The sequence below is a fragment of the Salmo trutta genome, chromosome 11, assembly GCF_901001165.1.
Source record: "Salmo trutta chromosome 11, fSalTru1.1, whole genome shotgun sequence".
NCBI classification, from domain to species: domain Eukaryota; kingdom Metazoa; phylum Chordata; class Actinopteri; order Salmoniformes; family Salmonidae; genus Salmo; species Salmo trutta.
In genome coordinates this window covers 1170979-1223111 of record NC_042967.1, presented here as the reverse complement: position 1 = coordinate 1223111, position 52133 = coordinate 1170979, and the positions used below count along the sequence as shown (strand labels likewise).

Here is a 52133-nt window from a genome sequence, read left to right as displayed (position 1 = left end):
GTGTCAAGTTGTCCTTTTGGTGGTGGACCATTCTTGATACACACAGGAAACTGTTGAGCATGAAAAACCTAGCAGCATTGCAGTTTTTGACACACTCAAGCTGGCGCACCTGGCACCTACTACTATACCCCTTTCAAAGGCACTTACATTTTGGTCTTTCCCATTCACCCCTCTGAATGGCACACATACACAATCCATGTTTCAATTGTTATCCAATACACACAATTGAATGACTGGTGAGGTTATTTCCCACAGTCAAAGTCCTGCAATAAGAGCGATGACGAGTATATTTGTGTAAATTCTTTGGAAATGTAATCGGTGGGTGTCACTCTGTAGGCTGATACCCAATACAGTGCATTCGGAAAGTATTTAGACCCCATACATTTTTCCAATTTAAAAAAATTACAGCCTTATTCTAAAAACAAAATCCTAATCTATCTACACACAACACCCCATAATGACAAAGTGAAAACAGGATTTTAGAAATGTTGCAAATCTATTAAAAGTTTTTTTTAAAAACAGAAACACCTTATTTACAGTACATAAGTATTCAGACCCTTTGCTATGAGACTCCAAATTGAGCTCAGGTTTTTTTTTTTTTTTTTTTCTTCACCTTTATTTAACCAGGTAGGCAAGTTGAGAACAAGTTCTCATTTACAATTGCGACCTGGCCAAGATAAAGCAAAGCAGTTCGACAACATACAAAAACACAGAGTTACACATGGAGTAAAACAACATACAATCAATGATGCAGTAGAATAAAAATAAGACTATATGCAATGTGAGCAAATGATGTGAGATAAGGGAGGTAAAGGCAAAAAAGGCCATGGTGGCAAAGTAAATAAAGTATAGCAAGAAAAACACTGGAATGGTAGATTTGTAGTTTGAAGAAAGTTCAAAGTTAAAATATAAATAATATGGTGCAAAGGAGCAAAATAAATAAAATAAATAAATACAGTAGGGGAAGAGGTAGTAGTTTGGGCTAAATTATAGATGGGCTATGTACAGGTGCAGTGATCTGTGAGCTGCTCTGACAGCTGGTGCTTAAAGCTAATGAGGGAGATAAGTGTTTCCAGTTTCAGAGATTTTTGTAGTTCGTTCCAGTCATTGGCAGCAGAGAACTGGAAGGAGAGACGACCAAAGGTGGAGTTGGCTTTAGGGGTGACCAGAGAGATATACATGATGTTCACTCTGACAGAGGCAGGTGAATACTGTTTCCATTGATCATCCTTGAGACGTTTCAACAACTTGATTAGAGTCCACTTGTGGTAAATTCAATTGATTGGACATGATTTGGAAAGGCACACAAATCAAATCAAAATAAAATGTTATTGGTTACATACACGTGTCTAGCAGATGTTATTGCTGGTGTAGCGAAATGCTTGTGTTTCTAGCAACGACAGTGCAGTAATATCTAACAAGTAATATCTAACAATTTCCTAACACATACCCAATACACACAAATCTAAGTAAGGAATGGAATGAATAATATATACATATATGAACGAGCAATGTCAGAGCGGCATAGAGTAAGATACAGTAGAATAGTATAGAATACACTATATACATATGAGATGAGTAATGCAAGATATGTAAACATTAAACATTAAAGTGACTAGTGTTCCATTTATTAAAGTGGCCAGTCTATGTATATAGGCAGCAGCCTCTATGTGCTAGTGATTGCTATTTAACAGCTGTCTATATAAGGTCCCACAGTTGACTATGCATGTCAGAGCAAAAACCAAGCCATTGTGGTGACCGAGAACCTGATGTTCACTCTGACAGAGCTCCAGAGTTCCTCTGCGGAGATGGGAGAACCTTCCAGAAGGACAACCATCTCTGCGGCACTCCACCAATCAGGCCTTTTTGGTAGAGTGGCCAAACAGAAGCCTCTCCTCAATAAAAGGCACATGACAGCTCGCTTGGAGTTTGCCAAAACTAGACCATGAGAAACAAGATTCCCTGGTCTGATGAAATTAGAGATTGAGCTCTTTGGCCTGAATGCCATGGGTCATGTGTGGATGAAACCAGGCACTGCTCATCACCTGGTCAATACCATCCCTACGGTGAAGCATGGTGGTGGCAGCCTCATGCTGTGGGGATGGTTTTCAGCGGCAGGGACTGGGAGACTAATCAGGATCGATATGTGATAGTTCAGTTTTTTTTTATACTTTAGCAAAAATGTCTAAAAACCTGTTTTTGGAAAAAGTCAAGGGGTCTGAATACTTTACGAATGCACTGGATCTTTATGTTCCCAATGCAATTATGCAGTCTAATACATCCACAGTGGGATTAGAACAATTTACATAACGATATTCCAACCTTGCTTGGCATTATCTAGTCCAAATATGGCATTTTTCCACTATTTGTATCCGTTTGGATGAGTTTCATTTGGCAACTTTTATTTTGAAGTTGAACAGCAAATTCCACTATTGTGGATAATCCTTGTTGTGGCTAGTTTCACACAGGTGTTTCTTCAGTAGCTTTTATGTTGCCACAAAGTCACATTCCACAGTCACAATGTCAAAATTGGCAACAAAAATGTGCTTTTTGGACTTAATTTAAGGTTATGGCATAAAGTTAGCAGTGTGGTTAAGGTTATGGTTACGGTTAGGATTAGGGTTAAAATCACATTTTTTAATTAGATAAATTGTAGAAATGGGCAGGTTTTATGACTTTGTGGCAATAGAAGCTAGTGTCAACCCTGTTTGAGCTCAGACCAGACCCAGAAAAGGACACTGTGGCCCCTTCCAAAGTTACCCCCGGATAGGGCCAACCAGGAAGGATATAACCCCACCCATTTCGCCAAAGCACAGCCCCCACACCACCAAAGGGATATCAACAGACTACTAACTTACCACTAACTTACTACCGTCAGTACCATCTGGAGCAATGTCTCATAGTGATTCTTTTGAAGGTCTAAGACCCTAGAAATGGAAAATGTGTCCTAGTATTTCAGCAGTGGTAGCTCTCTGTGTGTTATCACTCTTTCTTTCATCCCTCCATCCCATTCATTTTTCACATAGGATTTTACCCTAGGACAAATGATGGCAGTAGAGAACAAGTTATTACACATTCATTCATCATATATCATTTGGAAAGCGTATGTTCGTGGCAACTAACCTTTTGACCTTTGACCTTTAGGCTACATATCAGAAATTACCTATATAAATTGCTTTAAAAAATAAAGAGCTAATCATTTTATAAAATCTTTGTTTTTCAACCATTAAGAACAAAAAAGGTAGCCCTATTACATCCGCTGAGCTAAATTACAAAACTTTAATAAAGCCATTGCCCTGCACATTTTAAATGGCTTTTCAAAATGTGATTGAATTGAAAAATGTGAATTGGGCAATTTCAAGAAATGACTAGTTGCATTTGTGAGTGGGAAGTCTGTAATAAATGTGTTTTTCCAGCGAGCAGCACAGGAAGCCTCTACACAGGGCAAAGAGATGGAGTCCAAACAGCCACCTGCAAGTCTGACTAAGTGAAGGCATGACTATTATGGTCAAAGTAATAATAAGGCAATAACTTTGAAATATGCATTTGGTGGTGGACTATATTGATATTATATATGACTTAATAAAAGTTAACAACATTATTTGGGTAAGAGTCAATTCAACAGAATAAATAAATACAAATACTAGATTTTAATTGGACAGTTACTTTAAGACATACATTATATTAGGACCATTTAGACTGAAGAACTGAACTTGATTTCTATTCTTTTTGCAGAGCTCTGGGCAGGCCAGGCTGGCGGACCCCAACCCCTCTGTAAGTCATTGTCATGTCAGTGAGGAAACTGAAATACAAAAATACACACCTAAAATGTCTGCATGTCGGTCTGTTTCACAATATGTAGACATAGAGTATATGTGCACCCAAGGAAAGAAAGCTAAGACCAATTGAATTGTCTCTCTCTCTCTCTTTCTACAGGTCTGTAAGATGCAAAGACGCACCCCTTTCAAGCTAAGGCAGCGGTGAAAAGCAGGCTGCTGCTGAAGCTGCACCAACTGCTGGAAAATAGTCAAGTCAAGGTTTTGAATGGATGAAGGACATATAGTGCCATCGGAAAGTATTCAGCCCCCTTGACTTTTTCCAAATGTTGTTAGGTTACAGACTTATTCTACAATGTATTAAATTGTTGTCTCCCCCCATCAATCTACACACAAGATCCCATAATGACAAAGCAAAAACAGATTTTAGAATTTTTTGATAATTCATAAAAATGTATGTATGTATGTATGTATGTATGTATGTATGTATGTATGTATGTATATATATATATATATATATATATCACATTTACATAAGTATTCAGACCCCGTTACTCAGTACTTTGTTGAAGCGCCTTTGGCGTGATTACAGCCTTAAGTCTTCTTGGGTATGATTCTACAAGCTTGGCACACCTGTATTTGGGTAGTTTCTCCCATTCTTCTCTGCAGATCCTCTCAAGCTCTGTCAGGGTGGATTGGGAGCGTAGCTGCACAGCTATTCTCAGGTCTCTCCAGAGATGTTCGATAGGGTTCAAGTCCGGGCTCTGGCTGGGCCACTCAAGTACATTCAGAGACTTGTCCCGAAGCCACTCTTGCGTTGTCTTGGCTGTTTGCTTAGGGTCATTGTCCTGTAGGAAGACAAACCTTCGCCCCCAGTCTGAGGTCCTGAGTGCTCTGGAGCAGGTTTTCATCAAGGATCTCTCTGTACTTTGCTCCGCTCATCATTGCCTCGATCCTGACTAGTCTCCCAGTCCCTGCCACTGAAAAACATCACCACAGCATGATGCTGCCACTGCCATAATTCACCGTAGGGATGGTGCCAGGTTTCCTCCAGACGTGATGCTTGGCATTCAGGCCAAAGAGTTTAATCTTGGTTTCATCATACCTGAGAATCTTGTTTCCTCATGATCTGAAAGTCTTTAGGTGTCTTTTGGCACAGTCCAAGTGGGCTGTCATGTGCTTTTCACCGAGGAGTGGCTTCCATCTGACCATTCTAAAACAAAGGCCTGATTGGTGAAGTGCTGCAGAGATGGTTGTCCTTCTGGAAGGTTCTCCCATATCCACAGAGGAACTCTAGACGAAGGCCCTTCTCCCCCGATTGCTCAGTTTGGCCGTGTGGCCAGCTCTAAGGAAGAGTCTTGGTGGTTCTAAACTTCTTCCATTTAAGATTAATGGAGGCCACTGTGTTCTTGGGGACCTTCAATGCTGCAGACATTTTTTGGCACCCTTCCCCAGATCTGTGTCTCGACACAATTTTGTCTCGGTGCTCTACGGACAATTCCTTCGACCTCATGGCTTGGTTTTTGCTCTGACATGCACTGTCAACTGTGGGACATTATATAGACAGATGTGTGCTTTTCCAAATCATGTCCAATCAATTTAATTTACCACAGGTGGACTCCAATCAGGTTGTAGGAACATCTTAAAGATGATCAATGGAAACAGGATGTACCTGAGCTCAATTTCGAGTCTTATAGCAAAGGGTCTGAGTACTTATGTAAATAAGGTATTTCTGGTTTTTATTTTGTATAAAACCTGTTTTCGCTTTGTCATTATGGGGTATTGTGTGTAGATTGCTGAGGATTTTTTAAAATCCATTTTAGAATAAGGCTGTAATGTAACTAAATTTGGAAAAGGTCAAGAGGTCTAAATATTTTCCGAAGGCAGGGTAATGGATGAGGAGAGGAGAAAGGAACATGAAGACCTAAGCACAAGGACCTAATAACCAATATTCTGGCATTTGAGCAAAAAGTGAAATGGGAGCAGAACTAATCTTTAGAGCTGGACTGGACTCGGTACATGGCCAGGTTCTCAGACCAGTGGGCCCAGCAGGAGAGGGTCTGAAAGAGGGAGCGGGGAGAGATGACGAGGAAGATCTACTGCTCAGTGCTCACCACCAGAGATATCCAGGATACTCGTGAGAAAGTGTAGAAAGAGAAAGCTGAGATGTGGGTAAGAGCTGTAAGGATGCAGAAGAAGCACGCCTCCTTAAGCGCGCCTCCAAGCAGACCAAGGCTGAGAACGTAAGGGCAGAGACGGAGAAAACTTAAAATTATCAATACTTGCCCACTCCCCCTTGAGGACACATAATTGCATATACCTGTAGCATACAAATTGCCACTTGCATTGATGAACAGGAGTGGTTATGGTTATGAATGGGATCATGAATGGTCACTTCTGGTGTTTTTCCCAATTTTGGGGATACAGCCAGAAAACCAGTTTGTCATTATCCATCTCACCAGCACTAACGGAAAAAAACATCATTTCCCATGAATCCTCAAAGACAGATGGGGGGACGTACTGTTGAAACGCAAGCTCGAGCAGCCAATTCCTGTCCAGTGGCCATATTGAAATCTCAAGTCTATTAGGACTCTAAAGGTACTGGGTGGCTGTCTAACTGGAAGTCTTTAAAATATCGTATTTTTATAACAGAGGGATTTGAGCCAGACATTCCACCTGAGACTCTGCCTGTACTGGACGGCAAGTTGTCTCTGACTTTTGTGGGAAAATGAGTCCAACCGATGCTAAAAGAGGAGCTAAACGCAGGAAGAACAAGCGGGGCGGTGGCAGCAGTAGCACTGTCTGCAGTACCAGTGGCAAGGCCGGGGTTTCAGCCACGGCCCTGAGTCCTCAAGCCACGGCAACACCCGTGTCTGCCATGGGCTTTTTGACACCAGGGAGCTCTGGAAATGGGAACATGGTCTCTATAACAGGCCTGAACGGAGAGGTGAGAATATACAGTCGACGTGTTTAACACTAACGTTAGAGATCGCGTTTACACATAATCGACAGACATTTGAGGCCTGACATTCTTCAGTAACGTTAGCTAAGCCACTGAGCTAGCTAGCTAGTTAGTTAACGTTAGCAAACGTTAGTTAACTCGGGAAATGGCAACCTGACGTTGACAACAGCCAACAAGTTCGTTTAGCTGGCTAACTACGTTAGTAAACTTTCTAGATAAGGTAACGCGTTAGTTATAACGTTAGCTACTTGCTCAACTTGAACATAAACTAGCCTGGCTGACGTTTCTAGCCATCTTGTTCTAGCTACTCGACAACCACAATGTTGACAGCCCGAAAATAGCATAATTTGCTTACTCGACAGTCGTTATCTTATTAGCTTATTAGCTAACTGTTTGCGACGTTGTGTGAGTGGATGTTTGTTACTTGCTAGATGGATAACTTAGTTTACACGCTAGATAGTTAGCTAACGTTAGCTATGACCAAGCTGACCATCGACACTGCACTGTGCCCTTAAACTGAATAGCCTCTTGTAACTGACTAGCAACTAGTTACAGAATGCAGCTAGCTAACAATTTCGCATCAATTTGTACAGCCAGCTGGCCGTTCATTTCTTGTCTGATGTTTTCATATTCACAATTTTAGCAGGAGTAGTGGCTCCCCAGACTAACGTTACAGGAAGTCTCAGTCGTGTCTGTCAGAGTCATCGGATTTGCCTGCTAAGGAACAGTAGGCCTATAGTTTGTTTACTCAAACCAATTATTTAATAGGTAGGTCATTACTAGTTAGGTCGTCCGCTGCGTTTACAGACACAAGAATAATGTGTAAGATAACTGCAAGTCTACTGTCACACAGCCAAGCGAGCCAAATAACTTTCACAACCACAATATACCAATGGCATAGCTAACATTACATACTTTGCTGTGAAATAGCATATTGAGTGTCTTGCTTTATTCTAGATTTCTTACCTCCTCTCCATATATTGTAGCTATGCCTTTGTCAGTCTCTCTATATCACAACAGTAGCCAGGGAAACGACATCCACTAATCACCAGACTAGGCCTATCATGTGTACGTCACATTGGCTACTACTAGGTTTACCATCTTTAGGGCTGAAGGACTTTCTCATATGATGAGCCAATATTCCCAAACAAGTCCATAATGCAGACTTGTTAATAACTTGCATACCTAGTCACTGTCTTAGCAAATCCAAGGAAAGTCTGATTTGAGCAAAATGCAACGTATTGCACTCACTCATTCAAAGATTGAGTTTCATTAGAATAACTAGCCTATATGCCAGATATTTTCTCCATTATATACATTCAGTAGGCCCCATCTCTTGCAGGACCAGTTATGGGTCAAATGATTCATCTTGTTGGTTGTGTACTCAAGGAAAGAGAAAGACAGCTGCCAAGAGATGCTGGGTAGTGTACTTACTTTACATGGCATTTGCTGCCTGTCTTTGGGAAGGTTTGGGGTCAGTCCCACTCAAGACAAACAAAGCAGCTAGGCCAGGCTACTTATTGTGGAAGGAATTTGCATAGATCTGCTCAGCATTTACACTAGTCAGGACTATTATTTTCATCTAAGAAGTAATATAATTTTCTCATAACCTTTTGTTTACCTCATCAATGTCTTTTGATTCATTCTTCAGATGTTTACAAAGTCTTTGCATAGTGCATACATACACTGCATTTGATCTATCAACTCCAAATCGAGATTACACTCTGCATATGTAAAGATCAGCTGTTGAAGACAGAAACAGCAGGTGAACTTGCTGGCTGCGTCAATATACTGCTGCGCTGAGCATTAATATGAAACGTAATATCTGCATATGCTCCTTGCAATATCGCCAGGACACATCATCAACTGCTTTGTGTTTTATTTGTCGTTCAAATAACATAATTCGGAGACAAACCTTAATTGTGTGTGGCCAAGTAGCCCCCAGCCAGGTCAAGTGCTAACATGCTTCAGATGGCCTTGTAATTGACGCTTGGCATCGGTGCTAATGAGAGGGGTGACTCCGGAGGTGTTGGTTCATGTCGGGCCCTTTGTGTCCTCCAGGTCCCTATGAACGGTAACGTTACACCACAATTTTCGGAGGGGCCGGTGAATTCCGACTTCTCTGGAGTCCTTCAGGTAATACATCACTCACTGTCTCTGCAGCTACTCATGTTAGGCCTACGGTAACATAGATCAGCATCAGTTTATCTGCTATGAGTATCACTGTCTGTGTGAACTGAAAAGCCCCGGGGTGGCGTTCAGTATGCGCAAAATGTATGAAAAAAATGGAGATGGCCCGTCCTAAACTTTAGGACCAATAATAACTCTACCAATCAGTTTCCAATAAAAAAAAATGTTCTACCTGTTTGTGCTTACTGCTCGTGACATTGTCTTAATTAACTTTAGAACCTGCCTGTGTAGGCTTCATATTGGAGGACTAGTTAGTAGCTACTGGTTACTGCCACTACAGTAGTGCTACACACTCGTCTAACTGACATCCACTCCGTCTCCAACCACCAGACCCCGTTCACATTTGGCCTGAGCCAGAGGGCCCCATACTCCACTACCGGTGACCGCTGCCTCCTGTGCCGGAGTGAGCGCAAGCCAGACAGCACCCTCTATCCTGACACGGGGCTCCCCGGGGCGGGGCAGAATGGTATGGCGCAGTCCCCCAAGTCCCCCAGCGCACTGCATCTGCCCCTGTGGGTGTGCTCCGACTGCCGGCGCACGGTAGAGAAGGAGGACCGCCACTCCTCCCTGGAGCAGTCGCTGGTGGTGAGTCACCACGGGCTGGTGGAGGGGTGTGGGTGGATGGAGGGAGAAGTAGGGTGGTGAAAAGGCTGATGCTGGACCAATGAACTGAATGACAAAGGCTGTTTAAATGGATATTTGTGTGCACACGTTATGTTTTCATGTTGTGAGTGTGATAGGGGGGTATAGACATTTTTATAAAGAAAAACTTTTATAAACAATAGCAGACAGTTCCATGTTGATTTGAGCTTTGCTGTTAGAAAACCACCACAGTGTCCGACTTTCGGCTCTCGCAGATACCTTCCCCGACTTCACTCGCTGACTTTCGTCTACTGTCAGCTTTGTTAGCGTTACTGCTCGAACGCATCCATAGAGCCGGCGCAAATACGTGATGGCATACTAAAGGTAGAGCACAACAAGGAATAAAGAGGTAAGGAGACAGGGGGCTTGCAGGCGACTGCCGACTGACTGATCTACAAATTTCCTTGCCATAAATAACTACTCATTATTATTTGTAGATTAGTCAGTCACCATTTACCCAAATGCATGACAGATTTGATGATGTCGGAAACGGCCAAAGAGAGCGAGACCGACCCGCACCACACAGACACGTAACACACACACACACACACACAGAGAAAGCGGGGGAAACAGGCAAGCTACAGGTGGAGTGTAACAAGGAGCAGAAACACCTGAGTCCTGAACAAACACACATTGTATAACATTACAGCTTCCCTCTGTCTGATGACTCAGCATTATAGAGGCTTTAGCTCCTCCTTTCCTATCAGCGGGAGATAATGACCTAAGACAGAAAGCCACACCAGTGTTTAGACGTCTCTTGCTAATGACTTCATGTTAATGGCTGTTCCGCGTACACTGTCTTGCCTCACTCGTAAGAGCCACTCTGTTGGCGACATCTAGCGGCTAATTGAATTTTGAAGTTGGGGAGAGCCCGACAATTCCTGGAGTGCCCCTCTGGCCTGGAATGTGCTTGTTTTTCTTTCCATCTCTTTTTCTGCTATTTGCTTGATTACGTTCTCTAATTTCCCTCCTGTTCTGGAATTTTGTCTCTAGTCAAGTATAACAAGCATCGATTTCTATGTGCACTATGCTGCAATGAAATACTTCAAAATACAAACCTAAGGTGACAGCTGGTAAAGTTATGTCACTTTTATGGTCACGCTTGGTTGCATTATCACTGCTGTTTTGCACTTTCTGATGCCATGTAATTTCTCATTCCCCCAGAGCCAAGACTTCCTGTTGCAAATGCCTGTGGGTAATGGAGGCTTGGGCCAAGAGCTGCCTGCCACAGGGGGCAGACTGACCAATGGTGGCACACCCCCAACCCTCCCCACTCTCCCCGTCCCAGACCTCACCACCCCTATGACCGCTGACACCGTGTGCAGTTGTGAGGCCTGCAACGAGAGACGGTGAGCTGGATGGACGCATTTTGTGGTGGTCACGAGACAGACACTTTCGCCCTTTCTAGTGTGGTTATCGTTTGACATATTGAGCTAGCTTAGTATATCAGCTATGTGTTCAGGAAGTTTCAAGAAGCCGCCACCTGTGCTACCATCATTTCTAGCATTGTCAGATAATGACTTATCTAGTCCACCAGCCGGCTCTCTCTGTCGAACAGTCTGGACTGGACGACCAATCCGCTGGTTTTATTGGTTGATTTGTCCATCAGCATCTTGTTTTCCTTTTCTTTCAAATACTTTAACTTCACTTGATTACCTGTTTGCTAAAACTCATAGTTCACCTAATTTCAGTTTGTGACAAAATAAGCTAAACTCAGCAAAAAAATGATGTCCTTTTTCAGGACTCTTGTCTTTCAAAGATAATTCGTAAAAATCCAAATAACTTCACAGATCGTAATTGTAAACGGGTAAACACTGTTTCCCATGCTTGTTCGATGAACCATAAAGAATTAATGAACATGCACCTGTGGAACGGTCGTTAAGACGCTTACAGACGGTAGGCAATTAAGGTCACAGTTATGGAAACTTAGGACACTAAAGAGGCCTTTTTACTGACTCTGAAAAACACCAAAAGAAAGATGCCCAGGGTCCCTGCTCATCTGCGTGAACTTGCCTTAGGCATCCTGCAAGGAGGCATGAGGACTGCGGATGTGGCCAGGGCAATAAATTGCAATGTCCGTACTGTGAGACGCCTAAGATAGCGCTACAGGACGGCCAGCTGATTGTCCTCGCAGTGGCAGACCACGTGTAGCGAGGCCTGTACTCTGGAGCGGTGTCGATTTGGAGGTGGAGGGTCCGTCATGGTCTGGGGCAGAGTGTCACAGCATCATCGGACTGAGCTTGTTGTCATTGCAGGCAATCTCAACGCTGTGCGTTACAGGGAAGACACCCTCCTCCCTCATGTGTTACCCTTCCTGCAGGCTCATCCTGACATGACCCTTCAGCATGACAATGCCACCAGCCGTTCTGCTCGTTCTGTGTGTGATTTCCTGTTGGACCTGTTGGATTGGAGGGTGAGGGCTTGGGGCTATTTCCCCCAGAAATGTCCGGGAACCTGCAGGTGCCTTGGTGGAAGAGTGGGGTAACATCTCACAGCAAGAACTGGCAAATCTGGTGGAGTCCATGAGGAGGAGATGCACTGCAGTACTTAATGCTGCTGGTGGCCACACCAGATAATGACTGTTATTTTGATTTTGACCCCCCCCCGCCTCCCTTTGTTCAGGGACACGTTATTCAATTTCTGTTAGTCACATGTCTGTGGAACTTGTTCAGTTTCTCAGTTGTTGAATTGTTGTTGTTGGTCATGTTCGTTTCATATAAAGCAGTAAAAAAGTAATATGTGCTCAGTACTAGTACGGTTTTAAGCCGAATACTTCTCTATGCTGCCTGCAGCATAATGTGTTTTCTATTGCGCACATATGATAGACGGTTGTTGGTCTGAACATGTCTCTGGAGCCACTGAGACAGAGGAGCATGTATCAATCCTTCACTGCAATTTATTGCGGCCAGCAGTTCAAACCAAATAATAATGATTCTCAAATCAGTCGAGTCATTTAAAAAAAGAACGACTCGTTCGCAAACTGCACATCCCTACCACATATTTCCCTGTTACCTCTTCGGTCACGGTGATCTGGCTCTGCTGCGGTGGCTGTTCGGACCAGAGTATGTGAGCAAAGCTGGAGCGGATCGAAGAGTGGAGCGTGCCCAGTTTGACTGGCGCAAGATTCCCAAAGGCTGGAGCGTCGGCCTTCTTTCCAGCTCCAATTTCGCTGCAGTAGCGCTCACTTCACGAACTCAGGGCATGCCCAGCCCAGGATGCATTTGTAGTCTCCTTGTGTGCTGCTGCTATAGCCCCTTGCTTTAGCTACTGTGATGGAGTTCACTAAATATTTTCATAAAGAAACTGATAAATCAAGTTGACTTACAAAGACGAGGACCAAGAGAGGGAGTCGATGATGTAGTGTCCACAACTAAAGAATCTTTGTTGAATCTGAGAAGACACATCCCAAAAGCATGATAGTGTACTTACTACGTGTACACAGTGGTGGAAAAAGAGCCCAATTGTCATACTTAAGTAAAAGTAATGATGCCTTAATAGAAAATGACTTTAGTTAAAGTCACCCAGTAAAATACGACTTGAGTAAAGTCTAAAACTATTTGTTTTTAAATATACTTAAGTATTAAAAGTATTAATCATTTCAAATTCCTTATATAAAGCAAACCAGACTGCACCATTTTTCTTCTTTCTTTTTAACCAGGGGTATACTCCAACACTCAGACATAATTTACAAATGAAGCATGTGTGTTTAGTGAGTCCGCCAGATCAGAGGCAGTAGGGATGACCAGGGATGTTCTCTTGATGGTTCAATTCACGCACTAACATTCAGAATGTAATGAGTACTTTTGTGTGTCAGGGAAATTTATGGAGTAAAAAGTACATTTTATTTTCTTCAGGAATGTAGTGAAGTAAAAGTTGTCAAAAATATAAATAGTGAAGTACAGATACCCCCAAAAAACTACTTAAGTAGTACTTTAAAGTGTTTATACTTAAATACTTTACACCTCTGCCTGTACATGCTAAAAGAAAGGAACGAGTTGGGTAGATAACTAAGTGCGTCATTGTAGCAAAGTATTTATAAACCAAAAATCTGATCTCAAACTTTTTGTTCTATTATCTATACAGTAGACCATCCTTTTTTTGGTTTTAATTTGTATTTCATTCTTAGTATGTCACATCCTACAGTTGAAGTCAGAAGTTTACATACACCTTATCCAAATACATTTAACCTCCCTGGGCAACAGCCAGTGGAATCGCGTGGCGCGAAATACAAATACCTCATCAATGCTATAACTTCAATTTCTCAAACATGTGACTATTTTACACCATTTTAAAGACAAGACTCTCGTTAATCTAACCACACTGTCCGATTTCAAAAAGGCTTTACAGCAAAAAGGCTTTAAAGCAAAACATTAGATTATGTCAGGAGAGTACCCAGCCAAAAATAATCACACAGCCATTTTCAAAGCAAGCATATATGTCACAAAAACCAAAACCACAGCTAAATGCAGCACTAACCTTTGATGATCTTCATCAGATGACACTCCTAGGACATTATGTTATACAATACATGCATGTTTTGTTCAATCAAGTTCATATTTATATCAAAAAACAGCTTTTTACATTAGCATGTGATGTTCAGAACTAGCATACCCACCGCAAACTTCCGGTGAATTTACTAAATTACTCATGATAATCGTTCACAAAAAACATAACAATTATTTTAAGAATTATAGATACAGAACTCCTTTATGCAAACGCTATGTCACATTTTAAAATAGCTTTTCGGCAAAAGCACATTTTGCAATATTCTGAGTAGATAGCCCGGCCATCACGGCTAACTAATTTGACACCCACCAAGTTTGGCCCTCACCAAACTCAGATTTACTATAAGAAAAATTGGATTACCTTTGCTGTTCTTCGTCAGAATGCACTCCCAGGACTTCTACTTCAACAACAAATGTTGTTTTGGTTCGAAATAATCCATAGTTATATTGAAATAGCTCCGTTTTGTTCGTGCGTTCAGGTCACTATCCAAAGGGTGACGCGCGGGCGCATTTTGTGACAAAACATTTCAAAATATTCTATTACCGTACTTCGAAGCATGTCAAACGCTGTTTAAAATCAATTTTTATGCGATTTTTCTCGTAAAATAGCGATAATATTCCAACCGGGCGACGTTATATTCATTCATAGACTGAAAGAAAACATGGAGTCCTCTCGTGGACGCACACTGCAGTGTCAGTGTTCTCAGCCTGACCACTCACAAAAACTCGCCCAGAGACTGCAGAGACGTCATTCCACTTTCTGGCGCCTTCTGAGAGCCAATGGAAGCCTTAGAAAATGTCACGTTACAGCAGAGATGCTCTATTTTTGATAGAGATGCCCTAGAAGTAGAAGAAATTGTCAGACAGGGCACTTCCTGTATGGAGTCTCCTCAGGTTTTGGCCTGCCATATGAGTTCTGTTATACTCACAGACACCATTCAAACAGTTTTAGAAACTTTAGGGTGTTTTCTATCCAAATCTACTAATTATATGCATATTCTAATTTCTGGGCAAGAGTAGTAACCAGATCAAATCGGGTACGTTTTTTTATCCGGCCGTGCAAATACTGCCCCCTAGCCCCAACAGGTTAAACTCAGTTTTTTTCACAATTCCTGACATTTAATCCTAGTAAAAATTCCCTGTTTTAGGTCAGTTAGGATCACCACTTTATTTTAAGAACATGAAATGTCAGAATAATAGTAGAGTGACTTATTTCAGCTTTTATTTCTTTCATCACATTCCCAGTGTGTCAGAAGATAAAAACACACAAGTAGTATTTGGTAGCATTGATTTAAAATTGTTTAACTTGGGTCAAACGTTTCAGGTAGCCTTCCACAAGCTTCCCACAATAAGTTGGGTGAATTTTGGCCCATTCCTCCTGACAGAGCTGGTGTAACTGAGTCAGGTTTGTAGGCCTCCTTGCTTGCAGAAGCTTTTTCAGTTCTGCCCACAAATATTCTATAGGATTGAGGTCAGGGCTTTGTGATGGCCACTCCAATACTTTGACTTGGTTGTCCTTAAGCCGTTTTGCCACAACTTCGGAAGTATGCTTGGGGTCGTTGTCCATTTGTGAGACCCATTTGTGACCAAGTTCTCATTTACAACTGCGACCTGGCCGAGATAAAGCAAAGCAGTGTGACAAAAACAGCACACGACCCATTTTCAATGCCCTGGCTGAGGGAAGGAGGTTCTCACCCAAGATTTGAATGTACATGGTCCCGTCCATCGTTCCTTTGATGTGAAGTTTTCCTGTCCCCTTAGCAGAAAAACACACCCAAAGCATAATGTTTCCACCTCCATGTTTGACTGTGGGAATGGTGTTCTTGGGATCATAGGCAGCATTCCTCCTCCTCCAAACATGGCGAGTTGAGTTGATGCCAAAGAGCTCCATTTTGGTCTCATCTGACCACAACACTTTCACCCAGTTGTCCTCTGAATCATTCAGATGTTCATTGGCAAACTTCAGACAGGCATTTATATGTGCTTTCTTGAGCAGGGGGACCTTGCGGGCGTTGCAGGATTTCAGTCCTTCACGGCGTAGTGTGTTACCAATTGTTTTCTTGGTGACTATGGTCCCAGCTGCCTTGAGATCATTGACAAGATCCTCCCGTGTAGTTCTGGGCTGATTCCTCACCGTTCTCATGATCATTGCAACTCCACGAGGTGAGATCTTGCATGGAGCCCCAGGCCGAGGGAGATTGACAGTTCTGTGTTTCTTCCATTTGCGAATAATCGCACCAACTGTTGTCACCTTCTCACCAAGCTGCTTGGCGATGGTCTTGTAGCCCATTCCAGCCTTGTGTCGGTCTACAATCTTGTCCCTGACAAACTCCCAAAAGTTTAATAGAAAGTGTCCAACCCTTTGCAACCCTACTTACATGTACATATTCTCATTCACCCCTTTATATCTGTATGTATTAGGTCGTTTTTGGGGAATTGTTAGATTACTTAGATATCTGTTACCTAACATCCTTGTAGAGCTCTTTGGTCTTGGCCATGGTGGAGAGTTTGGAATCTGATTGATTGCTTCTGTGGACAGGTGTCTTTTATACAGGTAACAAACTGAGATTAGGAGCACTCCCTTTAAGAGTGTGCTCCTAATCTCAGCTCATTACCTGTATAAAAGACACCTGGGAGCCAGAAATCTTTCTGATTGAGAGGGGGTCAAATACTTATTTCCCTCATTAAAATGCAAATCAATTTATAACATTTTTGACATGCGTTTTTCTGGATTTTTTTGTTGTTATTCTGTCTCTCACTGTTGAAATAAACCTACCATTAAAATGATAGACTGATCATTTCTTTGTCAGTGGGCAAACATACAAAATCAGCAGGGGATCAAATACTTTTTTCCTTCACTGTACCTGGTAGGTTCCTTGATGATTTGTGTGAGATTGAGGGTATCTAGCTTAGATTGTATGACAGCCGGGGTGTGTAACATGTCCTAGTTTAGGTCACCTAACAGTACGAACTCTGAAGCTAGATGGGGGGATCAATTCACATATGGTGTCCAGGGCACAGCTGGGGGCTGAACGTGTTGTATATCAAGCGGCAACTGTGATAGACTTGTTTCTGGGAAGGTGGATTTTTAAAAGTAGAAGCTTGAATTGTTTAGGCACAGACCTGGATAGTGGGACAGAACTCTGCAGGCTATCTCTGCAGTAGATTGCAACTCCGCCCCCTTTGGCAGTTCTATCTTGTCTGAAAAAGTTATAGTTAGGGATGGAAATTTCAGGATTGTGTGCTAAAGCAGTGAATAAAACAAACTTAGGGAGGATGCTTCTAATGTTAACATGCATGAAACCAATGCTTTTACGGTTACAGAAGTCAACAAATAAGAGTGCCTGGGGAATGGGAGTGATGCTGGGGGCTGCAGGGCTTGGGTTAACCTCCACATCACCAGAGGATCAGAAGAGGAGTAGGGTAAGAGTACGGCTAAAGGCTAAAAGAACTGGTCGTCTAGTGCGTTCAGAACAGAGAGTAAAAGGAGCAGGTTTCTGGGCACGGAAGAATAGATTCAAGGCATAATTTTACAGACAAGGGTATGGTAGGATGTGAATACAGTGGAGGTAAACCTAGGCATTGAGTGACGATGAGAGAGTTTTGTCTCTAGAGGCACCATTTAAGCCAGGTGCGGTCACTGCATGTGTGGGGGGGGGGGGGGGGGGGGACGTAAGTGCTAGCTAAGGCATATTGAGCAGTGCTGGAGGCTCTACAGTGAAATAAGACAAAAATGACTAACCAAAACAGCAATAGACAAGGCATATTGACATTAGGGAGAGGCATGTGTAGCCGAGTGATCATAGGGTCCAGTGAGTAGCTAGGCGAGCTGGAGGCACGGCGATTCAAACGCCAGTCCCTCCTGCTGACTCATTTTACTGTGGATTTGGATACTTTTGTACCTGTTTCCTCCAGCATCTTCACAAGGTCCTTTGCTGCTGTTCCGGGATTGATTTGCACTTTTTGCACCAAAGTACGTTCATCTCAAGGAGACGGGAAACGTCTCCTTCCTGAGCGGTATGATGGCTGCGTGGTCTCATGGTGTTTATATTTGCGCACCATTGTTTGTACAGATGAACGTGGTACCTTCAGGCGTTTTGGAAATTGCTCCCAAGGATGGACCAGACTTGTGGAGGTCTACAATTTTTTTCTCCTGAGGTTTTGGCTGATTTCTTTTGATTTTCCCATGTCATGCAAAGAGGCACTGGGTTTGAAGGTAGAACTTGAAATAAATCCACAGGTACACACCTCCAATTGACTCAAATGATGTCAATTAGCCTATCGTTGTGCTGGTGTTCCAGCACAACGTTGCACAGAGTGCAAAACAATTTGCCTCCACTTTCATGTAAAACATTTGGAAATAGTTTTGCACGGCCTTTAACTATGATTTTTGTTGGCAAATGAGATGGTTTCCTGTTCATTGTTCTGCCTGTCAGTCGTTATCTGTCAGTAATCAACCATAGGCTTTACACGCTTACCTGGGGTGGGGGGGGGGTAAAGTTTGTTTGCTTGGGCTGTTTTCCATGGTAACAGTGAACATAATTGCGAACCATCTTTTGATTGGACACTTATGCGGTAAATGTGCAGAGATTGGTCAAAATAGCAAGCTCACGCATAAATGCGTGGATTCGTTGAATTTTGTGTTGAATTATGCAATCACAGAATAGTGGAATCCTGGAGGGACTGGATATTAGCCCTTTAAAAGAGGAACATGGATGCACAGAATCACTAATACTTCTACTATATTGGTTGTATTCATATAGTAAATTAAGTAGGAAACGCTAATTTTTGTTTTCTGTTGCATAATGTTTAACTGTTGCTTGCCCTAATGAACATGACCCTGGGTCCCTTGTCTAAGAGCACCCAGTGACCTCTCACTGATGCATCACAATTACCTCTTTGACCTTCACCCCCTCCAGGGAGATTTCGGCCGAGTCAGAGCGCGAGTCCCAGCTGCTGCAGAACCATTGGTCGGAGGTACGCTACCTAGTGCGGTGCATCTACCGACAGACGGGCACGCCGCTGGCCGACGACAACGACCATCCCCTGGACCGCGACAAGGAGGGCATGAAGGAGCTGGTGGACAGGTAAGAAGACCCAGCTAGAAAAAAGGCAGCATGTCTTCCACCCTCTTTCCCTCAGTCTGTCTCCGCCTTCTTCCTTTCTCCCCTCTTTCTATTCCTTCCATCTTTCCTTGCCTCCTACTTTCCTTTACACACTCTCCTTCCTACCCTCCATCTCTCGCTTCCTGCCTCATTCCTTTCTTTCCTTTTGCCCTCCATGCTCTCTCCCATCCCTACCATCCTCTTTTCACTTCCATCTTCAAGGTGATCAGTTATCTGACAAGAGTACCGCAGTAATCATTGAGGAGTGGTTACCTCACTTTCCCTTATTCAATTTTGCCAGATAAGAGATTACCTTCAGAAAATGGTAAGTCATTTCAGAGGCTAAATCTTCCTCTGCTACTACTTGGGTCTAGACCATTTGTTACGTCGTTCCAGGAAAACTAAATCAAATTCAAGTCATTTGAAAGTGTTTGAGATGCATTTGACCCAGGACTGACCACCATAGATAATCACTACAAGTATTAGCATATTGTACGCTGAGTCTTATGATATCCATCTTGCCCACCTCCTGTTCAGGCTGTGCGAGAAGGACCCGTATCAGCTCTACCAGAGGCTGGAGCAGCAGGCCCGCGAGTACGTCCTAGAAATGAAGGTGTGTCTGCTCAAGCACCTGTCGACCGGCTCCAAGGCTGCGGCGGCCGCTGCCCAGGGCCCCCCACAGGCCCACCAGTTCGTCTCGCTGCTCCTGGAGGAGTACAGCGCCCTCTGCCAGGCTGCGCGCACCATCAGCAGCTTCCTCCTCACCCTGGTGAGTCTTCCGCTGTTAGCGATAGCATTAAAGATAGCATCACGTTAGCATTAGCAATAGCATAGTCTTAGACCAATGGGCTTTTAAACAGTCTTGCTCAATAATTTTCAGGGTTGGCATTTCCGCTAGCCTTAGTGTTAGCCTTAGTGTTAGCTTGTGCGTTAGCCTTTATCAAATCAAAGTTTATTTGTCACGTGTGCCGAATACAACAGGTGTAGACGTTACAGTGAAATGCTTACTTACAGGCTCTAACCAATAGTGCAAAAAAGGTATTAGGTGAACAATAGGTAAGTAAAGAAATAAAAACAACAGTAAAAAGACAGTGAAAAACAGTAGCGAGGCTATAAAAAGTAGCGAAGCTACATACAGACACCGGTTAGTCAGGCTGATTGAGGAAGTATGTAGATATAGTTAAAAGTGAATATGCATATATGATAAACAGAGAGGAGTAGTAGTAGTAGTAGTAGTAGTAGTAGTAGTAGTAGTAGTAGTAGTAGTAGTAGTAGTAGTAGTAGTAGTAGTAGTAGTAGTGTAAAAGAGGGGTTGGGGGGCGCACACATTGCAGATAGTCCAGGTAGCCATTTGATTACCTGTTCAGGAGTCTTATGACTTGGGGGTAAAAGCTGTTGAGAAGTCCTTTTGTCCTTTGTCCTTTTGTCCTCTCTACTACCGGTTGCCATGCGGTAGTAGAGAAAACAGTCTATGGCTGGGGTCTTTGACAATTTTTAGGGCCTTCCTCTGACACCGCCTGTTGTAGAGGTCCTGGATGGCAGGCAGCTTAGCCCCAGTGATGTATTGGGCCGTGCGCACTACCCTCTGTAGTGCCTTGCGGTCGGAGGCTGAGCAATTGCCGTACCAGGCAGTGAAGCAACCAGTCAGAATGCTCTCGATGTTGCAGCTGTAGAACCTTTTGAGGATCTCAGGACCCCAGGCTTTGTCGTGCCCTCTTCACGACTGTCTTGGTGTGTTTGGACCATTCTAGTTTGTTGGAACTTAAAGCTCTCAACCTGCTCCACTACAGCCACATCAATGAGAATGGGGGCGTGGTCGGTCCTCCTTTTCCTGTAGTCCACAATCATGTCCTTAGTCTTGGTTACGTTGAGGGAGAGGTTGTTATTCTGGCACCACCTGGCCAGGTCTCTGAACTCCTCCTTATAGGCTGTCTTGTCGTTGTCGGTGATCAGGCCTACCACTGTTGTCGTCTGCAAACTTAATGATGGTGTTGGAGTCGTGCCTGGCTATGCAGTCGTGGTTGAACAGGGAGTACAGGAGGGGACTGAGCACGCATCCCTGGGGGGCTCCAGTGTTGAGGATCAGCGTGGCAAATATGTTGCTACCTACCCTCGCCACCTGGGGGTGGCCCGTCAGGAAGTCCAGGATCCAGTTGCAGAGGGTGGTGTTTAGTCCCAGGATCCTTAGCTTAGTGATGAGCTTAGTGATGAGCTTTGAGGGCACTATGGTGTTGAACGCTGAGCTGCAGTCAATGAATAGCATTCTCACATAAGAGTTCCTTTTGTCCAGGTGGGAAAGGGCAGTGTGGAGTGCAATAGAGATTGCATTATCTGTGGATCTGTTTGAGTGGTATGCGAATTGGAGTGGGTCTAGGGTTTCTGTGATAATGGTGTTGATGTGAGCCATTACCAGCCTTTCAAAGCACTTCATGACTACGGACGTAAGTGCTATGGGTCTGTAGTCATTTAGGCAGATTTCTTTTGTGTTCTTGGGCACAGGGACTATGGTGGTCTGCTTGAAACATGTTGGTATTACAGACTCAATCAGGGACATGTTGAAAATGTCAGTGAAGACACCTGCCAGTTTGTCAGCACATGCCCGGAGCACACGTCCTGGTTACCTTCACTGTTGCCTTTGTGTTAGCCATTTTGTTAGCATCAGACTAGCACAGAGGGACAATGCTTGGTGCTGCTCAGTGTCTCTTTAGCGATTTAGCCTGAATTTTGGCGACAACATGAGCTATACTAGACTTGCCCCCAGTACGTGAAGGCTAATAAGTAACGTTGCCTCAGTAACTCGCACAGGATTAACATGGGCTTTAGAATCTCCACAGAACTCCTGGACAAGCCAAAGACGGTGTCACAGAATGACTCATACTTTTCGGAAGCAGCACAGATGTTTGTCTGAAAGTTGTCACCTTCGATTAGGGACAATAGTCATCAGCCTAGACAGCTGCCACTGCTGTGGTTCTGGAATACGGGGTAGCAGCCATTTAGCCACCTGACAATGGTGTCGCTACAGTTAAATTATACACACACACACACAGTGAGGTCCAGATTATTGACAGCCTTGATAAAGATGATTTAAATACTGAGCTATATTTTATGCTCAAAGAAATTTGGTAAATTATTTTATACTAATACAATTGCTCAGAGAAAGCGATTTTTGTTTATCAAGTAATAAAAAGAATTCTCTCAAAGGTAGAGGTCAAAATTATTAATGTTTCAATGCTTCACCTTTTGAGGATAACGGCCCTGAGCTGAGATGACCATTGCAAAATGTAGATTTTGTGACCAATTTAAGCATTTCTTTGTGGATTTTGATGTGTGCTTGAGCATACAATATAGCACAGTATTGTGATTTTTTTTTTTTATAGTCATTTTTGCTTATCTTTATCAAGGGTGTCAATAATTTTGCACCGCACTGTATATTTAAGAATTTTCCGAATTATTATTTTATTTTTAAAAAAGTGTTAACTTAATCGGGGTAAGGGGCAGTATTTTGACGTCCGGATGAAAAGCGTGCCCGTAGTAAACTGCCTGCTACTCAGGCCCAGAAGGTAGGATATGCATATTATTAGTAGATTTGGATAGAAAACACTCTGAAGTTTCTAAAACTGTTTGAATGATGTCTGTGAGTATAACAGAACTCATATGGCAGGCAAAACCTCAGAAGAAAATCCAACCAGGAAGTGTGGAAATCTGAGGTTTGTAGTTTTTCAAGTGATTCTCTATCCAGTATACAGTGTCTGTGGGGTCATTTTGCACTTCCTAAGGCTTCCACTAGATGTCAACAGTCTAGAACGTTGTTTCATGCGTCTACTGTGAATGGGGAGTGAATAAGAGCCATTGGAATCAGATGACTGAGAAAATGACATGAGCTCAATCATGAGTTAGCTGTGTTCCTTTTCATTTCTGAAGACAAAGGAATCGTCTGGTTGGAATATTATGGAAGATTTATGATAAAAACATCCTAAAGATTCGTTTGACATGTTTCTACGAACTGTAATATAACTTTTTTGCGCGAGCACAGTGGATTTGGATTACTCGACTGAACGCGCAAACAAAATGGAGGTATTTGCATTTACATTACATTTGAGTCATTTAGCAGACGCTCTTATCCAGAGCGATTTACAGTAGTGAATGCATACATTTCATACATTTTTTTTCCCCCCCGTACTGGTCCCCCGTGGGAATCGAACCCACAACCCTGGCGTTGCTAACACCATGCTCTACCAACTGAGCCACACAGGACCCGTTGAACTTTATCGAACAAAACAAACATTTATTCTGGAACTGGGATGCCTGGGAGTGCATTCCGATGAAGATCATCAAAGGTAAGTGAATATTTATGTAATTTGTCATTTCTGTTGACTCCAAAATGGCGGGTATCTGTATGGCTTGTTTTGATATCTGAGCGCTGTACTCAGATTGTTGCAAAATTTTCTTTTGCCAAAAAGCTTTTTTGAAATCTGACACAGCGGTTGCATTAAGGAGAAGTGTATCTATAATTCTTTGAATAACTGTTGAATATTTTATCAACGTGCTCAATCACCGGAAGTTTTGGAAGGCAAAACAATTCTGAACATTACACGTCAATGTAAAATGGGGTTTGGATATAAATATGAACTTTATCGAGCAAAACATACATGTATTATGTAACATGAAGTCCTATGAGTGCCATCTGATGAAGATCATCAAAGGTTAGTGATTAATTTTAGCTGTATTTCTGCTTTTTGTGACGCCTCTCCTTGCTTGGAAAATGGCTGTGTGGTTTTTGTTGTCTAGGCGCTGTCCTAACATAATCTAATGTTATGCTTTCACCGTAAAGCCTTTTTGAAATCGGACAATGTGGTTCGATTAACGAGAAGTGTATCTTTAAAATGGGATTTAAAATTTGATTTTTGTTGTTTTGAATTTGACGCCCTGCTATTTCACTGGCTGTTGAATAGTGTGTCCCACAGGTGGGACGCTGGCGTCCCACACACCCCAGAGAGGTTAACAGATAGTGAAAAAGGATGATAATGGTGAAAGACATCGAGGTTGTGTCAAACGGCCCTATGCGAACACAGTAGGCGTGGCCTGAGGCTGCGGCATTACCGCTAGACCGGCCAGGACGCATGAACTTGGTTTCTAACTCTTTTCTTGTCTGGGTTCCACAGGAGAACGAACACTTACAAAAGTTCCAGGTGACGTGGGAGCTGCACAACAAGCACCTTTTTGAGAACCTGGTGTTCTCTGAGCCCATCCTGCACAGCAGTTTACCTGCACTGGTTGCACAGCTGAGGTAAGACTGAGTCGAATGACAAAACAGCCATTAAGAAGAGGCGTTATTAAAGTGTATGCTTCATATAATCCCTTTGTTTTGTTTGTTTTAGTATAGCAACATCATTAAACCTGGTCTATCCTCAAACCTAAATAGGCCATTGGTATGATAAACTGGTCTAGCTGTGTGTTTCCAATGTTTTCTTTAAAAAATGATGCGATTTCTGATTAGGCACGGCACGGCCTCCCACGACTCGTACAACGAGGACATGTACAGGACCCTGCTGGAGCGCTACCAGCAGCTGGAGCAGGAGATGGCCACCGTGGCGGCCGAGTGGCAGGAGTGTGAGAAGAGGATTGACGACTACGTCGACGAACAGGTACACACACACACACACACAGACCAAGAGAAACACATCAAGTACACACACAATATCCCTGTCTCTGCTACACTCCACGGGCTGTTCCTTGTGTGTTACAATGGAACTTAAATAAGTGTCATTTACATATTGTGATGTCCTGAAGGTTTTTAACAAATGCATCTCCTTTGAATGGTTTCTTTTGAATGGTTTTCTTTTTGTTTTTCTGATGCTTAACAACTAGTTTTCTCTTTCTGGCAGCTGCTTTTTAAGGTGGAGGGCCAGAATCTCACAAATCAACGGACAGAACCACATAAGTCTTTAATTAGCAAAAATGTAAGTGGTTTATCACACAACTCAATTTCAAGTAATTTAAGACAATGACTCTAGGTATCAGCATTGGCTATCTTTTCATTCCCTAACCCTTACCCCTTTTATTTATGTCATATTATTTATATAGTCCAACAGAGAAAAGGTGGGTAAGTGCTCTAATTTATTAAAAAGCCGACACATTTCGACCTCAATCTGTCAAAGCTCATAATTAATGTCTACCTGTTTCCAGACTTTGAAAACAAAACAACGGATGCTGAAGGAAGACTGGGAGTTCTTTAAGCAGAGGAGGTTTATAGAAGAACAGGTATCATGAACAAACAGTCTATAGAAATAGTCAAAAAAAAAAATTTTTGGGTGAAACTGGCCGGACAGATTTTGATCGTGTACGTTTTTACATCTGTACGTGAATTTTATTATTTTTCTCTTTGCAGTTAACCAACAGTAAGAAGTCTTTAGCTGGTGACAGTAACTTTACAGACACGATGAGAATGCTCTCCTCTCGTCTCAGCATTCCAGACTGTCCAAATTGCAATTATCGAAGAAGGTGAGTTTGGAGGATTCATTTTGCTTGCGATTTACAGATGGTGCGTTTGTTTCTTTGTAGCGTGTAAGGTAAAATACTATTTTTTTTATTTTATTCTTTTTTTTTTTGTACCTATGTGTGTACTGTATGACACAAGTTCAATAAGACGTTCAAACTTGTGTGCAAGTATGTTTTTAATCATCATTTATTAACCCAAAGTAAAACAAACCGATGTTTCTAACCAGTACCCAGTGTTATTCAGTGACCTGAAAGGAAATGGGGTATAAAAGTGTTTAGCATCTCATGAAACACATCAATATATCAACCACAAAAACGACGACCTGGAACACCACCACTGGCCACCTGCGACCCAACCTTTGTGAAACCACCTTTTAATTAACAACCATCGCTCCTCTCCCAGATGCACCTGCGACGACTGCAGCCTCTCCCACATCCTGACGTGCGGTATCATGGACCCGCCCATTGCCGAGGACCTCCACATCAAGCTGCCGCTTCAGGCCACGGAGCCCCCACAGCACCGTGACTACCTGGCCGAGGTGCACCCCCCCAGCCTCTCCTCCGGGGGCAGCTCAGCCTCCGCTTCGGCCTCCAGCTCGCCCATCACCATACAGCAGCACTCGCGCCTCATCCTGCCAGAAGGGGTCGCCACCACCTTGTAAGTCCACCAGGGGTGGCGTGTTCTTTGTTGTAAAAATATGTATTTATTTATTCAGCAGATTATAGCAAATTTATTTTCAAAACAAGACCTTAGTATATCATGTAAAGCAATAAAATATCACAGGAAAAAAACATACAAAAAAAGCAATACATTACAATAATGTAAAAATATATATATATTTATATATCTATCAAAGATACACATTACTAAAATGAACAAAGAACAGGCTTATGAGTTCATGCTAGTGCTGGGACGATCAACTGAAAATGATCAACACATTATGCTGATATCGTTAAGTACGATAAATAACCTATATGGCCCTACTAGGCTCGGCAGGTAGCCTAGAGGTTAGCGCGTTGGTCAACCGGAAGGTTGCTGGATCGAATCCCCAAGCTGACAAGGTAAAAATCTGTCGTTTTGCCCCGGGTGCCGAAGACGTGGATTTAAGGTTTAAATGTGGAAGGCACATTTCAGTTGAATACATTCAGTTGGACAACTGACTAGGTATCCCCCTTTCTCTAGAGAATTATTTTACCTTTATTTAACTAGGCGAGTCATTTCAGAACAAATTCTTATTTACAATGATGGCCTAACCTGGCCAAACCCGGATGACGCTGGGCCAATTGTGTGCCGCCCTATGGGACTCCCAATCACAGCCGGATGTGATGCAGCCTGGATTCGAACCAGGGACTGCAGTGACGCCTCTTGCACTGAGATGCAGTGCCTTAGACCACTGCGCCACTCGGGTAGTTGTTAATGGGACAATTGATAGCTACAATATTCAAAGTAGGAGTTTTAAGGGTAATATTACAAAAAATAACTGTTGCACATTGTTATAAAGTTATTGTTCAATTGCTTTTGTCCAGATTGCCCAGCTCTAGTTCATGCTACCAGCAGGATTTATCCCAATATCTAGTTGTTATAGATGTATTTATTGTGGTTATGGTTACTCTTGTGGTATATGTAGTTATAACTCCTTGTTATCAGGTATGTGCTCTCCAATCATGTAATGTCATTTCCTATAATCATTTTATCATGTTAACAGGGCCACTCCTGTTTTGGTATTCACCTTCATTATTTTCTCTTTCCCTATCTCTCCCTCCTCGCATGGTAGTGACGACGATGAAGTGCCTCCACTGTTGGGCAAGTTTGCGGACATCTACCCCATGGGCGGCTATGAGGACCCAGGGGTGGTGGCCGGCATGAACGGCCTGCACAGCGAGCTCAACGGTGGCGGGGAGAACATGGCGCTCAAAGATGAGGTGTGTGGGTGGTTGACGGCTCCGGGGTGTAGTTTGCCCTAGGTACAGATCTAGGATCAGCTTCCCCTCCCCCAATCCTGACCATAACCATTAGTGGGGGAAATGCAAAACTGGCCCAAGATCAGAATCTGGGGCAACTTCACCATACACTGTGAGTGATGGTGCCCTTGATGCAAGTTTAACACATTTCACTGCTGAATTGCTCTGTCCAAGTTCCTGGACTGGGAAAGATTTGATTGAGGAAATGTTCTTTGACTCTTAGTTATTCCTGCTTCCTTTCTCTCTCCCATCTCTATCCTCCTCACTCTCCTCTCTCCCTCTGTTTTCTCTCATCCTCTGCCCACTTCCTCCCATCTCTCTTTCCATTCCCCTCACTCTCCCCCCTTCCTCTAATTTCTCTCTCCCCCCAGTCTCCTGGAGGGAGCAGCAGTAGTTCGTCGGAGGGCGACGAGGAGGAGGCTGACGAGGAGAGCTGCGGGGAGCCTCCGGGCCAGCGGAGGGAGCATTCCCCAGGGAAGAGCAACAGCCCTCCGCCCTACTACCAACAGCAACAGGTACAACCACACTACACAACTAGGGCTTGAGGTAGAATTGGAATCAGGTTAATCTACTGAGATATAGAATACCTAGAGAAAGATTCTATTCAATTTGAATAGATTCCAATGCATGGGGAACACAGCCTCCACACAGCCGATTGTGTATGTCGCCATCTAGTGTAAAATGCTCACATTGGTGCAAATGAAGTAAAACTCATGGTAGCCATCTTGTTTCTCTCTCATTCCAGGTGGAACAGCACGCCTGTGAGTGCCACGTGTGCAACCAGGACCTGTCCTCCTCCCTCCCCCCCCTGGGCCCAGCTCCCCCCCTCTCCCCCCGCCGGATCCACACGCCCCCCTCCGGCCACCACCATCAGTTCTTCACTGAGGGCAACAACCAGACCCCCAGCCACTCAGCCCTCCACCTCTACCCCCACATCCACGGCCACCTGCCCCTGCATAACCTCTCCCACCTGCCCCGGCCCCTGCTGCACCCCACACTCTACCCCAGCCCCCCCCTTTCACACAGCAAGGTGAGTGAACACACACATACCACCAACAAGGGTTAAGGGTAGATGTTACCCTTAACCACAAATCTAAGGTCAGATTATTACCCTACTCCCAATACTGACCTGGGGTGTCCGAGGGGGCGGGGTGAATGAAATCTGACCCTGTGTCAGTGGTTAGGGGCAGCTTATATTAACTCCTGAATGCTCAACTGATACAGGCTGTGCACCAATAGTCTTGAAAGGCTTCCTTTACTTGTGTCCCTTACTGATCTTACCACTGCTCTGTAAGGGTGTTGATAGGTGAAAACCATTTCAACGGTCTTGAGGTAGACGAGACAACGAATGGAAGTCATTTATGGGTATTGGGATACAGCCATAGTCATTTACAGATATGGCTAGCACAGTTATTGTATAATCAGTTATGGACCATGACCATGAACAAAAAAAAATGAATCGTCATAATCGTATTAGTACATTCATTTTAGGAGAATGGGGGATTGAACTATGTATAGTTTACCCAATAGCAGTTTTTCATTTTTACATGAATTGGGTAAAGTTGGTAATCATTTTACGAGAGGTCGGGCGGAGAAGCTGAATTTCCAAAAGTTCCAAGCAGTCAAAACTATTTGTTTTTGAGACAGTGGTGTCACCAAAGCTGTGTTATATTCATTAGGTATGTTGTAGCAAATTTTCAAAGATTTATTATAAGCTCAAAACATTATTCAACAAAACGACAACTGAGTAACCGTGGTCATTTGCATGACAATTGTTACCAAAAATTCCATTATTGTCACAGCCCTAGTTAGACACTTTATTGGATATACTTTGTCTAGAAAACTGATGGGGATTTACATTATTTAAGTTTAAGGATATGATTTGAGTGGTAACACCTCTCATCCTCTTAACTGGTAATTTTGGGTGTTTTCACCTTTGGAACTTTTCATTGGTGGAGTTTGTTTTGCATGGCCCGGTGCCCCGGGTGGGTGGAGTTTTTGCATTTTAGAACATTCCATTGGTCCTTAAGTGAAATCTCCACCCAACCGGAGCACCGGGCCATGCAAAACAAATTCGCCCATTGATACATTTCCTTCAGTGGATTTACATCATCACAAGGAAGTGATTCAACTCTGTTATACCTTTTTTTTTTTGGTTGGATGTTTCACTGTAATTGCATGGATATGCCACAAGGTCACACTGTATCAAATGAGCTCTTAACTACTATGAGGGATTGCAGCTTGGTTATGCCAAGTGTTGTAAAAAGCTGTCATTATTGAAAATGTCCTGTGAGACTAAGGGTCCAAGCAAATACAGTTGGTTCTGTGTTCTTTATTGCATTTATTGGCATTACTTTGGCTGTTTTTTTCACAGACACAGAATTAATATGGGCTGAGTGTCCAAGCACCAAGGGCCAGTTTCCCGGACCCAGATTAAGCCTACTCCTGGACTAAAAAGCAAGATCAATGGAAAATGCTTTTTAGTCTAGGACTATCAATCAATCACATTTATTTGGTTAAAAACTCTCGAAAGGCAGAACCCTAGAGAGGAGCTAGGCTGGAGTCATCAGGCACACAGGACAACAGATAAGACAGGATAATTACTCCAGATAGGATAGACTGAACCTAGCCCCCTGGCACAGACTATCGCAGCATAGATACTGCACCCGTCCTAGGGACGGCATGGTGGAGCACTAGTAAGCCAGTGACTCAGCCCGCGTAATATGGGTGGAGGCAGAGAATCCCAGTGAAGAGAGGGGAGCCAAGCAAGCAGAAACGGCAAGAGCGATTCGTCACTCCAGTGTCTTGCCATTCACCTTTGCACCCCTGGGCCAGACTACACTCAATCATAGTAAATAAGTTTTTGTTCTTAACTGACTTGCCAAGTTAAATAACAGTTCAATAAATAAAAAATTGGACCTACTGAAGAGATTAGTCTTCAGTAAAGACTTAAAGGTTGAGACTGAGTCTACGTCCTTACATGGATAGGCAGCATTCCATAAAATGGAGCTCTATAGGAGAAAGCCCTACCTCCAGCTGTTTCCTTAGAAATTCTAGGGACAATAATGAGGCCTGTGTCTTGCAACTGTAGCCTAAGGTTGGAGCAGTAAAACCTTGAAATCAGCCCTAGCCTTAACAGGAAGCCAGTACTGGAGTAATATGATCAAATGTTTTGGTTCTATCCCAAGATTCTATCAGCCGTGTTTGGCACTAACTGAAGTTTATTTAGTGCTTTATCCGGGTAGCCGGATAGTAGAGCATTGAAGTAGTCTAATCTAGAAGTGACAAAAGCATAGATTAGATTTTCTGCATAATCTTTGGACAAAAAGTTTTAGATTTTTTTACGAAGATGGAGAAAAGCTGCCCTTTAAAATATTCTTTGTTCTTCTAAAGAGAGGTCAGGGTCCAGAGTAACGCTGAGGTCCTTCAGTTTTATGAGACAACTGTACAACCATCAAGATTGTCAGATCAAACGGAACTATTCTATCCTGTTCCTAGCCTCTCCCCCCTTCCCCCACATCGAGCCACACAGGGCCCAAGCAGCAGGCCTTCAGCCCCTCCCTTCCGGACCACGTTTACCAGAACTGCTTTGGCGGCGGCGCTGGCGACTGGAACAGCTCGCTGCAGTGCCTCTCGCTCAAGTTCGAGAACATCTGCGACGCTGCCATGATGAAGAATTGGAACCCATCAGTGCTGCTGCAGGAGCCCCTGCCAGGTGAGAACATACCTCTTCATCTAGCCCACGGACGACCAACCTTCCTCCTGGAGAGCTGGTGTAGGGTGAAATCGCCCCTTGACGCTGGTACTGGGTCCGTTTAGTATTTTCCTCACTAATGGTTACAGTTAAGATTGGGGGAGGGAAAGCTGATCCTAGATCTGTGAAGGAACTTGTCCACGGAGCTAGCTAATCTACTGCAGACTTTCACTACAAAACCTAATATAGCCCGCCTGATTCTACTAATCAGCTGCTCTCACGCAATAATTAATCTTAATTAGCTAAATCAGGTGTGGTACAATGGGGGTGGAGCAAAAGCCTGCATACCAAGTAGTTCTCCAAGAGAAGGATGATTCTGCCATCCCTGATGTAGGCTAAAGGAGGGGCTCATTTTATTTCAGCTCCCAGCTCCATTGCCTGCAACTACATGCCTGATCTTGTAGTAAGAGTCCCATTCCACTTCCATTTCAGCCTCCTTCCCCCAGCTCCTCCTCCTTCTGACTTGGTCTCTGTAGTTAACCTTGTCGGGACCCATCCTTCTAAGTGTTCATTCTACTTCAGTGTTCATTCTACAATAGGAGAATTGTTCCACCCTTGTGCCATAGAATTCAATGTACACTTGAACTTTGTGTGCAGTGACAGCCATCCTTATTGTTTGTCCGATGTTCTTTCTCACCCGTCTAAATCTTTAGACTTACACAGGATCTTACACATGCGGCGAACTCTTGTTTTTCAAATGTTTTTCGCCAGGCCATCCTTGTAAATAAGAATTTGTTCTTAAGTTACTTGCCTGGTTAAGTAAAGGTGAAATAAATACAAATAAAATGTTTGTCTTCATCTCCAGGGGACATGCTTGGATCACCCCACCACCCCGGCGTGTCCCTCCCCCCGCCCTCCTCCGGCTATGGGGACCATGCCCACACCGCCTCGCCCGAGTCCACCCCCCTTCACCTCCCCCCACCCTCGCCGTCGGAGCAGCAACAGCCCCTGCCCAGGGAGAGGAAGAACACCGCCAAGAAGAAGTGTCTCTACAATTTCCAAGATGCCTTCCTGGAGGCCAACAAAGTGGTGATGGCCACCTCTGCCTCCACCGCCTCAGTCTCCTGCACGGCAACCACTGTCCAGTCAAGTAATAATCACATCCAAGTTTCATCTAAAAGACCCAACTCCTTAGGTAAAACTTAGGTAAAACTGAAGAGGAGGAGGAGCACAGCTTTGGGCTAGCCCAATGGCACACTGCTACGCTCCAATATCCATACTTACAAACCACCACATGCATACGTTTGGTTCATTCTGAAGGCGTCAGCATGCATAACCGAACTAGTGTGCTCGCGTACTCCCTTAAAAGATCTTCGCTTGAAAAATTTGATAAAAGCAGCAGTAGTACTGTTTGTCCATTTTGAGACACTGTAGTCAGAATTAATCTAAGAACTCAAGAAATCCGTCCATTCATTTTGACGAGAAGATCCTAGTCGCGCAATTTTACATTTAACTAAGATGTTTGGTGCAGCATTTCTCAATTAAAAAGTATGTCGTAGAAGGACAACAAAAACTATTGAAGAATATCTACTGTTGACCAATCAGCAACGGAGGGGCGTAGACTTCGGCTACCGACTTCGTTTTGCCTCAACCCAAAAAATATCACAATGGCTTCATAATAAACTCTTCGGAACTTTTTCGGTTGGGATGCATGCAGAAGCTTTAAGAAGTATGCTAGTGTGGGTATTGGAGCAGAGCCATATCTGCATAGTCTAAAGTCGCTTCATCTCCATGTGTTCTTGATCTGTACATATGTGACAAAATTGGGGGGGGGGTGCTTGCGGTTAGCAGTCACTAGCCCCAAGGCTGCGTCTCAATGGCCTGAATTAGTTTATTCTCATTGACATCTCCTTGATATGTACTGATGTCACAGGAAAGCTGCCTGAGAAAGGGAAAGTGTTAAGTGTTTGCAGTATTGATTGTCATTTAACATGTTCCAAATACACAATAGACAAGCAGAGGTCAGAATATACCTGATGACCCAAAAACATGGGTGTGACTTAGTGTTGATAGATTGTAAATGTATTTCCTCCATTGAGGCATTTGAGATGACTTCATGTAAATTGTCTCCGATCTTCACTGACCAACTGCTGAATGTGCATAATTTCGTATGCATTCGTTTTTTTCTTCTGTCTCTGCCAGGTGACGTATTTCACAATATAGGTAAAGAGGACCATAGGCAACAACCTGGCCCCATCGCCCCTAGGAACAGCCCCACGGGCCTGGCCTCCCTCCCTCCCCTCTCGTCTGGCCCAGCCCTGCCACCTGGCCCTGGCAGCACCGCTCAGCACCACTACCCCAGCATGGGCTCGCAGTCCTTCCTAACGACGGCCACCCCAGCCCCAGGCTTCATGGAGGCCCACCACCAGGGCATGTGCCTGTCCCCAGCCGAGCCGCCTGCCGCCGCCCCAGCCGACGGGACCATCAGCGCCCCGCCCAGCGTGTGCAGGTCATTCCCTTGTTTAAGTTTCCTTTTTATCACAAATCTAAGATCAGATTAACCTACTCCTGATACTAACATTGACCATTAGTGATGAGAAAATATCAAAGCTTGAGCGTACTGCAAGCTTTATTTTCAAAGCCTTTTACATTTTAATTCAGCTCGTGTCATGCTAATTTTGCTTTTTGCGACCTGCAGAAAACAACTTGGAAGACGATGACCAAAAAATGTATAATCCTCAAAAGTTTCAGCGAGAAAGCTACACTACTGTCAACAGAGCTCGTTGCTTATAATCGGAATTATTAGGTTACAAAATCTGGCGTTTTGGATATAATGATAGTGTAACGACCCTGGGTTTATAAGCGAGGATATCGACTCTGCCGCTCGAGCATGCAGTCGATAGCGCGCTGGACTTCGGGCTAGAAGGTCGAGGGTTCGAGACCTGCTCTCTGCTGTTTCATTACGTTGGTGTCAGAAGTGGGATCTGACCTTGCATCCACGACAGTGCGTGTGCTTGGCCAGTGAGCGCGTTCCTATAAGACGTTGAGTCGCAAGCTAGCGCGAAGACGCGCTCTTTGAAAGGAGGGAGTAGTGTAACGACCCTGGGTTTATAAGCGTGGATATCGACTCTGCCGCTCGAGCATGCTTTTGGGGCACAGTCGATAGCGCGCCGGACTTCGGGCTAGAAGGTCGAGGGTTTGAGACTTGAACCCTGCTGTTTCATTATAATATGTTAGAGAAAGAACCCACAGAACGATTCAGAACAGGAAGGATCATATTTGTCTTGGTAAACTGTAAAGAAGGCAAATGTCATCACCAAAGTGAGTTTCCACCTACTCTGGGCAGAGTAGGTGGACACCCTAGCCTGTATCAGTGGTTAGGCATTGGCATGTCAGTCTTTTACAGTTTCCTTTAACCACCACAGCTCTGGGATTAGATGAACCTATTCCCGATACTAATATTGCCCATTTAATTAGTCTGATCCTGTATCAGTTGATAAAGCAAAACTTCTTCCTGCTACCGCTCCATGACTATATGAGAGCATTGAATTGTAACCACCCACTGATGCTTTGAGTGGGCTTCAACACAACTAGCTTGGAAGCCCATCGCTCCCTTCTATACTTCATAAAATGGATGAGCTACATGCCAACGTTAAGTTCCAATGGGCATACTGAGAGGCCAACCAGATATGTCTTACTGAAACATGGTTAGATGACACGTCATTGACTCAGAACTGAGCTTTGCTGGATTCGGCGCACCATACAGGCATGACCTAGACATGGGATAAGCACAGAGGTGGTACATTTCTATGGCAACGAGTCATTCAGAACTGACTAGCTCCGGGTCAGGCAAACTCCATTTACCTTGAATGAAGTGTCTGAGCTGTGGTTTGAGGACCAATGAAATCATAATCCTTCCCTCTCTGAAAGATTGTCATCATCCCCTTTAATTGAAGAAGATGACTGAGTAAATATTGTATTTATTGTTATCATTATTTTGTTAACTATAGTAATGTTAGAATACCTAGCACATTATACATTTATTAATGACAAAATGCCTTTGAAACTTCACACCTTTGTATGACTAGGCTAATACAATTATTTTAGGAGTGGAGGAAAAAAGCTGCTGTTGCATTGATTAGCACACCAAAGACGACATTAAAGCTACGTAATAAAAGGGACAGCACTTCTAACGGCCTATTTCACACCATAGCCTGCTGAATTTGCAAGATAACTCGAATTTCATTTTGATTTGGGCACAAATAAAAATGTGGCACTGACTTGCCCATCGATTTTAGATTTTTCAGCATTGTCTCAATCAAGAATTCAGTGTTCGACTCGCCACGTGCGACATGCACGCCCCGCTACAAACCCCATAGAGTTAGCGACAGGCATACGAGCAATATCCACTGTCGTAGTACGAATGAAGTCTCAGCTGGAGTGTGAAGCTAACTGACGTTGGCTAGCTTTATAAAAGCCTGAGTAGATCTAGCTTGCATTGTAGTATATTGTACCACTCCGGAATCGCACTGCTCATCAGATGTGGCGCTACTATCCCTCTCCTTCAGACCAAAGTACCTGCCCCGTGAATTCGGTCAGTTCTTTATCAGTCTTGTCTATGTACTACCCACAGCCAATGTTACTTGCACTGCAGATGTTATCACTTCTTGCGTGCAGCGCATAGTCAAAATCAGCGGCCTCCCCGGTTTTAGTAAAACTGTGATTTCAACAGCTGTACTCTCAAAATGACTCTTCCTTCTTATCAGCAATATGTTACATGTGCAACAAGGGGTAGTAAAACACCAGTCTATTAAATTTGCATAATCATAATGCAGTACACCTCATTCCAGTCTACCGAACTAAACTACAGAGCGAGGGAATGGTCTATAAATCAGTCAAACAGTGGAATGAAACATACAGGGCAGTGCTGCGAGACTGCTTTGACAGTACAGATTTGGACTGTTCTCAGAAAATGTCACACTGGATGAGACTTTAGAGGCTTTGTCTGATTATATACATTTTTGTGAGGAAACAGTGGTCTCTTCAAAAAGTGTTTTCAAATAATATGCCCTGCATTACAAAGGAACTGAAAACAACATTAAATTAGAAAATAAATAGCATTTTCCTCTGGTAATAGGGATGGAATCAAAGCGTATTCAGCTGAAGCTGAACAGACCAATAAAATAAGCAAAAAGGGTTACAAAGAGAAGGGTGAAGGACTATTCCAGGATGGAAAGATGAGGGGTACTTGGAAGGGCCTAAAACCTCAATGTCCAATCAGCTCAATGTCCAATCAAAAGAACATTGCATTGAGTTTTCCAAGAGTCTGAACACTTTTTATTCTAGGTTTGATAGTCTGGACTTCAGTACTGAGGAGGATGAGCTGTTGTGTGAATTTGTATCTTTAGCACAAGGGAAGCTGATTTGGTTATAGAGGAAGCATACGTTGATAGGGTGTTAAATCTAATGTCAGTAAACAAAGCCACTGCCCCAGATAACATCAGCAACTGAATTCCTGCCACAAGGAATTGTCAGGTGTGTTCTGTGAGCTGTTCAATCGCTCACTGAGGGAGCATACAGTACCAGCCCTGTGGAAATCATCCATCGTACTTCCAGTGCCCAAGAAGATCCGCTCTGCTGTCCTCGGCGATTACCACCTTGTTGCATTAACGCCTGTCATAATGAAAAGTGGACGATGTTCTTGTGTTCCTACTGTACTACACCTTGTTAAGTCCTATGCCTGGATAATTCTGTGGATTTTATATTTTTCGTCAAATAGACCACCATTGGTGAGCTTCAACTGTGAGTGCAGCATAGGGCTCAATCATCTGTCCTGGTTACACTATACGGATGACTGTAGGAGCACCTGCCCTGAGAGAACATACAGTACATAAAATACTCAGATGACACTGCCAATCTTGGCACTTCTGATGACCTGATTCAGTCTACAGTGGACAAGTTTGACCTCTGGTGCTGAAATCCAAAGACCTAATCATAGACTTTAGGAAGCGGCCGTCGAGCTGATTGCTCCAAGTCAATCACCATCAGTACAATAGTAAACAACAAGCTGAACTTAGGAGCCAACTTTGGGCCAGTGTTATCTAAACACCAATCCAGACTGTACTTCCTTTGTAAACTTAGAAGGCCTGATGTTAAATCTGTTTGTCATTTTACAGATTGTTTTATTGAGCCTGTCTTAACATTTAGTCTAGTTGCCTGGTTTGGCTCCCTCACATGGGCAAGTCAGAATACCCTAGAGAGAGTTGTGCAGGTCAGTGGTAAGATTGTAGGGAGAAGGTAAAAGGCTCTCCTATATTTCCAAAGAGCTCACACATAAGAAGGGTAAAGAAATAATTGTGGATCTTACACATCCACTGGACAACCAATATGCAGTACTGCCATCAGGGAACAGGCTCAGGTCTTTTACTTCTTAAAACCAAGAGCGCTACTAACAGTTTTGTATCGGTATCAGTACGGCTTTTAAGTGAAAAATGTATTACAGTATGTTTTACTTGTATAGCACAGCTCTTTAATGAAGTAGATATTTGTGCCCCACATTTATCTTGCGTATACCTTGTAAGCATTTGTATCAGTCATGTGTGAATGTTGCTGGTTATATGTTTACTATAGATCTTTGTCTTATCCGACTTGTCACAACTGAAGTTCCTTCTGGAAAAATAAATGCATTCAATTGGAAGCGCTTTATTTGACAGTACAGAAAGTTCAGATATTTATTGGGTGAAATTCACCTACCGGGGCTTCAACTACTACATATTGGCATGACATTGACATTTTGACCTTGGCGTTTGACCCCTTCTAGTGACCCCGAGTGTGAGGGCCACCGATGCGATGGAAACGGGGCGTACGACCACCAGGGCTACGACGGGGAGGAGAGCCAGGACGAGGACAGCTGCTCGGAGCACAGCTCCTCCACCTCCACCTCCACCAACCAGAAGGAAGGGAAGTACTGCGACTGCTGCTACTGCGAGTTCTTTGGCCACGGCGGGGTGAGACACGCACGCACCCGCATATACTCATGTACTAATATTAGTATATTACTATGTATCAACTTGCAGAAAAGTCAGAAACAAAAGTCTGTAATAGTGTTTAGTGATATAGACTGACATTATGTAGAATACAATATCTAAATCTTTACTAGAATGGCCTGTTGGACACTGTCTAACCAGCAGCTGAACGGGCCTAGTCTAGAGAGCTGGCACTTTCAATAGAACTTTTGATTAGGTCCCCGACACATTTTACATTGTATGGGGGTAACTCACCCCAGATAGTATTGAGGGCTCTGATATTCAACACACAATTCAACTCAATCTACTAGAATAATCTAACCCTATTTCCTTGTTTCCTCCCCTAGCCCCCGGCGGCGCCCACCAGCCGCAACTACGCGGAAATGCGAGAGAAGCTGCGCCTACGTCTGACCAAGCGGAAGGAGGAGCAGCCCAAGAGGGAGGAGCAGCAAGCCGTGGTGGAGCGTGACAGCGCCGCCGACGGCATGGAGGACCCCCGGCGGGTGGAGGACCCCCGGCGGGTGGAGGACCCCCGGCGGGTGGAGGACCATCGGCGGGTGGAGGACCTGCTGCAGTTTATCAACAGCGCCAGCGACAACAAGCCCACCTCCAGCTCCAAGGCCGCCAAGCGGGCCCGCCACAAACAGAAGAAGGTAGTGATTTAAAGAGTTTTACAACATTTTGAAGGTGTTTCAAGTGTTACCCCTTTTTGTTTAGATGACAGTGGTGTCATTAAAGTGCACTTTAAAGTAATAGTTCACCCCAGGCATTTTGACCTCAAAAGTGGTTTATAGTTGCGCTGATAATCCACACATTATATGTTTTAGTATTTGATTTTGGGCTGAACTAACCCTTCAAGGTTTAATTTTAACATTGGTGCAAAGGAATTAGTTGAAAAGGGGAGTTGGTTCAAACCATAGTTTTTTTTTAGTTGTTACTAAATGAAGCAAAGGACCAACTGGATATGAACTGTGTCTGTCTGTCTGTGTGTGTCTCAGATGGAGGAGAAGGTGCGTCTGGAGGCGGAGGTCCGCGAGCAGCAGGAGCGGCGGCGTCGGGAGGAGGAGGAGGCCCTCCAACGGGAACTCCTCCGGCTGCAAGAGTTACAGCACCTCCGCGCCGCCAAGAAGAAAAAGGAGAAGGCCAAGGAGCTCGCCACCCCGCTCCCTGCCCCCGTACCTCAGAACAACCCCCAGCCCCTCAAACAGACGGCCCAGAACGTCCTGGATAACCTCCGCAACGGCAAGAGCCAGCTCCTGCACAGCCTCATGCGCCTCCCTGGCCACAAGGATCCTCGAGTGGAGCACCGACCCCAGCCCCGGCCCCAGCCTCCCCCCTCACAGCACAGCCCAAAGAGCAGCAGGGAGAAAGCCCCTACTTTCACCCAAAATGCCCCCAACTCCCCAGCCCCCTTCCTTCTCAACGGCACCTCCGCTGCACGCCAACCGACAGAGGCCAATGGCAAAGCCAAGCCAAAACAGCAGCAGCAAATCGGACAATCCGCCAGCGAGACTACGATGGTCAAGAAAACGCCAGAGGCGACCACCACCAACGGTACACCACAACAACCACCAGACGTCAAAGTGACCCGACCCAGGCCTCCCGCAGAAGATCCGGTCGCCCCTCTGGCACCGGGACCCAGGAAGGAGGAGAGGAGCAACGGGAAAAGGCAGCACCATCAGCAGTCGGTGAGCCAGGCGAAAGAGGAGAGGAGCGGACCCTTGATGGAGCCCTCCCCACCCCCTGCCTCGCAGACGGAGCAGCCCCAGCAGAACGGCAAACCCCTCAGTGCAGAATCCCCCCAGCCCAAGGCCAAGTCCAAGAAGAACAAGAAAAAGAAGGCTGACAAGATGAACAACTCAATAGGTCAGCATGCTATGCTCTGCTAGGTTATTTTTTATTTATTTCACCTTTATTTAACCAGGTAGGCAAGTTGAGAACAAGTTCTCATTTACAATTGCGACCTGGCCAAGATAAAGCAAGCAGTTTGACACATACAACAACACAGAGTTACACATGGAGTAAAACAAACATACAGTCAATAATATAGTAGAAAAATAAGTCTATATACAAAGTGAGCAAATGAGGTGATATAAGGGAGGTAAAGGCAAAAAAGGCCATGGTGGCAAAGTAAATACAATATAACAAGTAAAACACGAATGGTAGATTTGCAGTGGAAAAAAGTGCAAAGTAGAAATAGAAATAATGGGGTGCAAAGGAGCTAAATGAATAAATACAGTAGGGGAAGGGGTAGTTGTTTGGGATAAATTATAGATGGGCTATGTACAGGTGCAGTAATCTGTGAGCTGCTCTGACAGCTGGTGCTTAAAGCTAGTGAGGGAGGTAAGTGTTTCCAGTTTTAGAGATTTTTGTAGTTCATTCCAATCATTGGCAGCAGAGAACTGGAAGGAGAGGCGGCCGAAAGAGGAATTGGCTTTGGGGGATGACCAGAGAGAGATACCTGCTGGAGCGCGTGATACAGGTGGGTGCTGCTATGGTGACCAGCGAGCTGAGATAAGGGGGAACTTTACCTAGCAGGGTCTTGTAGATGACCTGGAGCCAGTGGGTTTGGCGACGAGTATGAAGCGAGGGCCAGCCAACGAGAGCGTACAGGTCGCAGTGGTGGGTAGTATATGGAGCTTTGGTGACAGACTGCATCCAATTTATTGAGTAGGGTATTGGAGGCTATTTTGTAAATGACATCGCCGAAGTCGAGGATCGGTAGGATGGTCAGTTTTATGAAGGTATGTTTGGCAGCATGAGTGAAAGATGCTTTGTGGCGAAATAGGAAGCCAATTCTAGATTTAACTTTGGATTGGAGATGTTTGATGCGAGTCTGGAAGGAGAGTTTAGTCTAACCAGACACCTAGGTATTTGTAGTTGTCCACATATTCTAAGTCAGAACCGTCCAGAGTAGTGATGCTGGACGGGCGGGCAGGTGCAGGCCACGATCGGTTGAAGAGCATGCATTTAGTTTTACTTGTATTTAAGAGCAGTTGGAGGCCACGGAAGGAGAGTTGTATGGCACTGAAGCTCGTCTGGAGGGTTGTTAACACGGTGTCCAAAGAAGGGCCAGAAGTATACAGAACGGTGTCGTCTGCGTAGAGGTGGATCAGAGACTCACCAGCAGCAAGAGCGACATTGATTTATACAGAGAAAAGAGTCGGCCCAAGAATTGAACCCTGTGGCATCCCCATAGAGACTGCCAGAGGCCTGGACAACAGGCCCTCCGATTTGACACTGAACTCTATATTGGAGATGTAGTTGGTGAACCAGGCGAGGCAATCATTTGAGAAACCAAGGCTATTGAGTCTGCCGATGAGGATGTGGTGATTGACAGAGTCGAAAGCCATGGCCAGGTCAATGAATACGGCAGCACAGTATTGTTTCTTATCAATGGCGGTTAAGATATCGTTTAGGACCTTGAGCGTGGCTGAGGTGCACCCATGACTAGCTCTGAAACCAGATTGCATAGCGGAGAAGGTGCGGTGGGATTCAAAATGGTCGGTAATCTGTTTGTTGACTTGGCTTTTTAAGACTTTAGAAAGGCAGGGTAGGATAGATTTAGGTCTGTAGCAGTTTGGGTCAAGAGTGTGTCCCCCCTTTGAAGAGGGGGATGACCGCAGCTGCTTTCCAATCTTTGGGAATCTCAGATGACGCGAGAGGTTGAACAGGCTAGTAATAGGGGTTGCGACAATTTGGGCTGATCATTTTAGAAAGAAAGGGTCCAGGTTGTCTAGCCCAGCTGATTTGTAGGGGTCCAGATTTTGCAGCTCTTTCAGAACATCAGCTGACTGGATTTGGGAGAAGGAGAAATGGGGAAGGCTTGGGCGAGTTGCTTTGGAGTTGCTGTGCAGTTTTATTTATCCCTGTAGGCTGGTTAGTTTCAGGGCTGCAGAAGTGCAACATACAACATCCAGTCATATTGAGACGGGGACAATGTGAAACATACATTTACAATTGTTAACTTGGCATTTTGTGACCGAGTGTTCTCTTATTGCAGATGACGTTTTCCTGCCCAAAGACATTGATCTGGACAGTACTGACATGGACGAGACTGAGAGGGAGGTGGAGTATTTCAAAAGGTACGGGCCTAATTCTATTCACTCAAATGACTCTTGCTTTGCATTGACTCCATAAAACTTTGTTTAAAGAAAAAAATGCTTAAACCATCTGTCCGAAAGCTTAGCTGCGAAGTATTTTTAAATTGAATCTGGCTTGAAGTGAAGCTGGATGGTTTATATACTCAGCAAAACAATAAACGTCCTCACTGTCAACTGTTTATTTTCAGCAAACTTAACATGTGTAAATATTTGTATGAACATAAGATTCAACAACTGAGACAATCTGAACAAGTTCCACAGACGTGACTAACAGAAATGGAATAATGTGTCCCTGAACAAAGGGGGGGTCAAAAGTAAGTCAGTATCTGGTGTGGCCACCAGCTGCATAAAGTACTGCAGTGCATCTCCTTGTGGACTGCACCAGATTTGCCAGTTCTTGCTGTGAAATGTTACCCCACTCTTCCACCAAGGCACCTGCAAGTTCCCGGACAATTCTGGGGGGAATGGCCCTAGCCCTCACCCTCCGATCCAACAGGTCCCAGATGTGCTCAATGGGATTGAGATCCGGGCCCTTCGCTGGCCATGGCAGAACACTGACATTCCTGTCTTGCAGGAAATCACGCACAGAACGAGCAGTATGGCTGGTGGCATTGTCATACTGGAGGGTCATGTCAGGATGAGCCTGCAGGGAGGGTACCACATGAGGGAGGAGGATGTCTTCCCTGTAACGCACAGCATTGAGGTTGCCTGCAATGACAACAAGCTCAGTCCGATGATGCTGTGACACTGCCGCAGACCAGAGTACAGGCCTCGGTGTAACGCTCATTCCTTCAATTATAAACACGAATCCGACCATCACCCCTGGTGAGACGAAACTCGTCAGTGAAGAGCACTTTTTGCCAGTCCTGTCTGGTCCAGCGACGGTGGGTTTGTGCCCCTAGGCGACGTTGTTGCCGGTGATGTCTGGTGAGGACCTGCCTTACAACAGGCCTACAAGCCCTCAGTCCAGCCTCTCAGCCTATTGCGGACCGTCTGAGCACTGATAGAGGGATTGTGCGTTCCTGATGTAATTCGGGCAGTTGTTTTTGCCATCCTATGCCTGTCCCGCAGGTGTGATGTTCGGATGTACCGATCCTGTGCAGGTGTTGTTACACTTGGTCTGCCACTGCGAGGACGATCAGCTGTCCGTCTTGTCTCCTTGTAGCACTGTCTTCGGCGTCTCACAGCGCGGACATAGCAATTTATTGCCCTGGCCACATCTGCAGTCCTCATGCCTCCTTGCAGCATGCCTAAGGCACGTTCACGCAGATGAGCAGGGACCCTGGGCATCTTTCTTTTCGTGTTTTTTAGAGTCAGTAGAAAGGCCTCTTTTTAGTGTCCTACGTTTTCATAACTGTGACCTTAATTGTCAATCTTCTGTAAGCTGTTAGTGTCTTAACGACCGTTCCACAGGTTCATGTTCATGAATTGTTTATGGTTCATTGAACAAGCATGGGAAACAGTGTTTAAACCCTTTACAATGAAGATCTGGGAAGTTATTTGGATTTTTACAAATTATCTTTGAAAGACAGGGTCCTGAAAAAGGAACGTTTTTTTGTTGTTGCTGAGTTTATGCATAATCTATTATGTGAATACATTTCTCATTAAATCCCCCAAAAATATTAAGAAATGACTTGTATTCCTAAGCTTATGCTTGTGGGTGTGGAGAGGACTACTGGTGCGCCCCAATAATATCAATTTTCCCCTGAAGTGTGCACTTGTTCACTACTTCTCATAAATACATAAATATAATACCTTTCAAATCAGTGAAGGGAAGTGAACAAATGCACACTTCAGGAGGAAGGAGAGATAATTGGTAGTTAGCTTGAGTGTACTTCCCTCCTCCAAATGTCCCTAGTGGAAAACGTTGCATAGAGTAGATCTTTAACTCCCCATCTCTCTCCCTCCCTCCCCAGGTTCTGCTTGGATTCCGCCAGGCAGACCCGACAACGGCTGTCCATCAACTGGTCCAACTTTAGCTTGAAGAAAGCAACGTTCGCCGCCCACTGATTGGACCTCTCATAGGGCAAAGAAAAAGAGACTGTGGCAGGAAGCAATCAGCCCCCCCCACCCCCCCCCCCCCAATGCAAACTGCTATCACGGACCCCGTCATCACCTAGCCCTGCTGTGCCCACCCACGCTGCCTTGTTCCTTGTGTCTGTGCGGTTCTACCATGAACCCATCCTCTGGTCTGATCCTCAAGCAGAACTCTTGAGAGAGAATTTTATTTTATTTTTTTCAATTAAATGACACACAAGAAAAATTACAAAATGCTACTCTCTACCTGGTTTTGTTTTTATTGCTTGTTTGTGTGCTTTTAGTCTGAGGGGCATTTCTCTTGACTTAAAGCCATGTTCTGAAATTCATTTTCTCTTTTTTTTTTCTGATTCGTAGTCAAAAGATGCTTACTATGTATGCCTTCTGAAAACAGACACACATGGAAAGAATTAGGAGAAAAAGAGATATATCTAATGAAGTAAAGCCTTTCATTCAGTTACTGTGGCTTACTATCCCCTTGTTACCCACGATTCCTAGCACGGCATCTCATTCAGTTAACTGACAAGGGAATGGGCATGGTCTGCCGCACTCTCCCCTCTGCCCCAACAACCTTCACTTCACTGAGAGGAACTTGGCTTAATACTTGACAATGTTCTTTTTTATTGATTTTTTTTTCAGTTCCATTTAACAAAACCGGTAAGTAAAAGTGTACCAGTTAGTTTTTCTTTCCTATTTTTGACTTGTATCCAGCTTGTATCACAATACTTTCAGAATGAAATTGAAGAAAAGAACAATGCACACTATCAATCTGTTATAGAGTGTATATTGTATTAACACTGAAGCCAAACTGGCTACCTTTTAACATATTGTTAAGTAATATTAAAGTCTTATCTTTCTTTTTTGAAAGATGGAATACAGTAGTATGGCAGGATGTGTGTCTTGTCTGTGCTTATTTCCTTGGTGGTGCATCTTTAATGCAGTGTGGGGGGGTATATTTAGTGTAGTTTAATTTAGGAGTATTTTTTTTTTGTAATTTTACATTTTCCCCAAATGTATAGGGGGGGTCCATTCTCACCTTCGTACCTGGATGGACCTCCTCTGGTGGAGATTGGAAATCATGTCCATCCGTACATTATACACCAAAATAGATTCTAGAGACTATCATCCCCTCAATACTAAGTGACTAACTGTTCACCATTACCGTCCTCCTCAAGGTGATTCATATTTACTGGTTGTGCTCTCAGGGAATGTTTGGCATATAAAGACATCACTGATGCTTCTCCATTTGGGGTGTGCAGCCACACTAGACGACGGGACAGTGAGTCACGTGGAGTACCGTGTGCTTTCCTGGATCTTTACCACTGATTGTATCAATCAGTAGTGGAGCTATGACTGAGTCCTGTGGGACCCCATGTTCTCGTAGCAGTGACTGATAAGGTAAGGGGCTGACTTGACTATCATGACAGTCAGTGGTGAAATGTGAGTCTGTGTTATTTGCCCTCAGTCCTCTAGAAGAACATAAGTCGCTCTGGCTCCTCGATACTCACAGAACTCTGGGGAAAACGTGGTTGATGACGGTGTTATGAAATTGAAGGTTTTTTCTTGGACGGTAAATGGGTGATGTGTGTTCGTGGAATGACGTGGTAGTCTGGTAGAAATGAAGGTCCTAGATGCCCACATACCAAACTAATGTATGACACTGTTGGCGTTGTCTGACCCTCTTATTATATTCTTATTAAATTGTATTTACTCTAAATGTAATCTGTGTGAACGTGCCTTCAGAAAGTATTCACACCCTTGACTTTTTACACATTTCATCCTGAATTTAAAATTGATTAAATTTAAACAAAAATTGTCACTGGCCTACACAAAATGTCCCATAATGACAAAGTGGAATAGTTTTTGGAAATGTATTACAAATTAATTAAATGAATAGCTGAAATATCTTGAGTCAAGTATTCAACCCCTTTTTTATAGAAAGCCTAAAGTTCAGGAGTAAAAATGTTCTTAATTTGCATGGACTCACTCTGTGCAGTAAAAATAAGTGTTAATTGCTCAAGGATTTCACCATGAAGCCAATGGTGACTTTAAAACATTTAGAGTTTAATTGATGTGATAGAAGACTGAGGATGGCTCAACAACATTGTAGTTACTCTACAATACTAACTTAATTGACAGAGGGAAAAGAAGGAAGCCTGTACAGAATAACACATATTACAAAACATGTATCCTGTTTTCAACAAAGCACTAAAGTAATACTGCAAAAAATGGCAAAGCAATTAACTTTTTGTTAATACAGTGTTTGTGGTGATTCCAGTAACACATTACTGAGTACCACTCCATATTTTCAAGCATAGTGGTGGCTGCATCATGTTATAGGCATGCTTGTAATTGTTAAGGACTGGGGAGTTTTTCAGGATAAGAAAATAAACAGAATGGACCTAAGCACAGGAAAAATCCTAGAGGAAAACCTGGTTCAGTCTGCTTTCCACCAGACACGGAGATGAATTCACCTTTCAGCAGGACAATAACCTAAAACACAAGGACAAATCTACGCTGGAGTTGCTTACCAAGAAGACAGTGAATGTTCCTGAGTTACTGTTTTAACTTAAATCTGCTTGAAAATCTATGGCAAGACTTAAATTGTCTAGCAATGATCAACAACCAATGGTTGTCTAGCAATGACGGAGCTTGAAGAATTTTGAAAAGAATAATGGGCAAATAATGTACAACCCAGGTGTGCAAAGCTCTTAGAGACTTATCCAGAAAGGCTAACAGAATTAAGACTGTCGCACAACAAAATGTGGAATAACTCAATGGGTATGAATACTTTCTGAAGGCACTGTATGTTCAGTTTAACATACCTAAAATGAATGCAGTGCACATTCATAGGGGGCCCAGGAGGATGTGCTCTTGAAATGACAAACCACATGATTTTTAGCCCCCAATGGCAACCCCCATTCATTTTATTTTCTCTTTCAAATGACACCTACAAAAAGGGAACTTTTTGAGGCTATCTGTCATCTTCTAAACTTCCTTTGATTTTTGTTTAGCATCCTGGCAAGCGCCACAGTGCGCGGTTGAGCAAGCACCCTCGATGTCACATGACACCAAGCGAGATGAATTCAACAGTGCTTGATCTGAGCTCATTTCCATATGAATAGCTAGACAAACTAGTTATTAGGTAGAATAGCTCTCTGTTTTACTGTATGAGGTACTGCACATTTACACTAAGGGTTCACACAGGAATGAGGTCAGTCACACAATAACCAGTATGTACTTCCTGTGAGGCAGACTTCCTGTGAGGCAGATTAACACCTACTTAAAACTGACAGGTATAAGGCTTTATAACTTGTTATAAGCGTGTATGAGCCTTTTTGATGTATTATCCCCCATGAACTTAACTCTTAACTACCTACCTCTTTAAAGAGTATCTTAAATAAATCCCACAGCACTTGTCTTTTCCTACTTTGATGATAACTACTTTGTTGAGGGTAAATGTACTTGCTAAGATTATCATATGTTGTCTCACCTAGATTAAGATTAATGCGCTAATGTAAATCACTCTGGATAAGAGCGTCTGCCAAGTGACTAAAATATAAATGTAAAACAAATTGGAGTGACTTAATCAAACATTTCAAGAGAGGAAGAGGAATTGAGTAACAATGACCTTAACTGTAGGACATTCTCCCTTATTGCTTGCTTCCTCATATTTTTCAAGGATCAACTGTTTTTTATCACAGATGGGTTTCACAATGAATAGTCACTATTCATACACATTTGTCGGATGAAAGAAATGCGGGAAATTTTCATCAGAGAGAAGTAAAAACATTATGGATTGAAGAGACAGCACAGCTGAAATTAGTCATTGTTTATTTCTGTAATGAATAGCTGACCAACTGACTGCCTGCCTGTACAGTGTGTTTGCTATCAGTCACCAACGATGTAAGAACGGACATCTGCTTTTGAATAAGCGAGGGCATACAAGAAAGACTACCTGAACTAGACAAGGACATTAACATTTGTTCTGGTATTTGTGAAACATAATTTAAATTATACATGAATACATTGATGAAAGTATTATTTATTTCCTTTTACAGGAATCCCTCGGTGTCCAAAGTTAATGAAAATGAACATGTATGATACATAATATATGCCATTTAGCAGACCCTTTTATCCAAAGCAACTTACAGTCATGGGGCGGCAGGTAGCCGCCCCAAGAGGGGATCAGACCTGAAGGTTGCCTGTAGCTTGTAATCAGTAGGGAGGGGGTTCATTTTTATACTCCACAATGGCGTTTTGTACCAGCAAGTGGCAAACCACTCTAAGCCAATGAACTGGCCTTTCTTATAAAATAAACGAACAAAGGAAAGTGGCAATAATACAAACCACCTCCACCCCCCTATAACTAATAATGATCTACAGCTCCCAAGTATAGAGCTGCCACGCTCCACTTTCAAGTGAACCAGAGAGCATTGGTACAGTGCGTGTTGGGAATTCCCTTTATGGGAATTTCCCATTCTTTTTGGATACACATGAGATTAAAGGCCACTTTTATCCATTCTGTAGTCTGTCTAGATAAGTGTCAGGCTAAGTTTTCCCATTGCTGAAAAAATGCATGACTTGGACAGATCTCGTAGACACCCGGTTAACAGAAACATAGTGGCGCCAGGAACTGTTTTGCCACGTCATCTGACTTGAAATTCATGGATTTGTAAATGTAGGTAGTCAGCCATTGTTTCTATTAAAAGGTCGCTGAGTACAGCAAAAGGGATTTGTGACACCACATTTTTCCACTCCATACAGGTGGGCTGTGTGTGTGTGTGTGTGTGTGTTCACATATAGACCAACCGTACAGTTGTGTAGGTGTTTGCGGGGGAATTCCTGTCAACCCCAACCATAGCTTATTTGGGGGCCGTGTGTGTGTGTGTGATACTATGTGTGTGTGGGTCTTATGCAACAGTCAAATAAGGATTGCTGTACAAAGCTACAATCTGAAACACAACCAATTGAATTCTTGAACTAAATTTGTCATAGAATCACCCTCTTTTTTACTGAACAGATGTAAATGTGTGAGAATGATAGGAACTGGTCCAACCGCAAACATCTTCCCCAGACTGCATATGAGTATGTGAGCATGCGGCATGCTATGTCATCTCAAGACTGTGGCTGAGTCTCACATGACACCCTATTACCTATTTAGTGCATTAATTTTGAGGGAATAGTGCACTATATAGGGAATAGAGTGCCATTTGGAACATAGTCTGTGACTTAGCTCTTCGGAGGACTTTGAAACTTCTGATGGAGTTTCTATCTCTTTCAGCTGCTATAGTCCCTTGACACAATTAGAGAGGCCTTTCTTGTAGGAAGTCACAGTTCCTATAAGTGAGGCCCCATCTGCATCTGTACAGCAAGAGTGACCTCGTGTCTGTACTCTACTTCTATATAGGATATAGTTATTAAAGGCTGTTAAAAGGACACTTTTTAGAGTTTAGAAGTATAGAATTTAAAATCCTATTGAAGTGTCATTGTACAATATTACAACAGTAATACCTATTACAGACTTAAAAAAACATATTGTATATACTGTATGTGACACTATAATCCTCCGTAGGCAGTCATAATACACTATATCAATATCAGCCATAATACACTAGCCTAATCGTCAATACAAATATAGAAAGGTACAAAAAAACAAAGTAACACCTATACCTCTGAACTGCAAAATAATTGAGTAGGTTTTTAAATTGTGTTCTAATCATACCAGAACACAGAACAGTGTGACATGGAACTCTCTCTCTTTCAAGATAAACTGGGACTCCAATAACAATGGAGCTCTGCAATATTAAAGCTGATCTACCCACTAAATAAAAAAACAAGCAATGGAGCTTAATGATCTGGGGACCTGCTACTTTAGTGTCTCTAACACAGAAATGCATGGACAATACACACACACACAAAGACCTTGTTTGGTGCTTCATCTGCCACCCCTTTAAATAACGACTTTCTAACTGGGAATGTCCAGTTCCCTGCGACCATATTGTACCTGTAACAACTGGTCCTGTACTTGTGTTGTTTAGCTCAAAATGATTTCATTGAGAACTAGTCAAGACAACTGATCCCAAATCAGTAGTTAGGAGCAGGATGTAACCAGAGCCTCTGTCTCACTGGTCTCTAGTCCCCTTGCTGTGTTCACTTCAGCCACACAGGACAGCTGGGAATGTGGCACTGACACACAGGACAGCATGCCCATTCAGGCTACTCTGGGAAGGGGTTTTCCAAAGTGTGTACAAACATACACACAGTCAGACAAGGAACGTACACAGTCACACAAATGCACACATACGAGCGCGCATACGCACACACACACACACACACACACACTTGGGTCCTGTGGGACCTGAGTTTCAATGGTTGATCTATGGTCAGAGCCTCTCGCTGTCTCACACTCTCACTCCTCCTGACTCTGCACCCCCTACTATAATGTGACAAGCAGTTATCCACCAAGCAAACAAAAATCCAACAAAAGTTCCTCAAGCTGAGATGTTGTCTGGTTTGTATCACAAACACTCCACATGATTGGTCAAACAATTTTTTATTTTTTATTACAAAAATATCCTTTCCATTAAACAGGTTAAAACAGATAATCACATGTTGATGTTTATAAATCAATGGCTTCTAGAAAAATAAAACTTGTGTCAGTTCGGAGGTAATTTATACTAATGTAGTTTCAAATGTCTGATCTGAAATGGCACTTTTTTTAAGGTGCCATGTTATGGAGAATTTGTCTCCCACACTGTCTTATCTTACCAGGATGTGAGAAACATACTGCTTTTGTGTACCAGGATTCAGACGACACCTCAAAACGTGATGGCGATGTTCATTTTGACCCAATAAATATTCAATCGTATATAATACTGTGAATACATATTTCCAGGCACAAAGATCATAGGTGAATATATATATAGGTTCAATTGAAAATAGATTACTTACAAAAAACATGTCAACAACATCAAAATATACAGTACAACAAATAGCACCATAGTAACGAAAGGCAACGTTCATACATTATCTTCAACCAGAAAGAAGCTTATGTATTTCAAATCCAATAAATGCATCTGTGCATTAACGATTACTTTGGTAAACAGGTTAGGAAAGTGCAACAGATTAACAATTTGATGCCGGAATATTGAATTGAGGTTTGTGACATTCAAATATTGCAATTAACATCCAATTTCCCATCTAGATTTTCTACAGACCACGCAATCAACCATCTCCACACAGAAACACACCCATGCAGTATCATGTGATAATTGATATGGATCATGTAGTCAAACATGAGTGGCTTTGCACTGGGAATCGCTTCGGCTTGCCAAACCAGAGCTATTTCACAAAAACTTTATTTTACACACTTACTTTTTCCACTGGTATTTATCAGGTATTTACTAGGAACTCAACCCATTCAAATGGTGGCCAGTGGTGTTTGTTGTTACAAATCCGAAAGAAACAAACAGGTAATTCAAAGTCATTACTGTGTTATCATTTTACCATGTACACTGCTCAAAAAAATAAAGGGAACACTTAAACAACACATTGTAACACCAAGTCAATCACACTTCTGTGAAATCAAATTGTCCACTTAGGAAGCAACACTGATTGACAATACATTTTAC

The 52133-nt window shown here is 43.4% G+C and overlaps 1 protein-coding gene and 1 non-coding gene across 4 annotated transcripts; one reads left to right on the top strand and one right to left on the bottom strand.

Moving 5' to 3' along the window:
* Nucleotides 1-6297: 6297 nt before the first annotated feature.
* On the top strand, nt 6298-46215 carry LOC115202071 (protein FAM193A). 3 transcript variants are annotated; one of them, XM_029765937.1, is made up of 23 exons: nt 6298-6723; nt 8800-8874; nt 9259-9513; nt 10735-10919; nt 18995-19162; nt 19718-19949; nt 24343-24467; nt 24678-24825; nt 25066-25140; nt 25367-25441; nt 25569-25681; nt 26082-26336; nt 27454-27601; nt 28012-28155; nt 28386-28670; nt 31139-31355; nt 32200-32484; nt 33537-33843; nt 38155-38341; nt 38707-39012; nt 39358-40225; nt 42363-42444; nt 44379-46215. In XM_029765937.1, exons 1-23 carry the CDS (start codon nt 6505-6507, stop codon nt 44470-44472), a joined length of 4848 nt encoding a protein of 1615 aa, XP_029621797.1. In that variant the 5' UTR covers nt 6298-6504; the 3' UTR covers nt 44473-46215. The 3 variants fall into 3 exon arrangements, with proteins under 3 accessions (XP_029621797.1, XP_029621796.1, XP_029621798.1); XM_029765936.1 differs by having other exon boundaries at nt 6300-6723; nt 32200-32529; XM_029765938.1 differs by lacking the exons at nt 8800-8874; nt 9259-9513 and having other exon boundaries at nt 6300-6723; nt 32200-32529.
* Nucleotides 23361-23436, bottom strand: trnaa-agc (transfer RNA alanine (anticodon AGC)). The gene has a single exon. It is a non-coding gene; the product is annotated as a tRNA-Ala (tRNA).
* Nucleotides 46216-52133: the final 5918 nt, after the last annotated feature.

Excerpts from the sequence above, each read along its gene's own strand:
- LOC115202071 (XM_029765936.1), top strand. The coding sequence starts at position 6,505 with ATGAGTCCAACCGATGCTAAAAGAGGAGCTAAACGCAGGAAGAACAAG. Across the intron at positions 9,514-10,734 it reads CCCTGGAGCAGTCGCTGGTG|AGCCAAGACTTCCTGTTGCA; the intron begins GTGAGTCACCAC and ends TCATTCCCCCAG. Across the intron at positions 27,602-28,011 it reads ACATGGCGCTCAAAGATGAG|TCTCCTGGAGGGAGCAGCAG; the intron begins GTGTGTGGGTGG and ends CTCTCCCCCCAG.